The 72,089-nt window shown below is 37.7% G+C and overlaps 1 protein-coding gene and 1 non-coding gene across 2 annotated transcripts; one reads left to right on the top strand and one right to left on the bottom strand.

The window, feature by feature from the left end:
- Positions 1 to 34,011: 34,011 nt before the first annotated feature.
- On the bottom strand, positions 34,012 to 61,722 carry LOC149182927 (alcohol dehydrogenase 3-like). Its single transcript, XM_089414727.1, has 7 exons — positions 61,626 to 61,722; positions 35,973 to 36,055; positions 35,785 to 35,860; positions 35,613 to 35,674; positions 35,338 to 35,433; positions 35,074 to 35,235; positions 34,012 to 34,919 (listed from the first exon to the last, which is right to left on the bottom strand). The coding sequence occupies exons 1-7, from the start codon at positions 61,720 to 61,722 to the stop codon at positions 34,800 to 34,802; spliced, it is 696 nt and encodes a 231-aa protein (XP_089270853.1). The 3' UTR covers positions 34,012 to 34,799.
- Positions 37,574 to 37,644, top strand: TRNAG-GCC (transfer RNA glycine (anticodon GCC)). The gene has a single exon. It is a non-coding gene; the product is annotated as a tRNA-Gly (tRNA).
- Positions 61,723 to 72,089: the final 10,367 nt, after the last annotated feature.

Here is a 72,089-nt window from a genome sequence, read left to right as displayed (position 1 = left end):
CATAGGGTTAGAGTCTCATTTCCATCATCAAATAAAGCTCAACAACCTTGTTTTACACTTTATGGATCTCATATTATGTTGAAAGTCATGTGTTTAGCCATTTTGGAAAATTTTTGAAACTTGCTACGAATCCACGTTTTCGTAGCGCAGACAGTGTAAAAAACCAGTTTTGCGCTACGAAATCACTGAACTAGGAGTTTTTGTAGCGTGCCACGAAACCCATGAAGTAGCCTATTTCAGCAAAAAAATTGTTTCTACTAGTCAACTTCCAGAAGGTTTCCTGAGCAGCTGAAAACTCAATTTTGAAAATTGAAAGAGGCTTTTCTTCCTAACATGCTGAAATACAAAAACCTCTTTCATTTTCTTCAAATTCGTTCTGAGGTGGGAGGAATTTATGGTTAAACTTGCACTACGAAACTGCTGAAAGTCAAAACAATGTAAACTTTGAAACGGGAACTGATACTGTTACCCGTTTCGTAGAGATAGCAAAAAATGACCCGATTTTCAAAAGTGGTGATGCAGAATACACATGTTTTTTTTAGAACATGGTTTTTGGAACTTTAATTTTTTTCATGTGCATTAAGTTTTAGAATGGTAATGATTTTCATGCTGATTTTAAAAAGTGAGTATTCTGCATCACACCCTTTTTTTAAAAGACCTATTTTTTGACTTTAAATTTTCTAGTGTGTGAAATGTAAATAATTATTTCGTAACCCTTTTTTTAAAAGACCTATTTTTTGACTTTAAATTTTCTAATGTATGAAATGTAAATAATTATTTCGTAAATTTAATAATTTTGGAAGTGATCTTCTTCTTCATATTTTCTAGTTTTTATTTTTTTTATTTTTATTTTTGTAGTGGGGCTTTTATTGATTTGCATATTTAAAGAAGAAGGTCAATATTTTACATTTTCGATATTCTACATATTTATACATCATTAATTAAATTTTCAATCCACATGAAATAATTGTCTCTAAAAAACAAATATAAAAATATATATATAAAAGACAAAAACAAAAAATAAAAAATGTTAAAAAAAAATTATATCATAAACCATAAAAGAATTTGGAAAAAAAAAACAATTATAAAAAAAAAATATATATATATATATATATATAAAATTAAGTAAGTAAATATTGAGAAATAAAAAATATATATATATTAACAAAAACTAGGAAAAAAAAATAGAAACAAACTAGTTTAAAGAAAAAAATAGAAAAATAACAAAAAAAAATTAAAAAACTAGTGAAATTAATATTTAAAAAAAAAAACAAAAAATGTAAAAAAAATAAAATCTCACAAACCATAAAGAATTTGGAAAAAAGAAACAAAATTAATATATATATATATATATATATATATATATATATATATATATATATATATATATAAGTAGAAATAGAGAAATTAAAAAAAAACATTAGAAAAAACTAGGAAAAAAAATAAAAATAAAAATAAAAACAAACTAGTTTTAAAAAAAATAGAAAATTAACGAAAAAAATAAAAAAACTAATAAAATTAATATTAAAAAAACAAAAATTAAATTAAATTATAAAAAAAAAAAAAAACCAAAAAAATGGTTATTTTTTATCAAAAAAAACAAAAATACAATTATCTTTTATTAAATATACCTATTTTATTTAAAACTAAATAAATAATTTTTTTTTTTTTAAACAATCTTGTCTTTTATTAAAAAAAAAAATTAAACAATTTTTATTATTACTATTTTTTAATTTAAAAATTCAAATTATTAAAACTACATTTTATATTTTCAAAAAAAATAAAAAAAATTAAACCTACATTTTATATTTAAAAAAAAAAAATTAAATTTACATTTTTTTAAAACCATCTTTTTTTAATTAAAAAAAAAATTATAATGTTTTTTTAAACAATATGTTATTTATGTCAAAATATAAATCATATAAAAAATAAAAAAAAAAAAATTAAAACCAATTTTTAATTTTTAATTTAAAATTTAAAAAATTAATAAATTTTTTTTTAAATTAATATATTAAAAAAATTAATTATAATTATGTGTTATATAAAAAAATTAAAAAATATTATTAAAGTTTTTTTATTTTTTATTTATTAAAACAAAATTTTTAAAACATATTAAAATTTTTTAATTATTATTAACATTTTATTTAAAAAATAATTAGAAAAATTTAATTTTTTTAAAACAAATTTTAATTTTTTTAATTTAAAATTTAAAAAATTTATAATTTTTTTTTAAATTCATATATTAAAAACATATTAAAATTTTTAAAACCCACCCCCGCACCCCCCAGGCCCCCTCCCCCCGGCCCACCCCGCCCTCCCCTCCCTCCCCCCGCTTCCCCGGCCTCCTCCACCCGCACAGGGCCACCCCCGGGCCGCCCGACGGGCGACGGGTCGATTCCCGGAATCGACCCGTCGCCCGTCGGGCGGCCCGGGGGTGGCCCTGCGCGGGTGGAGGAGGCCGGGGAGGGGGCGGGGGGAGGGAGGGGAGGGGGGAGGGGACGGGGTGGGCGGGGGGCCGGAGGGGGGCAGAGGGGGCGGGGTGGGCGGGGGGGGAGCGGAGGGGGCGGGGGTGGATTTTAAAAATTTTAATATGTTTTTAATTGGGGGCGGGGGTGGGTTTTAAAAATTTTAATATGTTTTTAATATAGTAATTTAAAAAAAAAAAATATTAATTTTTTAAATTTTAAATTAAAAAATTTAAAATTTGTTTTATAAAAATTAAATTTTTTTTTTATGATTTATATTTTGAAATAAATAAAATATTGTTTTGAAACAAAGTTATAAAAAAAACTAAAATTTAATTTTGATTAAAATATTTTAATAAAAAAAATTTATTAATTTTGTTTTTATTAATTTTTTTTAATAAATTAAAATTTAATAATTTTTATTGATGATGATGATGATGATGATGGTTAACGTCTGCTGAGACCAAATAATGATCTATCGGACCTAAAAAGACAAATTATTTATTTTGATTTAAGATTTTATTCCTATGCTCAAAAAGCTTGGAGAGAAGCCTCCCGAGTTCACTATAATTTTGGCATTGTAAAAGGCTAGGAAGGTCAGTATTGTAACAAAGGTTGTGAAATTGAGATCTAATGTGGTTGTATGTAGGGCACTCTAAGAGGAAGTGGTTTTCATCCTCGATGCTCCTATTCTCACAAATATGGCAGATCCTTTCCATCCATGGCGTTTTAGGAACTGCCCAACAGCCTATTTCACTATGGAACTCATGAGAATTCGTTCTAATCTTTGCTATATTAATTTTCTTCTTTGAGCTAGTTAAAATAGAGAGATACTTTTGATCTTCAAGGGTGGGGTTGATGACCTTCTTATAATAACTTAATTTTCTTTTAGACGCTAAATCTTTCTCACACCACAATTTTTCTTTGAACTTAGAAGTAACAATATCTTTAATGTTATTTATGTTTTGCAAAGCATCATTCTCATTGATCTCCCAATAGTTTAACCAGGCCCTTGTGTCTTTATGCCATCCTCGGTTAAGCCTTAGGTGGTTTTGGCTAGAATTTAAAGCTAGCTTAGGAAGTCTATGATTGTCTATGTTATTGAGCTTGTGCTTGTACAACAGAAACCTGAGCATAGCTAGGCTCTCAATATGAGAAAGACCTGCTTCTATAAGGAGAATAGGATAGGGTGTATTACTTTTAATTTTCAGGTTATAAGTTATAAAACGCTTCTGGATTTGCTCAATCTTTCTCCATGATTCTTTGGAGATGCTGCAGCCCCAAACTTCACAGTCATATAAGATAACAGGAGTGACTAAAGTTTCAAAGAGGAACTTCTTTTTATCCCACATTACGAGGTTTGTTGTTTTACAATTATTTTCAAGACCAAAATAAGCTTTCCATCCCCCATTGATCCTTTTCTCAATGCTATGGTTCCAGTTGAGCTTGTGATGGATATCAATTCCTAGGTACTTGTAAGAATACACTTCCTCCAAGTTATTATTGTCATACATAAAATTAGCGCAAGTGTCCTTCTTGGATTTGATAATCATAACTTTTGTTTTGTCAGTGTTAACAGTCATACCCATGGTAGAGCAGAAATCCTTAAGAAGCTTGAGTTGCTTATCAAGATCAGAAGGGCACCTTGCCAAAAGAACAATATCGTCAGCATAGAGAAGAAGGATAACGACTATCTCAGCTAAGATTGTGCCACCACATCCTGCTTCTTCTAAATAACCTTCGAGCTTATCGATGTAAATGCCAAATAGGGTAGGGGAGAGGGGGCAACCTTGTTTAACTCCGATGTTACACTTAATATCTTTTGACCACCCCTCATTGTTCTTTAGCTTGGCAATTACATTCTCGTATAGCCTTATAGCAGCAGCTCTCAACTCAAGAGGAACCTTTAGCTCTTCTAACCTATTCCAAAGGTTGTATCTAGGAACCGTGTCGAAAGCCTTTCTAAAGTCTACAAAGCAGCAAAATAAATTGGATTTATCATTACGACATTCCTCCGCAATGATCCTAAGCGTAACAAGGTGGTCTGTTGTTGAGTGATGCCTTCTGAAACCTGCTTGGCCTTTAGCCCGCTTACCTTCACTTTCAAGCCATATGCTTAACTTTTTTTCCAGAATACTACCATACAACTTGGCTAAGAGAGGGCTAATCATAATTGTCCGATAATTAGAGGGGTTATTTGTATCTCCACTTTTAAAAATAGGGATAATGAGGCTCTCAGTCCAAGGTTTAGGGAACCCTTGCTTAACAGCTTGATTGAAAAGCTTGTGGATGTGGGGGATGAGGACAGGGCCTCCAATTTTTAAGATTTCTGCCTGGTAACCTTCAATGCCCTTAGCTTTCCCATTCGCAAGGCGATTAACCCCAAACTTAATGTCTTCTAAAGAGAAGACTTCTTTCGTTGTGAGCAGGGTTTCCAAATTATCCATGACATTAGGAGATTCATAAAGCTTTTTAAGATAAGAATTCCAATCGTGAAGAGCAATTATATTATTATCCTTAGTCTTCCTAGTCAGAATCTGCCTCCAAAATTTCTTAGGAGCTACCTTAGAGAGGTGTAACGTCCGCTGCGGTTTAATGAATTTTTTCTTTCAAATTAAAAAAAAAAAAAAAAAAAATAAATAAAAAAAAAAATTACATTTAAAAAAAAAAAATTATCTTTAATTTTTTTTGTTTGTTTTTAAATAAATAATGAAAATTTAATAAAAAAAATTATTTATTTATTTATTCTTAAATCAAAAAGACTTTTTTTTGTAAGTTGAAAATGTTCTTTTATTTTTTTTTATTTTTTTTATTGAAAAATACCTATATTTTTAAAATTTGGATATTTTTTTAGTTTTTTTTTTTAATAATTTGAGCTTATTTTTGTCTTTTTATTTTTTTTTACAAGTTTTTAATATTAATTTTACTAGTTTTTAATTTTATTTCTTTGTTAATTTTCTATTTTTGTTTAATCTAGTTTGTTTTTTTTTTTTGGGCTAGTTTTTATCAATGATTTTTTTAATCTTTATATTTTTACTTACTTAAATTTATATATATAAATTTTTATTTTTTTTTCCAAATTCTTTTATGATTAAACATTTTTTTTTTTTAATATTTTTTATTTATATTTTGTCTCATATATATGTATTTTTACATTTATTTTTTAAGTAATCATCATTTTAATCTTAATTTCACTAATTTTTATTTTTTATTTTTGGTTAATTTTCCTTCTTTTTTTTTAAATCTAGTTTGTTTTTAATTTGAATTTTTTTTAGTTTTTTGTTAATGTTTTTTTTTTTATTTTTCTATTGTTACCTATTTAATTTTATAGTTTTTTAAATGTGTTTTTTCTTTTTTTCCCAAATTTTTTTATGGTTTACATATTTGTTTTTTCCCCAATTTTTTTTAGATATGTTTTTTTTACTATTTATTTGTTTATAATTTGTAATTTTTTTCTAGTTTTTTAATTCTTATTTTTTATAGGTTAATTTTGTTTTGTTGTTTTTTTTTACATTTTATATTTTTATGATTGATTTTATTTTTTATGTTTGATTTTTTTTGTTTTGTGTTTTTTATTTTATGTTTTGTTTTTAGTATATATTTTTATTTATGTTTTGTTATTTTTATTTTTTATTTTTTGTTTTGTGTTTTTTCATTGTTTTAATTTTAATTTTAATTTTTATTTTTATTTTTATTTTTATTTTTTGAAATTTTAATGTTTTTAGGGGTCATGATAAAATATTTTATGCTATTATTTTGAAATGTTGAAATTTCACCCTTGAAAAAAAATTGTTATCCCAGCATCAACACTTTTCGTTTTGAGGGTGTTTTTTGCACAAAATTTATCATTGAGAAAAAAAAAAATGTTATTCGATCATCAACACTTCGTTTTGAGGGCCTTTTTTGGACAATTTTTGCACCAAAAATTGGTTTTCACCGTCATTTTTAAAACATGTTGAAAATTTAGCTTGGAAGAAAAAAGGTGTTATTCCAGCATCAACACTTTTCGTTTTTAGCATTGTTTTTGATGTTTTTTCGGGGTTTTTTGGCCAGAGTTCCCGTTTTGAGTTTATAGTTCCCGTTTCAAAGTTTACATTGTTTCAAGCTTTGTCTTCTGGTTTTAGCAGTCTTTTTCAATATCAGTTTTTGGTTACAGAAAAACATATTTTGGAATTCTGAGGGAGGTTTCTCTTCATCAACTCTCCATCTACAATAAACTATCTCACTTTCTTCATAATTGTTTTCAGTTGGGAGATAATAAGCTTTCTTTGAGACCCTAATTTCAGATAACGGATTTTTCCTGTTTGACATGTGTTTTTCAAGGACAGATTCTGGACAGCTGGGGAAGTTTTTTAAAAAACCAAGAGAGGCTTTTGTTCTAGATGGCATGGAATACAAAAACCTCCTTAAGTTTCATAAAATATGTTATGAGTGAGAAGATAAGGGCTCTATACCACGTGCCATTTTCAAGGATCCTAAGCCTAAAAACAGGGAAACATGTTCCCTAATTTCTAGGGTTTGTCATCAGCAGTCAGGTGACAAAGTGGGAGGCTTCATCAAATTAGACTTCATGAGGTTGTAGCTGTCAAAGAATGCATTTAAATGTTTAGATAAGGTTGTTGTAATCATAATAATGAGTTACACTCCTAGTTGTATTAGGTCTCTAGGACTGCTAGTTAGCTGTCAAATGCATTTAAAGGTTTGTTTTATGGTTAGAATAGGTGTCACTGATGGCAAATTCGAATTCTCTTGACGAGGGATGATAGAATACATGTTGTAAATTCTATATATAAAGCAAGAGGTCAAACTAGCAAAAGGGAGGGAGACTTTTTGGCTCAGCTGCTGCTCTATGTGCAAACTGTGTATATTTTTAACCTAATGCAGATTTCTACTTAGACAACTCAAGATTCATGAAGAGTTATTGTATGTTATTGTTTTGATGGAATCCTCCAATACTTACATTGCAGTGGTGTTTACTTATGATACTCAGAACTCATCAATGATTCTCTGACTTCCTTCATAGATAAACTAACTATGTTTCACTGTTTTATATTTTCATTTCTGCACTTGAACTCTATAATGCCTCGACTTCCATGCTAGGTAGAATGTTTTGGCTTCACTACTCAGGATTCAAAGAGAGTTTTTAATGTCATATTGTCTCATGGCTTTTCTCTTTCACTTACTTGCAGTGGTATGAATACATGTTACTTAGAACTCATCAATCATGCTCTAACTTCCTTCATGTATTTATAAACTGTGTTTCCTTGCATTGTATCTTTGTTTTGTTGATGCATAAAAACTCTCTATGCCCTGACTTAATGTTAAGTTGATCTTGCTGTGGTACTAAAACATACTTTGACTCCATAGCCCAATGGTAGCCAGCCTTCATCTTTCAACCTATAAACATATACAATCACAAACCATAGATTTAGCCATCTATTCATATCTTTAATCCAAATCATTAACCCTTTAAGAGAGCCCTCTCAGGCTGAGGAAGCTAAGCCTTAGCTAAAAGATTGGTTTGAAATAGTTACACCAAGATAGTCTGATCAGCAGCCTATCAGGGTCCTATTTTGGTGATAACAAGTACTAAAGGAGTATGATGGAAAGGAGGTGAGGTTTCCTTTGGGCTTAAAGCAAAAGGAGAACTTGAAAAATAAGGAGCTTTATAAACCTTTGAGATTTTTTCTTCACTACTAGCATTAGATGATATACTCTCAACATGTAGTTTTTCTATTACAAGCCTTTCTTATAGAGATATAGGAGATTGTTTAGGTTTACCTGAATCTGATGCTCCTTTCTGCAATACATTTCTCTCTTTGATGATTTTCTCAGGGTCAGGTACTGGGTCAGCTTGTAACTTTTGAGGATTTCTCCGAGTATGCCCCAAAAACTGAGCCAGAACTATGAAGTGGAGTCGCCAAGAGGTTCGGCCTCCAGTAGAGTCGCCAAATAGATGATTACAACCAAAAAAGTGCCCAGAATTGTCTATCATCAAATCTGGATCTATGTCATTTCCCAGGGAAGTTGAGCTTTAGTTTCCTCTCCTCGGCAACGGCGCCAATTATGTTATCACTCCAAGAAACTCTCCTAGGTTGTAGCTTGGAGATGCCTGGTAACATATAACCTTCAATATTGTACTCTGAACTATTGGAATAAATGATGGTTTGGATCAAGTTAGATAAACATTTCAGCTATTTTTTCACTCAAGGCATGCATGAATTCTCTCACCAATACAAGGCTTTAGACCACTAATGCTCAATAATTTATAAATTCAATGGATAGATGGAGAATGCTAACTATACCAGTAGATTTCTTACATAAACATAAATGAATGGCTAGCTACAGGCAGCAAAAGAGAATATTGACTGTACTGGAAGATGCATATATGACCACATATGTAGGGCTAGCTACAGGCAACAAAGAAGTATGCAAATCTAATTTATCAAAGCAGAGATAAGATGATAATTATCTGGCCTTAGACACAAAGAAAACATGAACAAAATGTTCAAGTGCAAGGATAGAATAGCAAAGAGAATGGACATTGAGCATATAATGGCAAAAGAAGCTTATATTGCTAGAATGAAGATGAGAAGCTTGAAGGAACAGAGGAGGAATAATCTCCAGAAGTTGAACGTCTATTACATCTTACTTTTAGCTATTTATAGCCTGTTTATAATGCTCCTGAGCTCTAAGAGGCTCAGAGTCTTAATCTACCTGATATGCATTGTTAATTGATTTTATGCCCTCTAAGCAAGCATGGGATCGGATTTTTCTGCTTTTGATAGTAGAGTAACCACTTTCAGATATTTTTGGTGGCTTGTTGTGCTGTCTAGGAGTACTCCTATGCCAAAGATGCTCCATAACGTTTGTTGGTGTGGTTGTTGCACTGTCTGAGCTCCCTGATCTTTCTGTTTCGGGCTGCAGCGTGTTGTGGCCCTTCCAATGTTTTAACAATGCATGCTTCTGTTATAGCAGAACAACACTTCCCTATGGTGGACCTCTATTGGGTAATGGAAAGGGTCTGCGTGCCTTTGTTTTCCCTTTATACTGCAAATAGTGATTTTTTCTGTTATAAACAGAAAATACAGCAAATATTGAGAAATATCGCCCTTCTTTGTCCTTTTCGAACTTCAAAGGTCTTCAAAAAATGGTTTATTCTTCTCTCGGGTCTACCCCTCTCGCCATCACAATTCGAAAAATCCTACTTCTGTGTGTTTTCCTTGTATTTGGAAATCTATGAAAAGCATTGAAAAACATGTGAAATCGGCTTTGGCAGACTTGAAACAGTGTATATTTTAACTCTGAAACCCATCGGGTCTGGCCTTGTCACTATCACAAGTCACATTTGGCTCGTTCCATTTGCATTTCGTTGAAATAATGAAAATACATAAAAACATTAAAATATGGATTTCCTCGAGTTCCCCTTTGTATTTCGTTATACAATGAAATATATTGAAAATGTATTGAAAATGGCCAACCTGCGGACCTGAAGTTTTATCAAATCTTATCTATATAACCGTCGAGTCCGGTTATCGGGTTGCACCCGTATATATGTAAATGCCCCGCCCCATGGTTAGCGCCAATGCGATATCAACGATCCGATAAATTGCAATCGCTAATCGCTCAATGCTCGGGTCCTTTATATAATATAAACTATACCCCCTGCCGATGCGACCCACCGATCCGATCATCGGCGATTGCTGATCGACGATGTCATACACCCGCCTTTAGACTGTCCCCTCTGCTCAGTCGATTGCGATTAGTTGCCTAGATCTGGGCCGTTTATCGGCCAGATCTAACAGCGGCTATTCATTCCTCCGTTTAAGCCTGCGTTTGTTTGTTTTTCATGGTTTTTTAAGCATTTTAGCCTCCCGATAGTGCATTTCTACCCTTCCAAGGGCTTTCCTCTTGCGCTAATTTTGATCATTAGATGATCTTTGAGCAAAAATTGAAGATTTCAAGGGCATTAATGGATCCATTGGCATGTTTCTAAGCGAATTTGGAGACTTCAAGAGCCTATATGGATCCATTTGTGGGTGTTTTTCCAGCAATGCTAACAGACCCTTTAATTTTAAATAGTATTGAAGCATAATTACATGAAGTTTTCTGAAATCTTACTTCCTTCAATTCCAGATTAGATGTCATTTTATATTTATTGATAATTTTTTCAAATGATACTTCAACCAAGGGATTTATAGTTTTCTTATGAGAAATCAACTTTTGCCAAATATAGTAAGTCCCTTTTAAATCTTAACACCTTTAGTCACTTCTTTTTATCTATTAAAAACTTCAAAGTTTCCATTTTTTTTTAATAAAGTATACCTCCTCTCTATTATTACCAAGAGGATTATCTAATTGAATTCACTTAGCTCCACTTTTAAAAAACTTCACCTTATATGTAATATTATTTTCTTTTATCTTGGCCCTTTACTTTAAATAAAACCTTTGAATAAATTCCCTTTTTAATAACTCACCTCTTATTTTCATGAACTTAAAATAGATTCTTATATTCTTTAAAAACCTTGATTTGTTACCAAGGGCTGTGATCCTCCTCCTGATGATGTTCCGTAGGAATCTGTGTAAATTATTATAGTGGCTAGACTATACCCTCATGACCATATCAGAGTCCATGGGCTACTCTAAACGTCGGTGAATTTGACCAATGGAAATGGAAAAGAAACGGTGGAACGACAGAATGGAACTTATGTAGTGCTAGAGAAGTAGTTAAGGATTATAGCGGCAACAAAATTGTATCAACCCTACATTTACTCCTCGATTGATATTGATGGCAACCTAGATGCTACAACGGAGATGATGGAGTGGCGGTATATGATGCAGAATGACGCGACGGTTATGTAGGATGGACGAACGAGTATGACAAGAGGCAGGGATCCGGTTGTTGGACATTTGGACTGGAGCGGATCGTGGATGAAAGATGGCTTGCAGTAGTGGGTGTTGTTGTTCGATCGGGGCAGTTGTCAGATAGTTGTAGGTGTTTCATTTATATATATATATATATATATATATATATATATATATATATACTTTTTATTTCTTTCCAATATATATTGACTTTTTAATTTTTTATTATTTTTTTAATGTATAACATTTTTTTATATATAACTCTTTTTTTTAATATATTTTCTTTATTTTAAATTATTTTTTTAATTTTTGTAAGTGGCCAAAGGCCTAAATGGTGATATGGATAAACTCCAAATTCTGGTAGTGAAACGTTTTAACAATAATGATGTTGACAAATTTGATGGTCAAAGACCTTGATTGGAGAAGGTGGCTATATGCAGCAGTTAAGTAGCCTAAAGGACCAAATTTCTCTCATACCAGATGGAACAAACAAAGTTTGTTCTTCAGGTTAAATAATCCAAAAGACTTGGAATATCTAGATCTCCATTGAAGATACAAGAATAGATATTAAAATGTATGAACAAGAATGATGATACAATTGAGAGTTAGGGTCTTGTAGATATAGCCAAGTAAGTACCCTTTCACGAATGGTCATCTTCATATAGACATGCCTCTTCCTACTAATTATTAGTTAATTAATCATTGTTTATGTCTTATTCTTATTTATATTACTTTTACTATTTTTATATATATTTTATTCATAAAACATTACTATCAAAGAAGCCTCACGATTGATGGTAGAAGGCATTGGAACAATGCCATGTATAAAAAATTTGAATCATTGTTTAGAAAATCAAGTCTGGAGATTTGTAGAATTGATTCTCAAAATAAAACAATTGAATGAAAGTGGCTTTTCAAGATAAACTATAAGTAAGATGGTTCAATTATTTTTTATAAAGCACACTTTGTGGAAAATAGTATGCTCAGGCTAAAGGAGTCAACTACCAAAAAAAAATCACTCGTGGTGCAAATGTCATCAATTAAGGTGTGCTCATACTTGCTAAATTACATGGTATAAATGTGTATCAACTTTATGTAAATGCAAATTTCCCCAATGGAGAGTTAGAGAAGATATACATGTTGTAGCCTAAAGCATATGTGAAATCCACAAGACAACGTTTGGTTTGCAGGTTGTAGGAGGCTTCGTGTGGTTTAAAGCAATCTTCCAAAGTGTGTTGCCAAAGGATTGATGGGTACCTAAAGGGACAAGTATTTGAGAGAATTCACCTATTGATTCAAATACTTACTTCAAGTATATGTGTTAGATCTTCTAAATTCCAACAATGATGCAACTTTTTTTTTGCAAACATTTGTCAATATTAAAAGTTGAAATCCAACATCACAACTAAATTTTATATGGTCAATTATCTAAATACTTGAGTCCAAAGATGTAGGTTGAGTTGCAAGCAATGAAAAAGTGTTATTTGTAAATGAAAATTCCATCATGATGTATATTATGGTATGTACAAGACTAGACATCATTTTTGTTTAATTTGATTGAGCCAATTTTCTTTAGGTCGGGCCTAACACCATTATTAATCTTTTTTTGCTAAAGCAATAGTTGTACCTTCGTTATCATTAAATCAAAAAATATTTTACATATAGTACAACCATCCACGTGGATCCATGGACCAACTAAAAACCAAGGGCATCGAGTTAAGGGTAAAAACCTCAATCCCTACCACCAAAACAGAAAAAACCCTCAAATGCTAGACAGTACCAAGGCCAAACATTCAACCCACCAAAATCTGATTGGGTGGATTAACCCTTGTACTAATGAAATACCTAACAACCTAGAAATGAAAATCATCCTTGAAGCCTTTGATCTCCACCTTTAAAACTCCCTGCCTGAGCCCATCGCTAAGGAAGACTTCGCAATGCCAAGAAGCCCGCCAATTAACTGTGTGGACCCACTGACATACGTGATGGTTCCTAATCGTAGATCCTCCAAGCTAGATCCGACGGCTAAGGAAGATATCACAATGCCTAAAATCCCGCCGCTTAACTGCATGGACCCACTGACATGCTCATTGATTCTTAACCGTAGATCCTTCGTGCTTGATCCAATGGCCGAGGATCATATTGCACTGGTCTATCACACTGATAGTTAGCATGCAATGAGGGCGGTATTCGTACCCACCCCTTGGCCAAGTGTAGCTTATTGAGTGGAGTCGTTCCCCCTGGCTCTTGATAAACAGAAAACCACTCTACGAACGGTATTGTATCCCTGTGAAGAGAATCAAGGGTTTTCCAGCCGCCATGAAAGCTCGGATTCTGGCTTTTCACTCCATCCCCTCTGCACCAGTTTATGAACCCATGTAAAGTAAAGCCCCATCCCTCCGGCCAACTACCCGGGCAGCAGAATCTGCCGAGCAACCCATGAAGGAACAAAAAGAGGAAAAAATAGCAACTCATAACGATACCAAATTATCTGGACACAACCTCCATGGCTTTATTACGATACACCATCATATCTTCATCCGCTTGGCAGCAACACTGTTCCTTAAGTCTGTTCTGAGGCAACCCTTGCCAACCCATCGCGACCCTGCTAATGGTACAATTCACTCCTTGATTAGCCAGAAAATCTGCCAGTTTGTTGGCCTTCCTTCGCACATGGTTAAAACTTACCGTGCGTAGGCCCAGGAGGTGGAGCTGGATCCTTTGAAAGACCTGGATCAACCTCCAATGTTTTGAAACCTTCTCCGGCCCCGTGCCACAACTAATTCTTTTGACCGAGTTAATGATTAACTCAGAGTCAGCTTCGATAATCACATTTTGCCGATTATCCTGCACCAGGAGTTCTAAGCACTGCTCCATAGCCATTAATTCTGCCATGTTGTTAGTGGCTCTGCCTAAATGGCAATGGAAGATGGAAAGGATATTTCCATTTTCATCCCTTAACACCCCTCCAAAGCCAGCAGTGCCCGGGTTTCCTTTTGAGGCCCCATCAATGTTATATTTCAGAAAACCCTGAGGGGGAGGATACCAGTAGTCCTGCTCAGTGTCCATTATCCTAACCTTTCTGTCCAGGCCCTGAGGAATAAGCCCCTGCATGCCCAACTGTCGGAGAGTCCTCATTTTAGCATCTGAAGGTGGATTCTTAGGGGGATTTCGCACAGTAGTACTAACCGTCTCCTTAAGTTGTGTCAAGATCTGCTCAAAAAGACATTGGAAGGGTTTCTTTTCATTTTTGAAGATTTTGTTATTCCTTTCTTTCCAGACATTCCAAATAATAAACCTAGGTGTAAGAGCCCACGTTGAGCCAAGAATTTCATAATCAGAAAAATTTCACCTCCAGTTGTTTAGGGTATTGATAATACTCCCTCTATCCCTGTCGGTCTTTTGGAAGATGGTGGCAAAAGAATCCCACAACCTAGAGGTGAAGATGCAATTGTTGAGGAGGTGTTCCATAGTTTCCTCTTGGGCCTCACAGAGCTAACATCTGGAAGGCCCCAGAACACCCCTTTTCTGAATGTTATCCCAAGTCAGAATTTTCTTATGATAAACCAGCCACATGAAGAGTTTAATCTTCATCTAGCCTTGATGCCTCCATAGATTCTACCAAATTCTATTCGGAGCAAGAGAATCCAGCTCAAGGAGTATACTCTTTGCCTCCTTAAGATTAAAGGTACCCTCATTGTTTTTGCCCCATATTAACTGTTCATACCCCCCTATTACTATAATCTTCCTTTGTTCCAACATTTTCATAAGAGCCTCTGCTTTAGCTTTCAAGGGGTTGTCTTCCCTGTTAACAATGTTCCTCCAGTTTCTCCATTTCCTTGCATTATTGGTTTCTTCCCAAAATCTTTGACCTTAGATAACCCTATGATGTTTGTCTCTATCTTGAGGTCCACAAAATCCTCTTTTAATAGTATCGGTTCTTGTTGCCATTTATCTTCCCAAAATAGTGCTAGATCTCCCTCTCTGATTTCCCAGAAGATGTTCTTTTGTACTAAGCCTCTATTCTCCTAGGCCTTATTCCAGATGTATGAGCCCTTTATACTTCCAGACATCCTTATATGATCGTTAATTTTTCAAGGTTTGGCATATTTCTCTTTCCAGTTACTAGCCCACTAAGCCTTTGGTTCTTTTACCCAGCGCCACCATAATTTAGCCCCTAGAGCTCTGCTTAGAACCTTCGGATCATCCAAACCAAGACCCCCATGATTTTTAGGTTTGCAAATCTTTTCCCAAGCTACCAAGGCCCATTTCTTACTTTTCTCCCCCTTACCCTAGAGGAAGTCTCTTTGAATGGTTCTGAATTGTTGTAAGACTCCTTTTGGTGCTGGGAGTGCTGATAGCATGAAGACTGGGATAGATTGAAGAACAACCTTTGTGAGCACCAATCTACCAGCCAAGTTTAACGATTTGATTGTCCAATTCCTTATTTTATCTTGCATCTTAGTGATCACCGGCTCCCAAATGCTCTTATGCATAGGTTTAGCAGTTAGAGGAACTCCAAAATATTTTGAAGGTAGGAAATCCCTTTGAAAGCCTAGAATTCTGGAGATATTCCTTTGAATAGCAATATTGGTGTTAAAGAAAAAAATCTTAGATTTGGAAAGATTAACCTCCATACATGTGGCCATGGCAAAGTCACTTAGAAGTTGTTTGTATGCAAGAGCTTCTTTTACTGTAGGGATTCCCTGCAGCATGGTATCATCAACAAATTATTGATGAGTCAAGGACTTTCCATTCTCAGAAAGTTGGAGACCTTTGATTTTGCCATCTTCTTTTGCCTCTTTGATAGACGGACCAAGTCCTTCCATCATGAGTATGAAGAAAAAGAGAAAGAGTGGATCACCCTGCTTGAGGCCTCTTGAAGGACTAAAAGTCTCAGAGGGAGAACCATTTACCAAAATTGAAAAGCTAGAAGAAGTTACCAGGGCCATAACCCACCTAACCCAATTATGATCAAACCCAAAAGCAATAAGAACCCTCCTAATATAGGTCCAGTTCAACTTATCATAAGCTTTAGCTAGGTCCAGTTGCATGATTATTCCAGCCTTCCTATTGCTAGTCAGTGAGTGCACCACCTCCTGTGCTTGAATGGTATTATTGAGAATTTGCCTGCTTTCCACATAATCAGATTGTTCCCCAGACACAAGAGTGGGAAGAAGAGGTTTGAGTCTATTGGCTACAACCTTGGATATTATCTTGTAAACCACATAGCATAATGCTATGGGTCTAAACTTATTTGGAGTTAGGGTGTAGTCTTGTTTGGTGATCAAAGAGATGAAAAAGGTGTTGAGTGCCTTCAGAATGGTTCTATTCCTCCTAGAATCTTCTACTACATTCTGAATGTCCTGTTTAACAATATTCCAACAAGCTTTAAAGAAATCAACATTGAAACCATCAGGTCCTAGCGCTTTACCATTCTGAATTTCCTTGAGGATCTCACTGATCTCCTCTTCAGTCACTTGTTGAAAAGTGTGCAACAAGAAATGCTTGTTGAGATTGCAACAAGATGATGGAGCTTAGTGAAAAGAGTCGCCTTCACTAAGTGGGCCCGCAAGCTATTTTTGGCGCAAATCTATTTTTAGACTATGTCTATTTTTAGACATATGGATCATGTCTATGTTTATGGATGATTGATCAAGTTGGGAAAAATAGATGGACTTCTATTTTTGATGAAAGTGTGAGTGATCACAGTGTGAGTGATCAAAGTCTATTTTTAGACTGGCTGTCAAAAATAGAAAAGTCAAATATTATTATCTCACAATAATATTTGGACTATAAACTTAATCTTATTCTCTTGGAGCACTTCAGTTTGAGCTACAGAAGTGGCACATGCAGCTGTCAGAAGGAAATATGCTTTTCTTATGAGTCAGTTGAGTTGTTGCATGCATGACTTCAGTTAGAACTCAAGTGAGTTGAGTTTAGTGGACTGGAGGTACAGTTGATGGAGTTGTGTTCAGTTTGACTTAGTTAAACTAGTTGTAGTTAGTCTAACTGCAGATAGACTAATGATGAGTTGTTAAACTAATTATTAACTCATAATACAACTATAGAATACGTCAGTTAACTCAGTTGCATGTCAGTGCATGTTCAGTTCAACAGGGACAGGTGGTAGAGAATCAGATTGCTATCAGTTGTGACTATAGTTGTGCACCAGATCTTGCACAATCAAGGGATTGAGTATGCCAATGAGTTTGCTCACGTATTTGCCTAGTATTGTAGCCTTTGCTCACGTCCAACAAAGTGTGAGTGATTATTTTGAGGTGAAATACGAGTTTGGGAAGCTATTCTCATCAGTTCTTGAGCAGGTATTGAGCAGTGGAGGCAGGCAAGCAGTGGAAGAGATTTGAAGATCAGATCTAAGCTGTATTGTGTGTAACAGGTGGAGCTGGTACTGGATTTCTTGTGATAAGCATTGTACTTTTTAATGTTACATGATTCAATCAATATAATATACAGATAGTGTGGGGTTTTTAGCGAGATGCTTTCCCCGGGATACATACTGTGTTAATGAGTTTGATTGATGCTTCTATGTGTGCCTGTGAATGTTTCTGCTTCTGTAAATTGATGATCAACGTAGAGGAGATTATGTATTATACATGTTCCGCTTATAATTGTATGATCAGGATAATCTCTGTGAATATGTGTTAAATTATTCAAAATTTCTACATGGTATCTAGAAAAAGTTTCTACATGGTATCGGAGCTGCTTGATTTGTAGAAGAGATTTTTACAAGATATCAAGCGAGGATTGATCATCAGATCTACTATTCAGGAAGTGTTTACATTCTATTTCTCTAGGCAGAGCCTGTAATCGGGCCAGGTAGCCTCTGGATTCATCCTTCCTTTGGAAGGTGAAATATCCGGTGAAAGCCCATAAAGTCAATCTCTGTACGAGAAATATTGTGTTCTCACGAATTCTAGATCGGAAGCAGTTGAGTTGGTTGCTGGTGGAATTCGAATTTTGCAGCAGTGTTTTCTTGGTGACAACGCAGCAATGTCTTTCAACGGATTGCGATTGGAGTATGCTCTTGAGGGCAGCTCAAACTATATTGCATGGAAGCACAGGATGGAGGCAGTATTGGATGATAACGGGCTGAAGGAGTTCATAGATACGGATATCCCAAAGCCTACTGATGCTACTCAAGCTGATGCTTGGCAAAAGAAGATCGCAAAATGTTGAAGAATTCTGTTAGAGGGCGTGAAGGATCACATTGTGTCCAGCCTCCATGGAAAGGCTACTCCATATTTGATGTGGAAATCATTAACAGAATTATTCCAAAGCAAGAGCGATCAGAGGAAGCTGGCGCTCAAAGATAAACTCAGAAACATCAAATGCGAGAAGGGTGACAGTATTCCCAAGTATCTCACGAAGTTCACTCAGTGTTGAGATGAGCTGGGAAGTGTGGGGGTTACTGTCGATGATGAGGACTTGGTGAGCTTGGCTCTCCTTGGTCTTCCGAAGAGTTGGCATTCCTATCAGGACTCTGTCAATGGTCGGGAGAAATTGCCAGGATGGGAGAGACTTTGGTCGGATCTTGTGCAGGAGGAGATCAGGCGGAGCACCAGAGATGGTTCTTCATCCATGCAGGATGAGGAGAACTGTGCCTTAGCGAGTAAGGCAAAGAAGGGGAAGGGGAAGGTTTCTCTTTCCGAATCCAGTTCTTCCAATGATGGGAAGAAGGTTGACAAGGCGAAGGTGAGATGCTTTCGTTGTCATGAGTTGGGTCATTATGCTACTAATTGCCCAAAGAAGAAGTCCAAGAAGGGATCCGGGGAAGGATCTGAAGGTGAGGCAGCCTCACTTGCTTCACAGTTTGAGTTGGACTTCACACTCTTCACATGCATGGTTTCATCCATGATGGGAAGTGGTTGGTTTCTTGACAGTGGAGCTTCTTTCCACATGACCGGTGACAAAAGTTTGTTCAGTACCTTGGAGGAGAAAGATCTCCAGATACTCATAGGGATGGGTAATGATGAGAAGTATAGTGTCTCAGGTGTAGGCACGGTTATTTTTCAGAGGGAGCATGGAGCTCGCCTTACCTTGACCGATGTCAAGTATGTACCAGGACTGAAGAGAAACTTGGTGTCGATCGCGATGCTGGAAGACAGAGGCTATGATGTAGTCTTCAGTAAGGGAAAGGTTTTCCTTAGACACATCATCACCAGACAGGTGAAGAAGATTGGTTCACGGGTCAAGAACCTGTATGCTCTTGAGGTTCAAGATGCATGCAAAGCCTTGAGCAGCAAGGCAACTGATGGAGACTTGGTGGTTGAGAGGGAGCGTATATTACCTCTCAACATGCAGAGCCAGAAGAAGTCTCAGACGATTGTGGAGGAGCCACGATTGGTGCAGCAGCTTCAGGAGGTTGTGGAGGAGCCACAACAGGGGAAGCTGAAAGGAGATCGAGTAGAGACATCTACTCATCCAGAGACCTCCAGTAGGGGGAAACTTCAAGCCAGGTGGGCTGAGGGATCGCATGCAGCCATACCTCCAGGTAGGAGGTGGGGTGATGTGGATTGATTGTCCCAAGGAGGAGGGGCAAGATCCTTGAGGTACCCAACCTCTTGGATGAGACCTTGCTACAGGAGCCCCGATGTGTAGTAGCAGGAACTGACTGATTGGGTAGAGACAGATGCGGATGGAGCGGCAGAGAGAGCGACAGTGCAGGGAATCCCAGGACAGCACATAGCTAGCAGGCTGTAGCAATGCGAGAGGCACAAGTGTTTTGCATAGTGCTAGGTGGCACAGAGATGTGTGCAATGGTGCGAGATGCATGGAGATGTTGCAGTAGCGCAGATGTCAGAGAGGGAGCACTTGTCAGCAGCAGGTAGAGCTTCAGCATCAGAGGGTGTTTCTATCCCAACAGGGAGGTCAGTTGGGAGGTGCAGTGCGGATGCAATGCTGGGAGATAGAACCAGCAGCAGCATGGATGCAGTCAGAGATCAAAGTGACAGAGGCTAGAGTAGTCAGATACTGAAGAGCATAGAGATGCAGAGTTTCAGTCGACAGAGGCAATAGCAGTCAGAGACTTTGATGACAGAGCAAGTGGACCAGCCAGATGTGTTGCATGGAGAACATTCCAGAGTTACAGGATCGGGTTTGAGAGGAAGCCTTTCTTGTTGAGAGGGAGTGTTGAAAAGTGTGCAACAAGAAATGCTTGTTGAGATTGCAACAAGATGATGGAGCTTAGTGAAAAGAGTCGCCTTCACTAAGTGGGCCCGCAGGCTATTTTTGGCACAAGTCTATTTTTAGACTATGTCTATTTTTAGACATATGGATCATGTCTATGTTTATGGATGATTGATCAAGTTGGGAAAAATAGATGGACTTCTATTTTTGATGAAAGTGTGAGTGATCACAGTGTGAGTGATCAAAGTCTATTTTTAGACTGGCTGTCAAAAATAGAAAAGTCAAATATTATTATCTCACAATAATATTTGGACTATAAACTTAATCTTATTCTCTTGGAGCACTTCAGTTTGAGCTACAGAAGTGGCACATGCAGCTGTCAGAAGGAAATACGCTTTTCTTATGAGTCAGTTGAGTTGTTGCATGCATGACTTCAGTTAGAACTCAAGTGAGTTGAGTTTAGTGGACTGGAGGTACAGTTGATGGAGTTGTGTTCAGTTTGACTTAGTTAAACTAGTTGTAGTTAGTCTAACTGCAGATAGACTAATGATGAGTTGTTAAACTAATTATTAACTCATAATACAACTATAGAATACATCAGTTAACTCAGTTGCATGTCAGTGCATGTTCAGTTCAACAGGGACAGGTGGTAGAGAATCAGATTGCTATCAGTTGTGACTATAGTTGTGCACCAGATCTTGCACAATCAAGGGATTGAGTATGCCAATGAGTTTGCTCACGTATTTGCCTAGTATTGTAGCCTTTGCTCACGTCCAAAAAAGTGTGAGTGATTATTTTGAGGTGAAATACAAGTTTGGGAAGCTATTCTCATCAGTTCTTGAGCATGTATTGAGCAGTGGAGGCAGGCAAGCAGTGGAAGAGATTTGAAGATCAAATCTGAGCTGTATTGTGTGTAACAGGTGGAGCTGGTACTGGATTGCTTGTGATAAGCATTGTACTTTTTAATGTTACATGATTCAATCAATATAATATACAGATAGTGTGGGGTTTTTAGCGAGATGCTTTCCCCGGGATACATACTGTGTTAATGAGTTTGATTGATGCTTCTATGTGTGCCTGTGAATGTTTCTTCTTCTGTAAATTGATGATCAACGTAGAGGAGATTATGTATTATACATGTTCCGCTTATAATTGTATGATCAGGATAATCTCTGTGAATATGTGTTAAATTATTCAAAATTTCTACATCACTGGCCTATTGAGATTGAAATTATCCTCTCTCGACACTAGTCTCGGTATATGTCTTGTTAAGTCCTTGATGAATTGCTCTCTGTCTGAAATGGTTTCCTTTGCTACCCCACTAAAGTGTTGAACTAACACAACTTCTATTTCTTCATGGGAAACAAGAATTTTCCCTCCTCCATCCTTGATCGAAGAGATTCTATTATGGGCTCTGTTTGCCAAGGTGGATCTGTGGAAAAATCTGGTGTTTCACTCTCCTTCTTTTAGCCATTGCACTCTAGATTTTTGTCTCCAAAATATTTCTTCTTGTTTACATAAGTTCTCCCAATCTTGCTGGAATTTGGTGGCTTTATCATTTCTGACTTTATCAAAGCCATCCTTGGTAAGGGTTTGGTTGAGCTCCTGCAATTTTTTTCTACAGCTTTTTTACCTTCAAAAATATTTCCAAATTCATTCTTGTTCCAATCTTTTAGCCTGAGCTTGATTTGTTTCAGTCTCTTGTGAAGAAGAAACATATTTGTACCCTGAATATGCAGATCTTCAACCCACCAGCTTGAAATGTTATTGATGAAATCTGGATGGGTAAGCCAGATATTCTCAAATTTAAAAGGTCTATTCCTGGGGGTACCAATGCCCTTGACCTCCAATTGAATCGACCAATGATCTGATCCTCCAAAGGGGAGAATTCTTGCTACCATTTCCTTCTCATTAAGCATAAGGCCCTTTGAGATGATGAATCTGTCTAACTTTGAGGCTACTTGAGACTCTCCTCCTCTATTATTGTTCCAAGTAAAGAGACCATTACTCGAAACAATGCCAACTAGCTTCATAGTATCCATAAGAGATTGAAAAGCTAGGGAGTCTTTATTCAGAGTTCTAGTTCCCCATTTTTTCTTCGATAGTGATTTGATCATATTGAAGTCCCCACCCAAAATCCATGGTATCTCTACATATCTCTCTCTGAGATCCACAAGAGAATCTAGAAACCTAAGTTTGTCATCCATTCTCTGAGGGCCATAAACATTCGTGACCAGATAGGTCTCCCTATCCCCCACAGGCTGAATAACCACTGATAAATAATTTCTAGAAGCCTCAGCATCTATTATACCAATCTTTTGGGGGTTCCAAAGAGTAAGAATGCCTCCTGCTGTATTCTCTGCCTTGACTTCTAGAAACTCAAATCAATTGAGCCATTTGCTATATATTTCTCTAATTTTCTGAATGGAACATTTAGTTTCCTGGATAAAAATCATATCTGGATCTTCTTGTTTCATTTTATTACTAAGTAATCTTTGTTTCCTTTTACTACCTAGACCCCTAATATACCAAGAAGTGAACTTCATCATTAAAGATTTGTGAAGGAGTAACTGGTTAGGTCTTTCATCTTACCTGAATCTATCATTAGCTTTCCACATTCCATCAACAACTCATGCTGCTTTTTTCTGCCTCTTTTCTTTCTTGGGCATCTAGGTGCTAAGCCTGGTGTGCTTTTCATAGTTTTCACACCTTCGTTACCCTATCTTGTAGTGTTGCTTTGCCTGTCCTTCCCTTTAGCCTAGGTTTTCCATAAGTATAGCTATTGTACTCTATTGAACTCTTCTTGAGGTAATGAGTTTACCCCTCCCATGGTTCCCTGTTTCAAGAACCCTTCCAAATCTAGGTTTTCTCTATTAAGAATCTCCTGTAGTTCATGGTCCTCCATTTCCATCTCGCTCTGGGTCATTTCCTGGTCCATATCTAGTTCTACATTGCTCATCATAGCCTCTTTCTGTTTATTATTATCCTTTGTTTGATCTTTGTCTTCCTCTTTCTCCTTCTCCTCTGGACTTCCCTCCATTCCCTGATCTACTTTTGTTATCTCTTCTTCTTCCTCGAGTACTTGGTACCTGTTTCGACTGGCCTGAGGCCCTTCTGCTTGATGTTGCTTAAGTCCCCTTTTCCCCCTTTTCCTCTATGGCTCACTTTGTGAAAGCTTTCAGTATCTTTCATTGTGGTAGCTTTGCTCTTGTTCTCTATTTTACTGAGAGGGCAATCCTTGAAAAGGTGTCCATGCTCATGGCATCTGTGACATCTAAATGGAATATGTTCATAATCTACTATTTGTACCCATTCTTCATCAAAAACTTCCAAGATAACCTCATCCGGTAGAGCTCCGGAGAGATCCATCTCCACACAAATTCGTGCAAAGGAAGTGTATTTTCCCCTTCTGGTGGCTTCAGAAGCTTTGACAAAACGTCCTAATTTATTTCCTATGGCTGTTAACGATTCTGTTTGCCAGTAATCGATAGGAAGGGAGTAAAGTCTTACCCAAACTGGAACAGAAGTGAAAGTCTCCCACTCAGGGACAAAGTTCATCATCCATGGCCTCATATAGAGGCCTGCAGTTGTGTAGAAGTAGGGCCCTCCTTCAAACACTCTGTCTTTATCCTCAATATTTGTGAAGACCACAGTGAAGAATCCCTTTGACCCAAGATGTAGGTCAATGCTTCCTTTTGGTTTCCAATGGTATTTAATCCATGTCTGTAATGCCTTTTCAGTGGGCCATACTCCCATGAATTTACAAATGATAGCATATGTCCGCATGTGGTCCCTGTGTGCCTGCAGAGCAGGATCATTCAGAACTACTCTGGGTGTGACTTCAATTTTGGGTTTACATGGTCCCTTCTGTGCCTTGGTTTTTTCTCCCTGTTCCTTGTCGTCTTCCTCCTTTTCTTTTGTGCTATTATTCTCCCTTGATTTGATTCCCTCTTGCTCTTCTTCCATGCTTTCTTTCCCTTCCTCAGCAAGACCTCTGACCTCTTCTATTGGCTTCTTACCTCGGCTGGCTACAGCCTGCTTGTAGGAGGGAGTGGAGCTCCCTCCTTTGCGCCCTTCCATGGAGTTCAACACCTACTAAAGACTGTAAACCCTAGCTGATCGTCGACTACTTCCTCCACTTCCCAGGATTTTTTTTAACACCATTATTAATCAACAAAGAGAGTTTTAAGATATTTTTGGGGTACATAAAATAAATCTCCTACCAAGTTTCTAGGGTACGGAAATGCAGAACACAAAAATGCATCCAAGGGATATGCTAAGACATCCCTTACATTTTAAGATTTTAGGTTGAGTGTCCCCAATGGGAAAGTTTTCGCACCATAAGTTTTCTTTTAGGGAGACAATGTGAAACCTTCGACATGGATTTTTTCCATCTTGAAATGGTGAGGAACACAACCCCATGTAGCACTTCTTAAAACATGGACATTACATTTGATGGAAATTGATACATTAAAGTTAGTAGAATTTTGTGATGGAGATTTGAGCAATGGATGTGGATGATCAAAGATTTAGGTCCAACTAATGTTTCAAATTAATTAGTGGAATAATACCATGAGCAACTAAGTAGCCAAACATCTAATTATTGAACTAGAGTGTCTCAAATTGATTTACGAGATTAACAAATTAATTTTATAAATTGACCGGAGGAATAATATCATGAACAACCAAGAAGCCAAGCATCTAAGTAGAGTATCTCATCTGCAATGCAACCAAGGAATTAATTTGGTTTAAGAGATTTAATAGACAACATTGCAACACATCAAGGGTTATTCTCTAGTAACAAAATAAATAAAGTTTCTTTTGAGAATGAATGGCATATAATTACACTGAGAGGTGCTCTATAGCCCAATATGAGGGAGATGTTGTAAAGTCATGTAACATCATGTAATGTTATGTCGGCTCAAAATTTATAATTAAAATAATAATTAATTAAGAAAAGTGAAATTATCAAATTAAGAATTATAATAATTAAAAATTAAAATTTGAAATGTTAAATGTCAACTCACACCTCTTTGAAGAATCACAACTACAATGAAAATCAACTTCTCACTTCTCAAAATGCAACGATAGTAATAACAAAGTCAACTTTTCTCTTCAGGTACAATCTAGAAGGGCTTCCAAACATCCAATGATATTAGGAAAATTATCAACCACAAGGAATTTGTGTTAAGGTTTGTCCTTTGTCATTGTGTTAAGGTATTTCCTGTATGTTTTGTGTTTCTTTAAATCTACACATGTGAATGCCAAAAGTACCATAAGCATGTACATGTAATTTATCAATGTAATGTAGAGAAAATTTTAGAGTTGAAACTCTCGAGGTTTCACCTACATAGGGTGTGATTGCTTTTTCCTGCTCCACAACCAACCTGAAACTATTATTATTAGCAAATGAAAATTAAAAATTTCTTATAGTTAAAACATTTTATTAATGTGTTATTCCTCTCTGAACTTGGTAGTAGATCGAAAATTAAATTGAATCTATACTAATTTTAATATCATTGAACCAACATAAAAAGGACTTGTTTTCCCAGATAATAGATGAGAGATACATCCAAAAATAATTTATTTTAAATTTTATAAAAAAAAATAATAGTTTCTTTACATAACAATCAACTACTCTACTTTGATTTCAAGAAGCATCACAAATTTGATCCCTCAAATTTACCAAATCACAGATAAATTTAGTGATTTTTATTCTATGCTTACCCAATATCTTCTACTCATACAATCAGGGTTCATAGCTTTCAATACTAAAGTCTGTGATCCAGGTGGATATTGGTGGCCACCTGCCAAGTCCACCTGGACCCCCACCATTGTCTTTCTCAGCATTTTCAGTTTCCTTAATTGTAGCACAACTTACTATTTTTAGCAGTTTTTTGGGTCCTGAACTTCCGGAGCCGTTTTGAGGCCCTAAACGACGTTTTTTGGGGAATCCGGGGGCAACATGGGTCCATGGAATGGACCGATGTTGCCCGTTCCAACAATGATAGTGCTCGGATAGATCTTTCTAATGAGCTATTGTACGCGTCAAACGGAGATCATATGCCAAAGTTACGACCCCGGGAAGTTGATGTACCAATTTACCCCCAAACGGGGCCCACAGTTTGGCGTTTCATCTCCTAGGGTTAGGTTTTGGAATGTTAAGGGTTTTCCATTGTTTCTCAACAATAAATAGGCCTTCGAGCCTCATTGTAACACAGTTCAGAGGCATGTAGCCATCACATCTCTTCTGAGAGATAAGCTACCATCGCCCTAACTGGTTTATTTCCATTTCAGGTTGTAAGCATATTTCAGTATTTTCCATTAATGAAATGAAGTATTATTTCCGCTGCATCTTTGTGTATATGGTTATCTCTGTAATTTGTTGCGTACAATAGCTCATTAGAAAGATCTATCCGAGCACTATCATTGTTGGAACGGACAACATCAGTCCATTCCATGGACCCATGTTGCCCCCGGATTCCCCAAAAAACGTCGTTTAGGGCCTCAAAACGGCTCCGGAAGTTCAGGGCCCGAAAAACTGCTAAAAATAGTAAGTTGTGCTACAATTAAGGAAACTGAAAATGCTGAGAAAGACAATGGTGGGGGTCCAGGTGGACTTGGCAGGTGGCCACCAATATCCACCTGGATCAGTCTGTAATACCTAAAAGAGTGTGGATAACCACTTCGGTTCCAACGTCCACTAAAACGTGTATATGGCAACAAAATGTTACTGTAATTTTTTTTAAATCCATACAACTTTGGTATGCAATTTACAGTGACCTCTGGTTTTTAATATATATTTTTTTCGAATAAGTTTCTAAACTGAACTCAACTTCAAAGACCAAGAAAGCCTAGCCCATCAAAACATTTGGGAAGAGATTTTTTTACTTAAGGCAGCAAATTTGAATAGTCCAAGGAGTACACATCAACATTAAAATTGAACCCAGAGAATGTTGTTGAATTTAAACCTAGAGTGAAATGTGAAACGCAATAAAAAAGAGTGCAAAAACCAGACTGTTGAAATATTGCAATCCTAACATATTCAAAAGAATAGAAAGCACACTGGGGAAAGACAATGAACTAAATTTCTTTGTAAATGAGTTTTTGATGTTATATGTGGAATTGATAGACATGAGAAAAGATTATTACAAAGATTTTGACTTTGATTTTCTACATAAAAAAAAAACACTTTCGATTTCTAATTTCACATCCATTCAAACTTTCACTGTAATTTCTTTATAACAATCTTCAAAATTTGCATCGATTAATTTGTTATAACCATGTTAATTATTCAAGATCAGACAATTTCAACATAGATTCTTCGTAACAATAATGCTTGTTCAAAGTTCAAAACTTTTAAAATTCAAAATTGTAACAATTTTTACAATACTTGTTAGTTCTGAGAACGGAGCTGATTTAAACTTCTATGGCAGCAGAAAAACATCACAGACAAATCATAGACAATGGAGCAACAACAGAAGAGAATTGACAGCAGAAGAGAAAACATAACTTCATATTACACACAGATATTACACGAAGAGAGGCATGGGCCTTAGCTTGCAATCACTAGCCAGAGAAATTACAAATTTATAGAGGCTGAAGGAGGATCTAGAATCCTGCATGTGATTTGGATGGAGATCTAGAAGATAATGGCGATGTGGTAGGTTTGGTGCAGGTGTGGCGGTGACGGCTGGGACGGCGGACTGTTGGAGAGTTGGTGTCGTCATTCGCACAGTGTTGAGTTTGGCTTCACATGTAACATTCTCCCACTTGAAGCCAAATAATAGTCATGAATCAAGTCACACCGATTCCTACCATGCCTCTACATAACTCATGTTTATTTCGTGGTAGAATCTTAGTGAGCATATCAGCAGGGTTCCTATCTGTATAAATCTTTTCCAAGGATAACTGTTCTTCCTCCAACACATGCCGGATCCAATGGTACCTTAAGTCAATGTGCTTGGTTTTTGAATGAAATGCTAGGTTTTTTGCCAAGTGAATGGCACTTTGACTATCACAATACAACACATACTTGTCCTGTTATATTCCTATCTCTCCTAGGAATCGCTACATCCATAACATCTCTTTACAAGCTTCTGTTGCAGCTATGTTCTCTGCTTCTGTTGTAGAAAGGGCTACTATTATTTGTAGTCTTGACACCCAAGATACTGCTGCACCTGCAAATGTATACAAATAACCTGTAGTGGACTTCCTGGTGTCCATATCTCCAGCCATATCTGCATCTGTAAATGCTTCAAGCACAGTCTCATCATGACCAAAACATAAACAATAATGACTAGTACCCTTGAGATACCTCAAAACCCATTTCACTGCTTGCCAATGTTGTTTGCTTGGATTGGCAAGGAACCTACTCACTACTCCCACTGTGATCCGAATCTTGAGGGAAGGCCCCCAAGATCTAAAAGATTTAAGCAGGAACGCAATAGATTATAGAGATAACCATAAATACAGAGATGCGATAACCATAAAAACAGAGATGCAGCGGAAATAATACTTCATTTCATTAATGGAGAATACTGAAATATGCTTACAAATAGAAATAACCAAGCTAGGGCGATGGTAGCTTATCTCTGAGAAGAGATGTGTCGGCTACATGCCTCTGAACTGTTTCGAACTGTGTTACAATGAGGCTCGAGGGCCTATTTATTGTTGAAAAACAATGGAAAACCCTTCACATTCCAAAACCTAACCCTAGAAGATGAAACGCCAAATTGTGGGCCCTGCTTTTGGGTAAGTTGGTACATCAACTTCCCGGGGTCGCGAATTGGTCGTACTATCTCCGTTTGACGTGCATGATAGCCCGTTGGAAAGATCTCTTCGAGGACTACGATGAAAAAGACGATTTTTAGACAGAAAAATCACTGGCGGTGGATTTCCAAAAAAACGTCGTTTAGGGCCTCAAAACGGCTCCGGAAGTTTAGAACCCAAAAAACTGCTAAAAATAGTAAATTGTGCTATAATTAAGGAAACATAAAAGCTGAAAGAGACAGTTGTGTGGGTCCAAATGGGATAGGTGGGTGGCCACCAACATCCACCTGGATCACACTGAATATGCAATGTCTGGTCGTGTGCATACCATGGCATACATCAAGCTACCAACCGCTTAAGCATAAGGAATCCTGCTCATCTCTTCCTTCTCCTTTTCATCACTAGGACATAATTCAGTACTCATCTTGAAGTGGGCTGCAAGTGGTGTACCAACTAGCTTGGTATCCTTCATATTAAACCTGTTAAGCACTTTCTTGATATATTTTTCTTGTGATAGCCACAACCTTTTGTTTTTCCTGTCACGCATAATTTGGATGCCCAATATCAGTTGTGTTGATCCCAAATCCTTCATTGCAAATTTATTACCCAAATCTTTCTTCAACCTATTGATCTTATTATTATCATGCCCAACAATCAACATGTCATCCACATATAACAATAATATGATATACTTTCCTTGATCATACCTCTTGATATAGACACAATGGTCAGCTTCCAACCTCTGAAAACCATGTTCCAACATGAATGAATCAAATTTCTTGTACCATTGTCGAGGTGCCTGTTTCAACCCATAGAGACTCTTCTTCAACCTACAAACAAGGTCTTCTTTTCCTTTTTCTATGAAGCCTTCTGGCTGCTCCATATAAATTTCTTCCTCCAATTCACCATGAAGGAAAGCAGTTTTTACATCTAATTGTTCACATTCTAAGTCTAAAGTAGCAACTAAACCAAGAATGACTCTAATGGATGACATTTTAACAATAGGTGAGAAAATTTCAGTGAAGTCAATACCTTTTTTTTGGGCAAATCCTTTCACCACCAGCCTTGCTTTATACCTCTCCTTCTTTTCATCACCTTCATGCTTAATCCTGTACACCCATTTGTTTTGTAGAGCCTTTCTTCCTTTTGGGAGGTTTACTAACTCCCAAGTTCTATTTTCCTGCAAAGAGTTCATTTCTTCTTCCATTGCTTTCTTCCATTCTTTATTGTGCTCAACTTTACAAGCTTCTTGAAAACAATTAGGCTCACCTTCATCGGTCAACAAAATATAGTTTGAAAGAGGATACCTTTGTGAAGGCTTATGAGGCCTAGAAGATTTGTGAACCAACTATGGTGGTGCATTATTAGGTTGAATCTCCTGTAAAGGTTCCTGCAAAATTCCTTCTTCTTGTTGTTCATCATTTTCCTCTTGTTGTTCGTCATGCTCCTGAATTTTCTGTTCATTTTCTTGCATTGGTGGGATGTTTTCCTGCTACTCTTCAAACCTGTCAATAACTTTCTTGACCTCCAACTCACCTACAGTCCTCTTGAACATTTCTGACTCATTAAATATAACATCCCTGCTTCTAATAATTTTATTTTTGACTGGATCCCATAGACGATAACCAAAATCTTCATCCGCACATCCCAAAAAAATGCATTTTATTGATTTACCTTCTAGCTTAGTTCTATTTTCTTTGGGAATATGTACAAATGCTTCACATCCAAATATTTTCAAGTGAGAATAATTGAGCTTCTTACCAGTCCAAACTTCTTCAGGGATACCGCCATCCAAGGTTGTAGTTGGAGATCTATTTATGAGGTAGCAAGCGGTCCTGACTGCTTCAGCCCAAAAAAATTTCTCCAAACCAGAATTGGACAACATACTTCACACATTTTCCATAATGGTGTGTGATTCATCCTTTCTACAACACCATTTTGTTGAGGAGTACCAGGCACAGTCTTCTCATGCTTTATGCCAAACCTGTTACAATATTCTTTAAATGCATTTGAGCAATATTCCCCACCATTATCTATTCTTAAACACTTCAACAATTTGTTAGTCTCTCTTTCAACAGCAACATGGAATTTTTGAAATATTCCAAACACTTCACTTTTATTTTTCATATGATATGCCCAAACCTTCCTTGATGCATCATCTATAAATGTTACAAAATATGATGCTCCTCCTAATGATTTGATGTTAACAGGCCCAAACACATCTGAGTGTACTAATTCTAACACATTTTTCTTTTTGTCATGACCACCTCTAAGGAATGAAACCCTTCTTTGTCTACCATATATACAATGCTTACAAAGATCAAGATTGTAGGATTTCAAACCTAGTAATAAATTTTTACCAACAAGGATTTTTAATCCCTTCTCGCTCATGTGACCCAAGCGCTTATGCCATAGATCTGTTGAATTTCCTTCTTTTGTGATAGCAGCTAAATCTGATTTTCATATCAATGCCTTCAATGTGTATAATGTTCCCGTCTTGGGTTCTTTGGCCACGACCAATGCTCCTTTGCTAATTTTCTAGCCTCATTTTCCAAAGCTTGTGGAATAGCCTTCATCATTCAATCGTCCCATAGAGATTAAACTCGTGCGCATTTCTGGTACATGCCTGACCTGTTTCTACAATATATCTTGTCCATCTTTCATCTTGATCTGGGCATCTCCCACTCCAACAATACTGCAAAAATGATTATTCCCCAAATGCACTCTACCATAATCACTAGGATTATATAAAACAAAACTATCTTTGCATGGGGTTACATGGTGAGATGCCCCAAAGTCAAGGATCCAATCAAAACTACTGCTAGATGTATATACACATGCATCCTCTACTGAAACAGTAAACAAGACATCACCATCTGTGGCTATAGAAGTAGTCTCACCTTCATTTGTGTTGTATGACTTGTGATTTGTACTGGACGGTCTCTAATCCTTTTGTCCTTTCTTCCAAAATCGACATTCTTTCTTCATGTGACCGGGTTTGCCACAATGAAAGCAGATGATCCTGCATTTCCTTGATTTTGATCGACCTCTCGATCTTGATCGCCCTTGCCAACCTCAATCCATTCTCCTACCATGATCAGCTAGAGCTAGAGCTTCTCCTCCCTGGTTTTTTTGCAATTGACTTGCGTCGCAACTCCTCATTCATTAAACTGCTGCTGACATCATCAAACTTCAAAGTCCCTGCAGTTGCTGAAGTGCTCATAGCTACAATTAAATTTTCTCAGCCATAGAATACATTAGCAAAATGGCTCTAATTTCATCATCTAAAATGATTTTAACAGAGGCAAGCTGATTAGTAATAATATTAAATGCATTCAAGTGCTCAGCAATTGAAGCACCCTCTTTCATCTTGAGATTATAAAGCTTTTTCATCAAGAACACTTTGATTGATGCCGTGTTCTTCTCATATAGATCATGGAGCTTCTTCCATAATCATTCTGCCGTCTTTTCTCCAGACACATTGAAATACACATTCTTTGCTAGATATTGGTGGATTGTTGCAATCACCTTTCCATCTAGCTTATTCCACTCTTCATCTATCATCGATGAGGGTTTCTTTGTTGTGTCCTCAATCGGCAAATATTGATCCTTCAAAATCAGTATATCCTTCATCTTTGATTTCCATAGGGCAAAATTAGCTGTCTCCATTTTCAATCAAAATCATGCCCCAAAACACAAAAAACTCCACTTAAAAATAAAACTTTAATTATTATAACTTTTACCAAAATCAATCTCTTTTTTTTTTTTTCCATTTAAAAAATTGTTTACTCCTTTAATAAGCCTCCTTCTTTTAATAAACTATACTTTTTATGTTTTAAATAAAACATAAAATCACAGTAATAAGTTAAAAAAAAACTTCCAGCTCAAGTTCACTCACGTGCTCTTTTGAAAAATTAAGACAACACATAAAAAACACAAAGCCTTCACACTTCAATAATAAGTGGCTCGCATATTTATTTGAAAACCTTACAGCATGGCATCGAACACCACATTTGGCACTCCAACGTCAACAGTTGTCCTCTTTTCCTGCAATCTCAGTTTTTCTTCAACAACTGTCCACTTTCTTTCGATTTCGGTTTTCCTTCAACAGCGGTCCTCCCTCCTGTTCTCGTCCAATTTTTTTATGGTCCTTTCAAACCAGGACTCCAATCCAGCGTATTTTTCTTGCAGAGAACAAGGAACTTGCTGCTCCGTAACGACTGTTTGCAGAGAACAATTGCAGAGGCGACTTGCTGCTGCTCACGAGGAACAAACTTCCACTTGGATTTGGCAAGCGTGTTCAGGTTGACAACAACAACAATGTGGCAATTTAGCAAAAATTTATGACACATCCGTGGCACTGAATATCACTGGCTCTGATACCAGTTGTTAGTTCAAGGAACAGAGCTGATTTATACTTCTATGGCAGTGAACAAACATCACAGACAAATCATAGACAATGGAGCAACAGCAGAAGAGAATTGACAGCAGAATTATATTACACACAGATATTACACAAAGAAAGGCATGGCCTTAGCTTGCAATCAAAAAGAGCATGGGCCTTAGCGGAAAAGAAAACATAACTTTATATTACACACAGATGTTATACACAAAGAGAGGCATGGGCCTTAGCTTGCAATCACTGGCCAGAGAAATTACAAATTACAAATTTATAATTTTATATTACACACAGATCTTACACAAAGAGAGGATTACAAATTTATAACTTTATATTACACACAGATGTTACACAAAGAGAGGCATGGGCCTTAGCTTGCAATCACTGGCCACAGAAATTACAAATTACAAATTTATAGAGGCCGAAAGAAGATCTAGAATCCTCCCTGTGATTCAAATGATCTAGAAGATAATGGCGGTGTGGTAGGTTTGGTACAGGTGTAGAAGATAATGGTGGTGTGGTAGGTTTGGTACAGGTGTGGCGGTGATGGCTGGAACGGCGGACTGTTGGAGGCCTTAGCTTGCAATCACTGGCCAGAGAAATTACAAATTACAAATTTATAGAGGCTGAAAGAGGATTTAGGATCCTCCATGTGATTCAAATGGAGATCTAGAAAATAATGTGATTCAAATGGAGATCTAGAAGATAATGGCAGTGTGGTAGGTTTGGCACAAGTGTGGCTAATGTGATTCAAATGAAGATCTAGAAGATAAAGTGTGGATAATGTGATTCAAATGAAGATCTAGAAAATAATAGCAGTGTGGTAGGTTTGATTTAGAAGATAATGGCAGTGTGGTAGATTTGATACAAGTGTGGCGGTGATAGCTGGGACGGCTGGGACGGCGGACTGTTGGACGGCTGGGACGGCGGACTGTTGGAGAGTTGGTGCCGTCATTCGCACAGTGTTGAGTTTGGCTTCACACGTAACAATACTAAAATTCTAACATATTTCTCCAAACCCTTTCATGTATTGAATTCAGGGAACCTCTATATGTCAAGGAATTTAACTTCAAAGATGCCATCCACCACAAAATCTGTAAGAAACTTAGGAAAACTTAAGATATTACTGTTGACTTCCTCTCGAACGTTTAATTGCCAATCACGTTTATCACACATCTCAGACTCTCGCCTTTAATCATGTAATCAAATGCCTTGTTGATATCGGCAAATGAAACCTCATGTGTGATAAATTTCTCCAATTCAAGCTTCTGCAAAATAATAAAGAAGTTAGCTTGAAAGACTAATTACATGGAGATCAAAGAGTAGTGATTTTTGCCAGGAAAGGAAAGCAGCAGGCATGGCCTGAGAGAGCCATTTCTATCCTAAAATCTTCATAGAATAACAAATGAAAGAAAGTCTTACCTTATCCAAATACAATTCTACAAGGCCTGGCAAATCGGAACGGGGCTTATAGTTTCCAAAGAAAGTTCCTTTCAATGTCCTTTCGTTCAGAAAATTCACAGGGCTGGTTGCAAAGACTGCGTCTGAATGAGGGACACCCACTAAAACGGCTACACCCCAACCCTGAACAAACACATACCCATTTGATCAGCATATGCATAGTAGCTAAAACTGAGCGTATATTTACAATTTCAGAAGAAAGGGAAGGGGAGGCAGAGTAAATACGTCATGGCAGGATTCGAAGGCTTGAATCATGGCCTTGACATTCCCTGTGCACTCGATGCTGTAGTCCACCCCTCCATCAGTTTTCTCGGCAATAACCTGATAAACTCCCAGAATTTAGTTTTAATTTAAAACATTTCTCCGAATACAACACAAAACTGAATTGAGCTTTAACATAAATTCTTTTACACATCTATTAAGCACCAACAAAGAGCAATAAATTTGAAAGAGACAAAGGAAAAAGAGAAGTTGAAATCATTGTAGGCAGCTCAACCAACCTCTTGAATAGGCTTCTTGTAGTCCAGTGGGTTTATAAATTCCGTTACACCAAAGAGCTTTGCTGAAAGAGGACAGATTACAAAAACGATTCAAACAACGAAATAGAAAGGAAATTCTTGAGTCAACATACATACAGTGATTAACAAAAGATGGAAATGGGCATTTTACAACCTTTTTCAAATCTGTCACTGTTTAAATCGATTCCAATTATTCGAGAAGCTCCTGCAATTCTTGCCCCTTCAGCAGCCTGCGTGCGTAGTTAAGCCCAGGTCAGATGTCTAACAGAAAATTAAACAGTAAACTCATCATATTGATCCCATAAAAAGAAAAATTCAGAAATGAAGCTGAATTTTACTTACGGCAAGCCCAACACCCCCAAGGCCAAATATTGCTACTGACGAACCCTTCTTGGGTTTGGCTACATTCAAAGTCGCCCCCATCCCTGAATCCACAATAAAATGAATTTTGAATAGGAATTCCAATCAAGGAAACGATCATGGGTGATTTTATTCACAGTCCAGCAAGCCGAACTTTGAGAATTCAATCACCCACTTTATAAATCAATATACAATGTAAACTAATTCAATTATATCATTGTGATCTTTCACAATCATCAGCAAATTAAGGTTCGAAAACCCCAGAAAAAAGTCAAAACAATAATGGAAAAAAGCTGTGAAAACTAAGGCCAATTCCCAGCGATTTGTTAGTGGCTTCGTGCTGTGCAGGTTGAGTAAATCCTGATGATGCAGGGCAAGCAACTAAGTTTGGAAAATGGCAAGAATTCAAACAGCAGGAGGTCGAGCCCTTTCGCTGCACCCTCCAGGCATCACCGTAGCAATTGAAGTATGGCGTATATTCCGATCACACATTGGTTAACGGTAATCGCTTATAGAAATGTAAATTTCATTTGGGCGGGTTTTCAAATTCACACCCAAAATTCAAATTCAAACGAGTGACCCATTAGATGAGTATGTTATGTATCTTGTATCGTATACCGTAGTGTTCCGACCGTCTAACGGTGGTAGAGGCAGAAGAGATAGGAAATTCATTGTCTCCACTGTGATGCCTTTCCATGCCGCACGGTACTGTAACGGCTCGGCATTAAATTTTCTATAGAGGTGGAAATAAAGCTCTCCAAGGCACACAGACTACCTTGATTCGCTGGCCACAGTGTCTTCACCTTTGATTTCAATTCAACATGTACTTTTACGGACCAATAAAAAAGCCTTGCCTTTACAGAGACCCGCTAATGAAGAAGACCAGAGTCCACTGTGGTATCCCATAGTCTTCACCTTTGATTTCAATTCAACATGTACTTTTACGGACCAATAAAAAAGCCTTGCCTTTACAGAGACCCGCTAATGAAGAAGACCAGAGTCCACTGTGGTATCCCATATATAATAGGCATGACTTGAGATGCCGGCATAGAAGCCCACCCCATACCTCTCGCACTTGGCAAAGTTTATATATAAACCGAGTCGTTTTAAGTGTTAGTTTTTAAAAAGTATTCAGCTCGGTGAATTCTGCATCATTGTAGTGGTTAACAAATTTGGTCAACAAATATTTTTGCAAAATACTAAATTTATACATGCAATCTAAAAATTAATTTAAAAATTGTTCAGCTTTGTCTAAATTTTAGTGGGGAATTCTAGTGGAGAGAAACAAGTTTGATGAATGAATTCTATACAATTGTAGCAACCAAAAAGTTTTTCAAAGTATTAAGTCTATATATACCATTCAAAAACCAATTTCGAATAAAAATTTCACCACAATTTTTTTCTGCTGAACTCCAGGCAGGAATCTACTAAAAATCTTTAAAAAAATCGCTCTTAAAAATGACTCTCATATAAACTGCCCACATCAGATTCATGGTTTTCGAACGGATCGTTAAAAAGCTGAAAGGATTCTTTTATTAGCACCTTTTGATAAAGTAGAAGAAGAGACAAATATGCATATATTAGCACCAGTGGTCTAGTGGTAGAATAGTACCCTGCCACGGTACAGACCCGGGTTCGATTCCCGGCTGGTGCAATGTAAAATTCGTTACTCTTTTCTGTTTCAATTTCAGGTTTTGGGGTTTGTTTGTCCAAGCTTCACGTATATTGCTTTTGAAAATACCCACTTCTCTTTTCTGTTTCTGTTTCAATTTCAGGTTTTGGGGTTTGTTGATCGAAGGTTCATGTATATTGCTTTTGAAAATACCCACTGCTCTTTTCTGTTTCAATTTTAGGTTTGTTGGTCGAAGGTTCATGTATATTGCTTTTGAAAATACCCACTGCTCTTTTCTGTTTCAATTTTAGGTTTGTTGGTTGAAGTTTCATACTCTTTTCTGTTTCAATTTCAGGATTTGGGGTTTGTTGGTCGAAGTTTCATACTCTTTTCTGTTTCAATTTCAGGATTTGGGGTTTGTTGGTCGAAGGTTCATGTATATTGCTTTTGAAAATACCCACTGGTCAGGTTTTGGGTTTCTGTTTCAATTTCAGGTTTTGGGGTTTGTTGGTCGCAGGTTCATGTATATTGCTTTTGAAAATACCCACTGCTCTTTTCTGTTTCAATTTTAGGTTTTTGGGTTTGTTGGTCGAAGTTTCACACTCTCTTCTGTTTCAATTTGAGGATTTGGGGTTTGTTGGTCGAAGGTTCATGTATATTGCTTTTGAAAATACCCACCGGTCTTTTCTGTTTCAATTTTAGGTTTTTGTGTTTGTTGGTCGAAGTTTCATGTATAATGCTTTTCAAAATACCCACTGTTCTTTTCTGTTTCAATTTTAGGTTATTGGGTTTGTTGGTCGAAGGTTCATTATGTATATTGCTTTCGAAAATACCCACTCGTCACACAGTTTTATGTACATTTTATTTGAAAGATATACTGCATTTGAAAATACCCACTTGTCACACAGTTTTATGTACATTTTATCTGAAAGACAAACAAACACTACTGATAGATCACAAGTAATTGCAGTCAGCTTTTCCTTTATTTTAGCTTAACTTCCTCATTTTGCAGAGTTAATTTATTGTTCGGTGTCGCCGTAGTATGGTGGCATGTATTCCCGCCGGTGACCCGGGTTCGATCCTCGGGAACGGCGTTCGAGCGTTTTGCGCAGTCCTGCTGAGGAACGAGTTCGATCCCCGGCAACGGCGTCCTGCTCAGGAACCAGCCACAAACAAGATCACAGAGGAAGAAGCCTAGCAGCAAGTTAGCTTATCATTGTTTTGGTATGATACAGATTTTGTTGCTCGGAAGCCTAGCAGCAAGTTAGCTTATGATTGTTTTGTTAGGATACAGATTTTGTTGCTCAGAGTATATTTAAGAAAAATATTATTTTTTAGTTTTGGTATTCAAAGTGTTTAAAAGTATGTTTGTTTGAGGTAATTTAATTGGCAATGGTTGTCGAAATAGAGAGTCTTACTAAAATAATAGTCTTAGCTTTAAATATTGTGTTATCGGAATTCTATGAAAAATTAAACATGATTGATATAAATAAACTTGCAAAAAAAAATTGTTTAAAATCTTACATTTGAAAAAAATATAAAATGAAAAGTTAAACATGATAAGATATAATCTTACCAAACTTGCAAAAAAAATTGTTTAAAATTTAAATTACATTTGAAAGAAACATATATAAATGAAATTGTACAAACTTTTTAATATTGATAATCAAAAATTTAGTTAAGAATTTAAAAAAAAATTTAATCAAATTTTCAAAATGTATGTTCATGGCTGGAGCATGATCTTGAGGTTATAGTTGGGTACAAAGTTTAAGAAAAAGAAAATAAGTTTTTTTTTTTTTATAAAATTGGTAAATTTACAAATTATTTGTAAATTTTATATTCATTAACTCAATCAATTCTGGTAAGGGAAAGTTACAAATTATTTATAAATTTTATATCCATGAACTCAATCAATTATGGTAAGAGAGAGTTACAAATTATTTATAAATTTTATATTCATTACTCAATCAATTCTGGTAAGGGAAAGAGTTAAAGATATCACTCAATCAATTTTGGCAAGGGAAAGAGTTAAAAATATCACTTTTAAAATATCACAGAAGAAATATATATATATATATATATATATATATATATATATATATAAAATTAATGGAGTCTGGTCGGAATATATAAAGATTGATAGCATCTTGTAAGTAGGCAAGTTCAAGAGGATCACTATGTAGATATGTTTACAATACCTTTTTCTTTTATGTAACTAGTCACAAAGAATGAGAAACTATTTAACTGAAAATGTCACAACATGGCTTATTTTCATCTGGAAAACAATAAAAAATTTAGTAAGATTTTGAGAAAATTGTCTAAACATGATACAATTTTGTCTGGAAAATAATAAAATTTCTTGTAAGATTTTGAGAAAATCTAAAAGAAATTTTTGAAAATCTAGGTTATAATTATCGAGCCTCAGGATTTTGGGTTCTCTACCATTTTTGATGGCGTTGAATCTATTTCTATCATCAAAATAGTGATTTGAACACTAGAACAATCAGATTTCTTAAAAAAAAATTAACAAATTTTAATTAAAAATTTATCATCAAAATAAAATTATAAGCTTCAATAATAAAACACCGAAAATCACATGTTTAATGGAAAATTCCACTGTCTCTACATGTTCCCAGTCCATCAGCGTAAAAATACCACATATATTTACTTGTAAATGTACCTGAGGCAATAGTTGACCTTTCCTAAGGAAAGCATGTATATGTAATTGTTTCATGAGCACAACTTATTAGTATCAGACTTAGACTTCCCTGCCACCCGAAGCAACTGCGATCACTTTTGAAGTCTACCTTACCCTTTGTTATTGATAGATATTAATTTGCACACATCAATGAGCATGGCATACCCATAGTATTAAAATCATTTTTATTCAATGCAGACGGATTCTCGTCATCGTTTTGATCTAGATTAATTGCTCATCCTAAACAAATATTCTGTTATTGTTTTTTGTTATTTGTTATTGATAGATATTAATTTGCACACATCACATTTCGTGGTTTTGAATTTTGCTATTTTTCTTGAAATAATGGTATTTTTCTAGTCTTTAATATTACCACCATCATGGCCATCTTGTTGAAAATGTAACGAGCAAGGTCTTCTCGCTTATGTCTTAGCCAGTGAAGACCTTAATCTTCCCTTCTCTCAGTTTGAGTGCGAGCTCATAGGATAGACTTCAATTGTGGTGAGTTAATTTCCAGTTTATGGGAATAATTATCATGAGTTCATGTGTAGTGTTGGAGCTTTAGTTAAGGGGAAGCCTTCATCAGTTTGATTAAAGGGTTGGTTAGCAGATCAAGTTTAATTAGAACGGGTTGGGTCTTCAATCTTGATTGAAGGAAGGACGAGTTATAACTCCAGTGATGATTGGAGAGAGAACCAATTTGACTCAGTTAACTTGTTAATCACAACTCAAGTTCTAAATTTGTACTTGCCTAATTTAGCATGGATTGAATCTATAAAGGAAAGGTGAAGGCACATGTAAATCAACAATTATTTTGTGCATGAAGAACTGTGACAAGATAGAGCTCACGAGTTAGTGTGAGAGAGCCTTGATTGTGGAGTGCAAGAATTGTGTCCTAAAGAATAGGCGCACAAGTGTGCTAGGATTTCAGAGTTAATTGGTTGTGCATAGAAAGGAATCGGTCCTAAAAAATAGGAGCTCAAGTGCATTAAGAGATGCAAGAGCTTTAGCTCAACAATATCATTGTATTTTAGTAGACATAAGGGGTCTTGTATTTTAAGGCATTTGGTTTCCTAAGTGTTGAATTAATGTAATTACTTAGGTTTTGAGTGATTTTAATGAAAATAGGAATTAACTAAGTATTGTGAAGCATAAAATGTTCTTGAATGTAGGAGAACATGAGAGAATTAGGATAGTTGACGGATTGAGAGATTTGAAAATTAATTGCAAATCTTAGATTAGGAGTTAGTTCATGATTTTGTGGATTAGAGAGAATCCTTAGAGATAAGGAAGAGATTTTAGGGTTTTGTTGAGAAGTTTATGGATCTAAACCAAAAATTGGTTGTAGAATCCTTTTGTATAAATGTAAGCCTAAAAGGCATAGTTAGGGGTTAGCTAGTTAGTTAGGAATTAGAGTATGAAGAGTTTGATTGTAAGCCTACGGATAGATTGTGAAATAGAGGCCACTGATATTTGAAATCAGGTTGCAGAGAAGGAATTGTGTAAATACATGTTTACTAATACAAACAACTCAATTCTGAGTTTGTGTGTGTGTGTGTGGAGTAATTTAGATATAATCTGTGTGTGAACTAGAGTAAGTTCTATGTAACAGAAGTTGCATGTGCAGAATCAGAGGCGAAATACATAGAAGAGTGACAGAGAGGTGTTACGACTTTGTACACATCAACAATACAGGAGGAAGCCTTTAATGTTATAGTGGAGGTGAAGGAAGCATAAAGGCGCGAGCAGAGTTAATGACGAAGTTTTGATGCAGAACAACTGAAAACCAGAACCCTAGAAGAAACCTGAAACCACAAAAACACTGAGAACGGCCTAAATGTGGAGTAGGCAGAAAGGAATGAGAACCGTCAGATCTTCTAGATTAACGGATATGAATGGCAGAAGAAGAATGGTGGAGGACTAGACCATGAGGTTAGGAGAGCGCAGAAATTCTTGATCACGGTTGAAGGCCCGCAATCGACCTTAACTGTCGATCGCAAATTCAAACACTTATGTGAAGTCAACTAGGGGGGTTGAGTGTTTGGAAATCCGTGTGTTAGTTGAAGGGCCATAGACCGTTGGATCACCGCTGATGCTGACCGTTGGATGCATATCGCATTGCATCATTCAAGAGTGAATGAACCTTGGCCGGAAGAAATTGCAATATGTGATGTGCAATGATCGGGCGAACCATCAACCGTCAGATTAATGAGGAGATCAACGGTGGAGGATGTCGATTGGATTTATTGATCGGGTGGATCAACGACCGTCAGATTGAATGGTAAAATCAACGGCGTAGAGTGAAGCATCTGTGAAAAAAGGGAAAGTCAACATGAAAGTCAACGTCGGACTGGTTTTTGTTTGAATACCAATTCCTGTTCAGTTGTTGTTCAATTTTTGTTCAGTTGTTGTTCAGTTGTTGTTCAATTGTTGTTCAATTGATGTTCAATTGTTGTTCAATTGTTGTTCAATTACTATTTAGTTGTTGTTCAATTGTTGTTCAGTTGTTGTTCAATTGTTGTTCAATTGCAGAGCGGACCCGAGAAGTTTCAAGATGCGAGTTAAAGTTATTTGAGTTCTAGAGGACGAGTGGAGATCACACGACAACCATTGATCTAATGGAATGAAATCAATGGTGGAGATTGAACGATAAAGGCGGGCCTTGGAAAATGTGTCAAGGTTGTGGAAAAAGTGGAAAGGTAAGATTAATGCGGTTTATGTATATTTCTATTATATGAGGTTATTATAGAAAAAAAAGGTTAAGGGAAATTAACCATGGTATGATTAGTGTTGAGTAAATCCGAGACCAAAGTAAGAGGGTATGGTTAATGTGCACGGGTTTAAGAATTAACGAAAGTTTATGAGGGTTGAACAAGATTCCGCTGGAGAGGTTAATTAAGGATTAGACTGTTGAATAGTCTTCGAAACATTTCCGCATGAGACATTATTAAGGGGCATTAAACCATAATTGATGAAGGGTTGACTAGATAGGGAGATTTAAATTCCTGGGTGAAATGAGATTATGCATTTTAAATGCATAATGTGGGTATTGGTGGCTTAGCCCGACATCACTAAGAAATATGGCCCAGAAGTGCACTAGGAAATAGGAAGAGAGGTGCAAGAGATAAGGAGGCCAAGGAGGAACATAATTGAGGCAAGACAATAGGGTTTGCTGAGCAAGTCAAGGAGGCAACAAAAGGATCAATTGTGTGCAGGAACCAAGATCAAGTTGTGATCAAGGGCAAGATCAATTGTACTAGCTGAGATTTGTGTGAGAAGCATAACGCTTCCTCAAGAGAGACAAAGTGCTTTGTAATAGATTCAATTTCTCCAAGGAGAATCAATAAAATAGCCACATCAAGCAAGTAGGTTTTCCCTATTGGGTTCTTGAGAAAAGTGTGTCAATTTGTGCATGTGCCTTTATCTCTGTGTTTTTATTCTACTCCATATGAATTGTTAAGAAACTTTGTATCTTGGTGAAGGTAAACTGGTTTCAATTTTCAGCTATTCATCTAAGTAGTTGCAAAGTTTCGTGGAAATTTAACACATGTCCCATCTAGTATGTTCTATTTGCAGGCTCTGTCTTATTTATACTCGCACTGCCCCTACTTACAATGTAATTTCTATCCCATATTGTTTACCTTTATTCCATCTATTCTTCTATATACATGGACAGGCCTTAGGTTCTCCCCTGAAATTGTACATTATTAAATATGTGACAAGTAGATTGACTGCTTTTTGATCATCTATAGATATTATTAGGTTTTCCTTTCAGATACTTCACATTATGGATTTGATAGTCTTGTAGTCTTTCCCTTCAATACTTCATATTATGGATGTAATAGTCTTATTGTCTTTTGGTCTTTTAATGGTACATTAAAATTTATTTTTTATTCTATCCCATCATTGTTCGACTCTTTATTTTCTATATGCAACATGCATGTAGTTTCTCTCAAATTTTGAATGCTTTGTTGGCCTACTTCTGCTATTTGCATTTGGTGTCTAGTTAATATGCGTATCCTTCTAGATACAAATCCATTGTATGCTCATCTACCTTTGGTTCCATTTATTTATTTAGCTAGCGAACTATCTGTAACACCTCCTCCTACATTTACCTAGGTTACCGGCCTCGGGGGGTAAACATGTGATGAAGAGTTACTATTATATTATTCAATCTCCTAGATCACCTTAAAGAAGTGGAATTGACAAACCAATACTTTAAAGAGCTCCCTCGGGAGCTATAGAACCTTCAAGAGCCAACCAACCCCTCCAGGTGTCCAATCCCTGAGAGAACTTGCTTCTTGATTGAACTAGACCCCGAGTCGCTCCCACAATAAGGGATCTATGTGACTGTGGCCTTTTCTAGGCAGTTTTGTGCCAACAACCCCAAATTATGAACCACTTTTTTCAGTGCTAGAACTCAGGTCTTTGCCCAGAACTTCATGAAACTTCCAGAAATGATAAATAACATCAAGACAAGGTTATTAATACAAAAAATTGAACAAGGACTTGACCTGACCCCTAACAGCCATGACATGCATTCCGTCAAACACATCATGAACATGTAATCTACAGGTCATAACAACAGATATGGAAATAGGGACCTCATATTTATTTGAGATTCATCAAGAAGGTATGATTCCCTCTCACAATAGTTGCATTATCATTTATTAGGTCATACATTCATTAAAATTTCATTTACTACTCAAAAGATGATGAGATCCATAACCAAAGTCTATCATAAACCATGTTTATATAACATATAACCAATAGAATAACAATGATATAACATCCATTAAAACCATGTATTAACAAGTATATTTACACAGGGAACACAAGAGGAAAAGAGCTCTTATTAACATATGTAAAGGCCAACTAAGTCAGGGACTTCCACATACTACCTGACCATGGATTGGGTTGAATCAAATCTTTCTTTCATCCAATCACCCCCGTGCCATATTCCAAGCATGGTGGGACTCACAACAAAACCAACTAGGGTTTCCTCAGGCTTTACCATATATCCCGCCATTACCAGTCAAGGATTCCTAGGCCTGAAACTCTCATCTATACAACCAGGCTTTACCGTGTATCCTGTCATTACTGGTCAAGGGATTCCTATACCCAAAAAATAAACATACACTATAGGATTTACTGAAATCCTGCCATATACCGTTTAAGGGATCACTAGGCCTATACAAGCATGGATGCCTCTAGATCTCTCCAATTAAACCATGAGGAATTTATCTTCTCCACCCTCTAGGATTTAATGTGTATCCCGTCGTTATTGGTCAATGGATTCCTAAGCCCAACGAGGGTATTCACAACTATGATTTACCGTGTATCCCACCATTACCAATCAAAGTATTCCTAGGCCTTGTGATTTTTTTTCTTGAGGCCACCTCACTTAGTTTCGAAACCATCCGACAATCCAGCTCAACCAAGTAAAAGAACCCCATCATACCATGGTTATCTAGAAATGGAAAGGAAAGGTTGAAAACCACTGTCACACATGGAAAAGCCCATGCCAATGATAGTGAGAGAACCAAATACACACATGCATATACCATGCATGCTAAATCTAGCAAGAAAATCATGCATGCAACTCAATACCTGCAAGTAATCCCGATGTAGATGCTTAATCCCGCTCTATCTTGCTTGATCTTTACTTACCCTTTGCTTTCTTATCCTTCCTTTTCCTTCCTTCCTCGAATGCTAGAGTGCTCCAAGAATACTCTAAGTGTGTGAGAGTATGAGAGAGTAGAGAGAGCTCCAAAACTGAACTAACAAAAGGTTGTGATCTGATCCTCAAAAGCCTTTTTATTAATGAGGTCTCTATTTTCTTCAATTTCCATTATTTTTCCTTCTTTTTTCCTCCTCACATGTAACCTATGACCTTTTGTCTTCCTTTTCTCCTATTTTCCATTATTTTCATAAACAAAATATCAATTAATGCCACTTTTCTTTTGCCACTTAGACCTAAGTTGTGGTTTAAAATATAAAAGGAAATTAATATTTCCTAAGGTCTAAGTGGACAAAACCCCTAAGATCTAGAGGGTTCCTAAGAGGCCTAAGGAAGGAATATTTAAGAGGCCTAGGGGAAGGTTAGTGGCATCAAGTGAAAAGGAACTCATTTGATCATGGAGATTGGTCATTATGTATCCCTAGAAGGAGGTCTGAGCATCTCAAACTGCAACACTCTTAGGGGGGACGAAAGGAGGAGTAAAAGGTTTCATTATAGGCCAAGTTTTTCTCCAAGATGAAGACAGTTTCCTCATGAAGTTCAACCTCAAGTAATGGAGGATTTTCACAAGAAGAGGAGACCTAGAAGGGTTGCACAATAGGCCAAATTCATCCATCCAAGTGCAACATAACTAGTAGGGAGTCAATCTAAAGAAGGCCATAACCCTAAGGAACCAAAGAAAAGGGTGGAAATGGATGGTTTCTCCCTAGATCTATTTGGTCATGTAGTAGTTATTGGCTGAATTGGGAAGTGATATTGTGGGCATGCATAGAAGTTTCTTTTGTGGTTTGATTGCTGGAAATATCTGATCCCAAGATGAGGACTAAGACCTTTGCTAGAAACATGTTGGAGGGATGCATGCCTTGGATGCTATAATAAGGAGGGGATGCACAATTTTTGGATCAACACAATCAAAAGGAAGACCTAATGGAGGGTTTGAAGGGTTAGTAACAAGCCGAGTTAGGAATTCTATAGCAAAGAAAAATCCCTAAAAAGGAAGGTCGTAACCTCAAGAAGACTTGTCCAAATTAGAGTTGCAAGGAGGTAGATGGGTTTGTTCTAAAGTATTTAGGACAACAAAAGTAAAGTGCCCTTCCTTAGGGAAACATCGAGGCATGATCATTCTAAAGAAGTGTAACCTAATGTATATAGTTTATATTGCTCAAGATCTTGAAGGATAAGGTAAGGCCGAGACCTTAGATTGGAAAGTTATCTCTACAAATAAGGTTGCAAACCTGAGATGGGGTGTGTGAGTATTTATGGGATAATAGATCCAAAAGGAGGCATCATCCTAAGTGAAAATATGAAGCAGAAGTAGGGTGCTACTAAGGGCTGGAATTATCATGAAGAGGAGAGAAATATTGAAACGTTTTGTGGACTGTTCATAGGCTTGAATAACATATCTTACAAGCCCCCGACCTATGCAATTTGAGGATTCAAATTGTAGAACATAGGAAAGAATATTTACATCCCTAGATCATTTAAGATTCTGACTATAGTTGGGCATATCTGCAAGCCCTGAGGACAATGACAGCAGTAGCTATGTGTCACAGAAGTAAGGAAGATGAAGCAGACCCTAGGTATTTTCATTCTTGGAGCAGCCAATAGACGATAAGTGGGAAGATGATGATGAGAGAAATATTCACAAATGGAATTGTGAACAATGGTTTTTCAAGTGAAGGATGCAATGGGAGAAGACCTCAAGTATATGATCATGAAAGGAGCTATGCACTGTGTTGTAGCAACTACAAAACCCTCCAAAATTTTGGCCTACACTCGAATTTTGGAGTCTACTGTGGATCTTGTGATTGATCGTTACTTAGTCACTTATTGGTCAGTTGATGACTTCAAGTCCCCTTCTCGAATATCCAATGTTGTTCAACTTTTATCTTTATGTAGCAAGTTTTGCCTTCGGGCATGGGAATTATCGCTTGTCATGCAAAGGGGAGTTTTGGTTTGCATCAAGGGTGTTGGTCCCTACTTGTGTACCTATTTTTCATCCACCATTTTACTGTTACTATCAAAATTTACTCCCACTTTACCCTTTGGTACCATGCTATCATTGCCAAACTCTACGATTTTGCACATGGAGGTAGAATATTTACTTAGTATTGTTTTCATGTGCTTCTGATTAGTTTAAATCATTATTAATGAAATTATTTTGACTAATCTTCATATGGACTCGTAGACCTTGACATCATATGGATAGGTAGCAGAGGTTCTGGCATACTAGTGGACAACGCATCAAGTAACCTTTTTGAAGACTTGCCATTCTGTATTCAATTTTGTATCTCGATTCTATACTCTGTTGGCAGCAATTGTTCAGTCAAACATTGTCAGTATTCTAGAATGGGTTCCTTTATACTAAAAAAGGAATTGGTTTCAACAATCACGCCATGATCAGGACATGCTCAACCAAGATCCATCTAAAGATTATTCCAAGAGAATTTGTGCAACTTAATTTTAGCTGTGATGTCTTTATTTACCATTTTCTAGTTAATTTGTTATGCATCGTTTTCATTGGCTAGACTTTATCAAGCCCAATGATCTCTCTGTATAAGCTAGCCAGAGAAACAATTATTATGTAAATTTGTTGTAAGACATTCATGCTCAGGAGACATTGAAGACTTCAATGTGTTTTTTGTAATTACTCCTGTTTTGCTGACTTTAATACTTAATTCTGATTCAATACTTAAATCTTTGTAAGTGTCACAGGTTTTGATTTTTAAAGGGATTGAGTTAACTTAAACTTGCTCTGGGAGTGGCAAGGGCCCACCACCACCTAAAAACAAGTTCTGCAATTGAGGTAGACTGTAGGAGTGTGTTTGATTTCAATTTTGAAGTGTGGATCATTGGTTATATTTTAGAGTTACCATTCTATACTTAAACTTTTACTCAAATTTTCTTGAATTTGAATACAGATCTTGCATTTGAATCTTTGTAAACCAAGAACGAATGTGTCAATTAACAATTCTGATGACTCAATGAATTTTTCATGGTTGAATATATCTACAGAGTGCTTTATAATATGAATGAATGCAGAAAATGGTAATTGTGTTGTGAGCTTGAAATAGTATTAGTTTTCTCATCTTCCATCTTGTATATTTCTCGTTTGATATAGGGTCCTATATAATCATGTTTTAATCGCTGAATGTCGAATTGAAATTCGATGAGATGTTGGTTATGAAGTGAGATTGTAATTTGATTTTGAAACTCAGCATAATCGTAGTAGAGATTAGACTAGAACTGTAGGTTCATGCTTCTGTGTTGAATGATTTCTTGAGTTCGGTTTGAGTGATTTTAAAAGTTAGAACAAACTTCAATTTGTGGCATCTCTTAGATCTGAGGTGTGTCTAGTGAAGAACATTAATTTAGAGTTGTGCTACTTAGTTTCTTTTGAGTATTTGTAGAGTTGAATGCACAAGATTAGCTTGAGTGCTTTCATGTATCCTGGGAGATAGACTTAATGAGTAGGTTCAGTCTTGCTCAGATTGTCCATTCTTTCCTTAGCATAAATAGTTTAGATTAAAGTTAATTTTTGTTTGGATTGCAATTAGTATAAGATTGATACTATTTTGAGTGACAATTAGTCTTGGTTTATCTGAGGTCTTTGTTACTTAGATTAATAGATTCTATCACTGAGTCATGATTTCCATAATTTGAAAAGAGAGTTTACAACACTTGAAATGTAGATTGTTTTTATTCATTTCTGATAGGATTGTTTGAATGGTAATTAAGTATAGGTCTTTCTTGGGTCACAATTAGAAATAGTCTTGTTTGAATAATAGTTAATAATGCTTGCATAATGATTGGTAGTGTGAAGTAGTGATTGATATTAGGACTCATCTGATATACACAGTAATTTGAATCACTTATGCAATAACTCATATCTCTTACGAACAAGTCATTTAAATTGTCTGTGCTATAGTTTTCAAATAGCCTGCAAATTTAGTTCATTCATTTGCTTTACTTTTGAGTGAATTTTGAGTTAATCAGGTTATTGTTAAAATAGAATAATAATAGAAGTTTCAATTCGATAAGCTTATTCATTTCAGTTTGTTGTGACTAGAAAATACAGAGATTGACCATTTTATACTTAACCTTGCACTGAACTGTTGGAACCTGAATTAGAACGCAGTGTAACTCAGAGATTACGAACCTTGGTCGATAATTTAAGTTAGGGGAATTAAAATGACAAATAAAATTCCTAAAAATGTGGAAATATTTGTGAAAATGAGTTGTTCTAATCATATAGACATGTTTTTCACTCATTTCCAAGGTTTCATACACCATTATACAAGTGTTTTCATTATCCTCACAAAGTCCATTGACAAGGCCGCACTTATCGTAAGTTGCCACAAAGGTTGTTGCATTAAGCAAAGTATGTTTTCATATGTTCTGGATGATATATGTTGTATCACTAAGTATCCAAGTGTGTGGTCATAGTCAAGTTATTTCACTGTTCACATTAATTCCATTGATCCCGCACTTAATCGAATTCCAAAGGATTCCTAGCAACCTAGACTCATCCAACCTTCCTAAAATACACACTTCGCATCTACAACCCTTAATATTTTTCCTATTGGAACTACAAAATGCACAGAAATCCTAGCCTCCCTTGGCCCCCAAAACTGTGCATATGCTTCCTCCAATATCCTTCCCTCAGTCAGAGCTCACTTCTTTCAGAAACTACGCAGTTCTATCTCTCAAGCCTCTCAGATTCCCAGTCCCCCTTGCCTCTTGAAGATGTGTAGTTTTTCCTCCTAGGGCCCCATCCTAAAACAACCATTACTTGCTTGAACTACACAATTATATCCCTTATTGGGCACTGCACAAATTTTTCCCTTAGTGGGAACTGTGAAATATTATCCCTTAGCCCATCCCAGTAACTGAACCTTTCCCCTTGATCTAATACCAATTTCGACTCAGTCAATGGATTATCATGTGACGTCTTAGACTAGGAGTTTATAAAATTAATGTCATCTTGTCATGAGTGGATTTTCGATACAGGAATTATACCATGCTATGGAAATATTATGAAGAAGGAGGACATGCTAGATGACACTTAAGGGGCTAAGGAGAAAACATAATCATTAGATAAGAAGACCAAGGAACGCTGGGGTATGATAGAGGATGAGAGATCAGGACCACATGAAGACTCCATCTGATTCACAACCCTTTGGAGGGAAGGTACAAAAAGCACAACACATCTTTCATGAAATTGAAATGCACCTCTTAGTGTAGTATGAAGGACATCTTATCATTGTCATATCATCATGTTTCCAATGAAATGTATGGTCGCAAACACTGAAAGTCATTCCATGTGTTTTCGCTAAGTGTTTCACACTTTATGCATAAGCTCATTCTGGTGGTTCCAAGGGCTCATCTTTTTGTTTATGAGTTTTCCTAACCATGTAAACACATTTCGCACTCATTCACAAAGTTTTGAGAATTGTCGCACAAGTGTCGTCACGGTCGTCATAAAGTCCATCTTAGGTGTCACACTTACCATAGTTGGTCATGACGTGGTCACACACAAGCGAAAGTGTTGTTCATGTGTCATGTTTTATCAATGTTGTTGAGTCGTCAAGTATTCTAAGTGTTAGGACACAATCTAAACTCCATCACTTCACTTGTCAATTTCACTGGTCAACACTTAGCCTTTTCTGAAGAAGCTCCCCTACCCTTCAACTTGGCTTCACCCAGACTGCCTGGACTATGCATTGTGCAGTTTCAATCAACAAGTTGTGACCCCGACCCTTGGATCTATGCAATGCATAGTTCCTGCCCCCCAGGACTGCTGCATTGCGCAATTCCTAAGCCCAAGACCCAACCTTCCCTTCCAGAATTACACAATATTTTCAGTCAGCCTTCCCTTCCACAGCTACACAAAGTTTGCCTTTAGTGGTCCTCCCCTCATCCTGACCCATAGTCTCCCAGAGCTATACAAAATTAAGGCAGCCTTCCTCTCCAAAACTACACAAAAATCTTCCACAGTGGTCCCTCCTTCAGCCGAACTCATTGTCTCTCAAAATTGCATAGAGACTATCCCTCAGCCGAGCCTGAATTACGCCTGTGTAATACACAATCATTGAGCCTTCCTTCCCAACTTGTAACTTAGTTCTGACTTAGTCCCTGGAACATAATGCATCATCTTAGGCTAGGAGGTTTTTGAGTTGATGTCATCTTGTCATGAGTGAGTTACATATAGAGGAACCTAGCGGGATGATGAAGAAGGAGATGCAAGGAGGAAGACATGCAAAGGGTATTGTTGTAACTGAGCATACAAGTTGATCCATCAAGGAAAAAGGACACCAAATCATGACCGCAACCCAAGACTTGAGATCACTGAAGACTCATGTCACCAAGCCATGAGGAGGTGGAAGACAAGAGTATTCTCAAGAAGACATCACTCACAGTAGAAGCAGTGACCTGACACTGCCACAACATCCAAGCAATTTACATCAACAGTGCCATGTCATGTCTTGTAATGAATTGTCATATGCCACATCATCATTGTGGACCATGTATATTATATTCAAATGTATTGTAAAGTGGAAGTCTAAAGGACACACATGAATATGGATAGTCATGTAAGTTGAAAATTCATAGGAAGTTGAACAATCATGACGGTATTCAAAGAGTCACAAAGGGGAAGCATCACCCCTTGGTTATATATACTCCTATTGTAGCAGCTACAACCACCCTCCAAAATTTTGCCTTAGCTTCATTTTGGAGCCTCCCTTCCAAACTTCACAATAGCTTACCTTGCTTCGTCAAGTTCACCAGCTTCAATGTTTTTCTTGCACAAATGCAGCCTGTCGATCACAGCTTGATGCATTCCTCTCACAGGTTGTTAAACTGGACTTGGTCCAGCTGCAGGCTGAGCAGCTTCCCCTATAAAATTACACATTTCTAGAGGGAAACTAGCCTTCCCTCCAAAAATTGTGCAATCTTGTTTGGCAGCCTACTGGGCTCCAGGATTGCGCAATCATACCCATCAACACTCCTAGCAGGAATTTCACAATTTTCCCCAGCAAGGCTGCTCAGCCCAAACTTTGCGCAAAACTGGGAAGCAGTCAGCTGCTCTGCCCAGAAATTCCACAAATCTCTTGGGAAGTTAGCCTAGCTCCCAACTAGAAATGTGCATTTCCTTCAAGCAGTTGAGCAGTCTCTTGCATTTTCCGTTGAGTTTACTAGTTCCCTCCAAGACCGAGAAAAACCGACTTGCGTGCATATGTTTCTTGTCCCAAGGCATCATGCAAAGGCATCCCTTGTTTTAGGGATCTATTTTTAGCAGTCATAGGTTACATGCAAGGATCATTCCAAAACCTCTTAGCAATCATAGGTTACATGCAAGGATCATTCCAAAAACCTCCCACCAAGTGTCACTTTACCTAGATTTGTGGCATGCATGTCACAACCTCGATGTTATCAAAACTCATCAACTAGACACCGCAAAGCTCATTTCTCACATTAACCTTGCAACTATACATCCCACATGACATCTAGGAGCAGTCGACACATTCAGCTCAACTGTTTTGGTGTAAGCCCGCTTCCCATGCCTTGTGTTGAATTTCTGTCACGTTTTGTGTTTCGCTTGTATGAGTACTATTTTCTTGATTTCTTTGAACATATGCTATCATTTACATGTATATTAGCTTGTCCTAGCACCATTTCACTTTTCATTAACATCTCACTGTTGTCACATGCATGAAACTATTTTTCGTGAATTGTCGTTGATTCGACAACTCGCCTCACCCACATGCATGTTGATCCACTTTCTGAATCTGTCATTCACCATTTGCATGCATGATCATTCAATTATGTTTGCACTCAGTATCAGCATGCATTCACACTCACATTCACTTTCAGTTGCCCGTCGGCGAGTCTGCCCAACCTCGACCTAAACTCTGGCTCACCAAGATAGCATTGCATAATCCTGAGAGGGAAGGCTCTGCCTTTCACCCCAAAAATGTGCATTTCTGCCTAGCAGCTATTCCCCAGGCCTGCTTTGCACAATCCTTAGGGACAGTGATTGATGGTCGGGAAAATTTCATAATGCAGTGACTAAGACTGCAACCACTGCTAGCAGCAGTAAGCAGCTAGACTGGACTGTGCATTGCATAGTTCTAGTAGTTAGTCAGTCTCTTAGCAAACCAGACTGTGCCTTGTGAAGTCTTGGAAGTTAGTCTCCCGACCTCCCGGTCAAAATTGTGCAACCTTCATGATCAGTCGCACAGGTATGTTGCAAATCAGTTCTAAAGTTTATTTTGGTTTTCAACTGACTGAATTCTTGCCATGAGTGTTTCCATGTCTATAGGTATTGCAGGTGTTCATCTACCTCTTAGCAGTGTAGGTACAATGGTTTCGAGGAGGGAAGAGTCAAACACAACATTTATAGCACACCTGGAGATGCAGTCGATCAAATGTATATGAGCTTGCCTACTCACGAAGATATCAAGTTGTTCGTAGACAAGGACATCAAGATATCACAGTGAGAAGCATCATGAACGACAACATACTGAACGCAACGAATGCAATAAATACAACAAAGAGGAAGGTCGTTGAAAACATAGAGGTGGAACAAAGTTGCAAGCTCAAGTAGAATCACTGATAATGAAAGCAACTTTGGAGACTTAGGCTATGAGGTGATGATGCAACATGAAGGTCGCGCGAAGACAGAGAATGGAACGAAGAAGGAGTTGCATGTGTTGAAGCAGCAACTCAAGGAAGAACATGAAGCTACACAGACATATGAATGAGTTGGAGTAGGATCAAGAACAACAGTGGGCGCAACGTGCACTCACGGATGAAACTGCACCCGTACAAGTTAAAGATCCATCCCAATAGCTAACACAGAGCAAACATGGTGAGTAGTGTTGTTGATCACATGCAAGGGATTCATCATCATGCATGTCATTGTGCACATGCATGCAACCCAACCCATTCAATGTTGAAAATGCAACAAGATGATGGAGCTTAGTGAAAAGAAGTTGCCTTCACTAAGTGGGCCCGCAGGCTATTCTTGGCGCAAAGTCTATTTTTAGACATATGGATCATGGTCTATGAGTTGCAGGATGCTATTTATGGATGATTGGTCATGTTGGTAAAAATAGATGGACCTCTATTTTTAGACATATGGGCGGAGTCTATTTTTAGACTGCCAGTAAAAAAATAGAACAGTCGAATATTATTAGCTCTTAATAATATTTGGACTATAAACATTATCTTATCCTCTTGTAGCACTTGAGTTCGAGCTACGGATGTGGCACATGCAACTGCCAGAAGGAAATACGCTTTTCCTATGGGTTAGTTGAGCTATTGCATGATGGAATTCAGTTAGAACTCAAGTGATTGAGTTTGGTGGAGTTGATTGAGGAGTTGATGGAGTTGTGTTCGGTTTGACTTAGTTGAACTAGTTGTATTTAGTCTAACTGCCAAATACACTAGTGATGAGTGATGTGAATTAATTATTAATTAATTCACTAATTATTAACTCATAAATCAACTAAAGAATACATCAGTTAACTTAGGGCATGGACAATTCAGTGGAGACAACTGTTAGAGGTGGGTGAAAGGGTGAGACTACTATCAGTTGTGACTATAGCTGTGCATGAGATTTGCACAATCATTGATTGAGATTGCCAATGAGGATTGCATAGTAAAAGCCAAAGGGAATTCGAACTTGGATTTGATCCATTCTCAACTAGTACTGAGTACTTGTGAGGAGTATTGTACTATGTATTGTTACATGTTCTCTATCATTATAATATACAGATAGTTGGGGGTTTTCAGCTATATGCTTTCCCCATTACATACCGTGTTGATATGTGTGATTGATGTTTCAATGTGCGCATGTGATTGTTTTTTTTTAATTCCGCAAATTGATTATCAATGGTAGAGGAGGTTATGTATTATGCATGCATTCCGAAAATAGTGTATAATCAGGATAATCTCTGTGAATAAGTGTTATTTATTCAAATTTATACATGGTATCAGAGTGAAGTTGATCATCCGATCTATTATTCAGAAAGTGATTACATTTTATTTCTTCAGGCAAAGTTTGTAACCGGGCCAGGTAGCCTCTAGATTCATCCTTCTTTTGGAAGGTGATATATCCGGTAAATGCCCATACAGTCAATCTCTATATGAGAAATCTTTGTTCTCACGAATTTTAGATCAGAAGTGATTGAGTTTTGAGTTGGTGGAATTCGACTTTGCAGCAGTGTTTTCTTGGTGTTGAAGTTGAAATGTCTTTCAACGGATTGCAATTGGAGTATGCCCTTGAAGGCAGCTCGAATAATATTGCATGGAAAGACAGGATGGAGGCGTTGTCAGATGACAATGGGTTGAAGGAGTTCATAGATGCTGAGGTCCCAAAGCCTACTGATGCTGCTCAAGTTAAGGCTTGGCAAAAAAAGACAGCAAAGTGTCGAAGGATTCTGTTGGAGGGCGTGAAGGATCACATTGTATCCAGCCTGCATGGAAAGGCTTCTCCATACTTGATGTGGAAAGCGTTGATAGATTTATTCCAAAGCAAGAGTGACCAGAGGAAGTTGGTGATCAAGGATAAACTCAGAAACATTAAGTGTGAGAAAGGAGACAGTATGCCCAAGTATCTCACGAAGTTCACCCAATGTCGGGATGAGCTGGGAAGTGTGCGGGTGACTATCAATGATGAGGACTTGGTGAGCTTGGCTCTCCTTGGTCTTACGAAGAGTTGGAATTCCTATCAGGACTCTGTCAATGGTCGGGAGAAATTGCCAAGATGGGAGAGACTTTGGTCTGATCTTGTGCAAGAGGAGATTAGGCGGAATACCAGGGACAGATCTTCATCAAAGGCATCTGATGAAGAAAATTGTGCTTTGGCTGCCAAAGCAAAGAAGGGGAAGAACAAGAAAGCTTCTCATTCTGGTGCGAAAGGCAAGAAGCAGGACATGTCCAAGGTGAAGTTCTTTCACTGTCACCAGCACGGACATTATGCCACAAATTTTCCGCAGAAGAAGAAAAATAAGCAAGTTGTTGGATCTGCAGCGGGAGAGGCCTTAGCCTCGCAGTTTGAGCTGGATTTTTCGTTGATCGCATGCTTGGTATCAAGTGTGATGGGATCGGTATGGTTCTTGGACAGTGGTGCGTCTTTTCACATGATAGGAGATCGAGATTTGTTTTCTGATTTGGATGAGAAAGATCTTGGAGTGCACATCGAGATGGGCGATGATGGTAGATAAAGTGCGACCGGTATCGATACCATTTCCTTTGAGAGAGAGTCTGGCAAACCCTTCGTATTGAAGGAAGTGATGCATGTTCCAGGATTGAAGAAGAATATTATCTCTGTGGCGATGTTAGAAGACAAGGGATATGATGTTGTCTTCAGCGAGGGAAAGGCTTTCCTGTGCAGTAAGACAAATGGAGAAACCTGGAAGATAGGGGTTCGAGTCAAGAACCTTTATCAATTGCATGTAGATGGCTGCGCAATAATGGCATGCAAGGTAGAAGGATTGGTGAGCTGGGATGATGGCGAGCTGTGGCACCGGAGATTGGGCCACCTTCACCATGGAGCCTTGAAGATATTGCAAAAAAATTCTACTAGGCTTCCTAAAGTCACTCTTGCGCAGTTAGATCAGTGCAAGGGGTGTACTTTGGGAAAATTTGTGAAAGCCACCTTTCACGAGAAGGATAGTCGTGCCACGATGATCCTTGAGAGAATTCACACAAACGTGTGTGGACCTTTCTCAGTAGCTTCGACAGCAAAGCACAAGTACTATGTGATCTTTGTTGATGATTTCTCTTGAAAGTGTTGGATCCTCTTCATGCAGAAGAAGAGCGAGACATACTCAAAGTTCTGTGAGTTCAAAGCACTGGTCGAGAAGGAATCGGGGAAGAAGGTGAAGGCTCTTAGGAGTGACAATGGTGGTAAATTCATCTCTGGCGAGTTCAAGGACTTCTGCAGCGCAGAAGGGATTCGAAGAGAGCTCATAGCTCCCCATAACCCACAATAGAACGGGGTTGCTAAGCAGAAGAATAGAATGATCGTGGGTGCTACACGGGCGATGTTGCATGATTAGGGCCTACCCCTTCACTTGTGGGCGGAGGCATGCAATACTGCAGTATATGTGCAGAACCGTTGTCCTCGCAAGATACTTGGCATGAGTACACCAGAGGAGGCTTATTCTGGTAAGAGGCCTGATATTTCCCATTTGAGAATTTTTGGTTCTCCTGTTTACATGCATGTGACGAAGGATGCCAAGAAGAAGTTGGAGCCGACCGTAGAGGTTGGGATATTTGTGGGGTACACTGATATGCCCCACAACTATCGTGTGTATTTTCCAGAAAGTCGCAAGACTGTTGTGCGACGGGATATCAAATTTCAGGAGGAGAAAGCCATGAAGTGTTCGCTTGAGAGGGAGCCACACTTGCATGCAGATGAGGAGCTATTAGTTCCTAAGGATGAGCTTCAGAATGTGGATCAGCCACAAGATGAAGTTCATGGAGTGGAAGAGACCACTCATGCGGCGCCAACCATCAGAGGGTGAAAGCGCACTACAGAAGCTGAGCGACTGACTCAAGATGCAGAGAGGTTGTAGGACCACCTACAACACAGCGCAAACAGAGACAGTCACATGATCAGTACATTGGATACATGGCTCTTGTGAGAAAATGTGTCGTGACTGAGCCATCCTATTTCGATGAAGCTGTGGAGGATCCCGCATGGGTAGATGCCATGGTGGAAGAGTATGATTCGATTGTCAGAAACAGTACATGGGAGATTGTCCCAAGACTAGAGGGAAATCAGTGGTGGGTTCGAGATGGATCTACAAAGTGAAGTAGGCAGCTGATGGGAGTGTGGAGAAGTACAAGGCAAGATTTGTTGCCCGAGGCTTCTCACAGATAGAGGGGATCGATTATGAGGAGACCTTTGCACCTGTCGCAAGGTATTCTTCCATACGGGCGATTCTTGCTCTCTCAGCGCAGATGGGGTGTCACATCCATCAGATGGATGTGAAGACTACGTTCCTCAATGGAGTCATTGAGGAGGAGGTGTACATAGAGTAGCCCGAAGGTTTCGATATCTTCAGCAGCGAGTCGCATGTGTGCAGGCTCAAGAGAGTGCTGTATGGGTTGAAACAAGCACCTCGTGCTTGGTACACACGGATAGACAGTTATTTCACTGGACTTGGATTCTCCAAGAGTGAGGCGGATCCTAACCTATACCAGATTGTGGTGGAGGGTAAGTTGCTGATCATTGTACTTTATGTAGATGATTTGATTTTGACGGGAGATGAGCTGTTGATACTTTCATGCAAGGAGGATCTTGCTAGAGAGTTTGAGATGAAGGACTTGGGCTTCCTTCATTATTTCCTGGGATTGGAAATTTGGCAACACAGTGATGGACTATTTGTTTCTCAGGGTAAGTATGCCCGGGAGATACTAGAGAAGTTCAACATGCATGGCTGCAAGCCTGTTGATACTCCTCTTCCTAGAGGTTGGAGGAAGGAGGATGCTACTTCAACGGAGGTAGTGGATTCCACTGTTTATCGACAGTTGGTGGGGTCGCTTATGTATCTGGTCAATACACGACCCGATATATGCTATGCTGTTAACCAGCTTTCACAAGCTATGGTTAAGCCAACCAAGCTCTTCTGGAAGGCAGGCAAGCATGTATTGCGTTATCTCAGAGGCACATTGGGATATGGATTGTGGTACAAACAGGAGGATGAGGTGAAGCTATGTGGCTTCACGGATGCAGATTGGGCAGGGAACCCAATGGACAGAAAGAGCACATCTGGAGGGATCTTCAGTATTGGGTCGACAACAATTTCTTGGTATAGCAGGAAGCAGAGATCCGTGGCACTCAGTTCAGCAGAGGCCGAGTATATGGCAGCAAGTTTGGCTGCATGCGAGGCTATATGGATGAGGAAGATCCTGGTCGGGTTGTTTGGGTCGCACTTGGAGCCTACTGTGATTTATTGTGATAACCAGAGTTGTATTAAACTCTCGGCTAATCCAGTATTTCATGATAGATCCAAGCACATCAACATCAGGTACCATCATATCAGAGATCGTGTGTAGCGGAGAATCATGTTACTTTCATACATTCCCACGGAGGATCAGGATGCTGATATCTTGACGAAGGCGCTCACCAGGAGCAAATTCGAATACCACATAGGTAGGATAGGGGTTCCAGATAATCCATATCTTGTTGAGAGGGAGTGTTGAAAATGCAACAAGATGATGGAGCGTAGTGAAAAGAAGTCGCCTTCACTAAGTGGGCCCGCAGGATATTTTTGGTGCAAAGTCTATTTTTAGACATATGGATCATGGTCTATGAGTTGCAGGATGCTATTTATGGATGATTGGTCATGTTGGTAAAAATAGATGGACCTCTATTTTTAGACATATGGGCGGAGTCTATTTTTAGACTGCCAGTAAAAAAATAGAACAGTCGAATATTATTAGCTCTTAATAATATTTGGACTATAAACATTATCTTATCCTCTTGCAGCACTTTAGTTCGAGATATGGATGTGGCACATGCAACTGCGAGAAGGAACCTATGGGTTAGTTGAGCTATTGCATGATGGACTTCAGTTAGAACTCAAGTGATTGAGTTTGGTGGAGTTGATTGAGGAGTTGATGGAGTTGTGTTCAATTTGACTTAGTTGAACTAGTTGTATTTAGTCTAACTGCCAAATACACTAGTGATGAGTGATGTGAATTAATTATTAATTAATTAACTAATTATTAACTCATAAATCAACTAAAGAATATGTTATCACTGAAAATGCTATTGTCAAAATTTTTTAGTCTAGCTTAAAGACCGGGTGTTTTCGCAGCGCCTGGATTCTGTTTAGCAGTTTCGTAGCGCTACCTGTTTGCGTGGTTTCGTAGCGTGCTACGAAATTGGGAATTGGTTCAAGTTTTCAGCGAAGGTCTAAATCCTAGCATGCCTATTGTATAGAGTTTTGCTTCCCTCCAGGGATGTTGATGAGGGCAGTGACAGTGTGTCCAAGGAGGCACCCTATGATGATGCAGCTATTGTGGGTTTGGCATCAAGTACATTAAGGGAGTTATCTTTGAAGTCTGGTTCATGGGTGATTGTGAAAGATGTACATACTAATGTGGGAGACTTGCAGGAGATTTTGTGTTGAATCCTCCAGACAAAGAATCTATTAAATTCCATAAAACATAGAGTGTTTGATATTTGGGATTGTCTTTTCACAATCTGTAACTTCTTTCACAAAACAGGGCGCCACAATGGATTGAAAGATTTGAGAAATATTTATGATAAAGTTCATATTCACACCTTGTTCAAGGATAAAGATAAGGATACTTCGGCTTTTCAATCTGAGGATGATTGATTTTTCGGTCATAAGTGACCTCTAAGGAAGATTGTCTAAAACAGAGGTTTGACCGTTTTGTCGTTGCATTGGAAGATGTTTCCAAAGATGCGCTACTTTTCTTAAAAGACAAAGCCTTGAAACTCTTGAATTCCTTGTTTCTGTTTCACTGCAAAATATGGTACCCAAGGTTAAATGTTTTTCCTATATATTGTGCTCGGTCTTTTTCCAATGGATACCTTACACTTTGTAAAGTCACTGTTACACAGAAAAAGATATATGGGAACTGAAAGATCTAGGACATCAAACAGCTCAGAGGATGGTTCTGGTTTCTGGTCCATTGCATTCTGTGCGAGAAATAAACCAAAATCTTCCAAATTTGGTTTCGTTTTGTCTCGAATGAAGCTTAATCAGTTAATCAAAGTTGAAATTATTACTAGTTAGCGCATGGTGCCTTCAGGAAAATCCCTGATAGAAATAAATGGAGATTTAGCAAACGTCGAAAGCATTGATCTTTTCTCGTTGAGAGGATTGGTTCGTGGTGAATTGTCATTGGCAGACCAAGTAGCAAGGTTGAAAGTTCTGCGAAAGGTAATGAAGATATTTCTATATACATCTGCGCCATCCGAACAGGGTTCTTTCGTTCAAGACTTTCGTTCTATCCTCGTAAACTATCTGAGCAATCTTAGGATAAAAGTTAAATGTAATTTAATGTGGACATCATGCACTTTTAAACAAGAACGAAATTTTAGGTCATCGGTTTGGCACCGACGTGAATCATCATACAGATGGCGCTGAAGGAGTTAGGTTTAGCCTTTTGGCTGATCTATATACGTCCACGTCCTCGGTATCATGCTAAATCGAATCCTCATGACCGTGAATGATGTTAAGGGGCGCATAAGAAAGGGCCTACAATTTATTTCTCCGGAGCCTACAGAATCGAGACAATTGGATGGCGGAGAATTCAAGTAGCAGACAACAAAACCAGTAAATCTCCATCTGGCGGTTCGTTTGCAACTCGTGCCTAACCTCATGATATCTTCCAAGCAGTAAATACTTTATCTGATGTGTTTTCTCAGAAAGGGAGTTCATTTGTTCATAATATATTACAGAGAAGATCTAGGTTGCTTCCAGAAGAAACAGATGGATCCTCGGCTTTACTTAATTCACCGGTTCATATCACAGCTCTGAAATTTGAGAATTAAATTAACCAAATTCTTCATGGCCTTAAAAAAACAGAGTCTCAAGAAGCAGAATATAAGTTTGCCCATGAAGAACTATATTTCCTCTGTTACTTACAATACCTTGTTGCTGGGAGAATTCATACATCCAGCAGTTGAATGCCATGGTGCTGCACGAATAGTCAGAGGCTGTGCAATTTATATCAGAGAAACTGGAGCACTTTGCCAAATAGTGGTGACCGGAATATACTCTTTAAATGTTTTCCTTTCTGCGCCAGTTATGATTCTTTTTATTTAAATTCATATTACAGTTTCAGGTGAAGATGATTTTTAGAGTTGGAAAGGGATATTTTGTATACAATAAGTCGAAGGCCTTAGCTGCGCTAAATGGTATGAGGATGGAAAACTCAAACAAACTGGAAACGATCTATGGGCACTGAGTTGCACTTTGTATCAGATGCTGTCTGACATATCACCTTTTAAAGATGGCAGTGAGTGGCTCACATTCCAAAGGATCATGGATAAAGGTTTCAAATTTCCTGAATATTTTTCTTATGAAGCACGGCACCTTATTGATTGTTTGCTGGATATGGACCCATCTAAAAGATTGGCTTCTGGCCCTGAAGGGTATGCTTCTCTCAAGAGTCATCCTTTCTTCAAGAGAGTTGACTGGGATAATGTTAGGGGTATGCTGGCTCCAAAGTTAGCCCCACCATTAACTGTTGACAAGGAAGATGAAGCTGAAGATGCTGGGTGGTTTCTTTCACATGCTGGATATGGTTCTACTAATGATGAAGCACCTCCCAAAGAGAAAGAGTTGGCCTAATCATTAGTGGCAGTAGAGAATAAGGAGCACAAGGCTAAATTTTATACTATCGATGCTTTTGACTCTAAATGGGAGAAATTTCTAGTTCCAGGGGAGTTCATTGTGATGGTTTCATTGGTTAAGAAAATTCGGAAACTTTACAACAAAAAGATGCAGCTGATTCTGACAGACAAGCCGAAGTTGATATATGTAGACCCAGTCAAATTGCAAAGGGTGAGATAGTTTGGTTTGATAATCCTAAGGAGCTTAATGTCCAAGTGTTGAATTCTTCTAACTTTAAGATCTGTACTTCGAAAAAGACCACCTCATTTGGAGATTTGAAGACAGCAAGGAATACTCCAGTGACTTTATGTTCCAGTTGGGATTTATGAAGCTTTTTATTGGTTTGATGCTAATCAAGTTGGCTGTGATATGTAATGATAGAAGCAAGCTTCATCTTCTTAAAACTATTTAGGTTCCTAATAGCTGTACAAATGTCTGAAGAGATCATGAATTTAAGCAGAAAACGCTTCAAAGATATATAGGTTCTGTTTTGACATCTACAGCAGTTTCGTAGCGCGCTACGAAACTGCTGTAGAATGCTGTTTTGTGGAAAAACAATGAATTTTGATGATGAGGTCAGTTAATGGTAAAAGAAGGTCTCAAACTCAGGCAGGGAGATCATACATGGGTTTCATAACAACTCAAACAGTGACAGGTGTAGGTCTTGAAGGGAAAATAAAATATTTTGTTTATTTTCATAAAGTTTTCTCAAAGGCAATTTATGACCGAGCTACTAGGGTATTGGTGGAGTTACCAGAATGTTCGGTTGATACACCTGTTGGTCCTTAAAGTATCCAGATCATATAGCATATGGTGGTTATGCGTTGTTAATTGAAGGTTCAAAGAACTCGGAGTGTGGTCTTTAAATGATAAAGAGGAGTGGAAGACAGGGGACCGTGGATATAGGGTGATTAATTTCATCAATTAATAAGTTGTCTTACAGCTAGCATCCGAGACCAGCTTGCTCGGTGAATGCTCCCTTAACATATCTTAGCCATAATGAAAATCATACAGCTGTCCAGCATCCAAGAAAGCATCAAGTCTGCGAGGAGAATGAAATTAGTATTTTAGTTGGATTAGGATTGTGTGTAATTTTAGTTCAGCATGTTTGTAATTAATGCAGTAGTTAAAAGCATGTAGGAGTAGTTAATAGCCACCTTCGAGGCTCCCCTCATGCTGGAGGAGGAAGCTCGAGGTGTTTTAGTTTGCTTGCCTATATAGGGATCAGATTAGAATGTAAAAAGGGTTGGACTGTATATACAAAAACAGAGTTTTTTAGAGCTTATGAAAAGACTGTTACAGTAATGGCAAACAGGGTTTTTTCTTCCCAAGATTCTCAATGCATCTTTTTGTTCAAATGTGATGGTGGTTTAGTTTCTTAATGTTCTTTTTACAGCCTTGTTATGGCACAATCCCTCAGAATTCATATTATATGCTCTGACTTCCTGTGTGCTTGACAGGCTGTGGGTTTTGGTGAAGCATGTTTGAACATCACTCAGAATTCATTTTTTAATGCTCTGACTTCCTGTATGTTCAGCAGGCTTTGATTTAGGTAAATTATGTTTGAACCTTTGATGATGCAAAGAGCCTTGGCTTCTATGAGATGACTGTGATTTGGTTTATTAACTGTGAGAGACGCCATAGCCCAATGAAGACTAATTTGATGTATGTCCAACCAGCTATATTTTTATAAATGTGTGAAGAGTTAGCCCTCTAGTGTTTGAAGGATTTTGTCAAGAGTCGTGAGAGAGCCCTCTCTGATTAGGAAGGCTAATTCCTAATCTAAAGTATGGTCTGAAACAGTTACATGAGGCCTTGCTTGGTTGCAGTCCCTAGTACTGGTTTTGTGATAACATTTTGGGTTAGTCCATACTTTAAAAAACACAGTCTTCTTCAATGGTTTCTGCTAACACTGTGCTTATGGCTGTATTGGTTTCCAACAGTGGCATCCAATGAAACTTGTAACACATCAAGAGGTCACTCCATCCCTTTTACTTTATCAACAACTTGAATTACATGCTGAACTTGTGAAATAGAAGTGGTATTGCCAAGCCTGTGAAATAGGCCGTTGCCCCTGGAATGAATCTTATAAACAAGTCCATAACCTCTTTCACTTAAACACTTAGCAAAAATGAGCACAATTACTGAGAACCTGCCCTTGATATGTCTTATACTCTGAGGGAGTTACTTATTTAAAAGCAATCAGCTAAGCCAGTTATGGTATGATTGTGAAAACCACCTTGAAGACCAAGGAACACAACTGTGCTAATCCTTTCCTCATAGTCATACTTAACCTCTTGCCCCTGCTCTCGAATTTTCTAGACAACGAGGTGCATAGATTTTATAATGTCAATCTGTAGAAAAGGGAACAGAAGCATAAAGATCTTTAGATCCTTCTGGCAATGCAACCTTCACAATAAATTTATCAGTGACCACGACACTGAATGGAGATGCAAAAGCAATATTAAGATAACCCCTGCCATCAGCTGCTTGACAACTGCAAATGATTTGTTATCAAATGATTTTAGCACATTAGCATCATAAACTAAGAATTTTAGCATCGGTACCACGGTAGAAGGCATCACCCAAGCTCTGAAAACCTTCCTGGCCAGCGTTATCCCATATTTGCAACGTGAACAATCCATCCTCATACTGAAAATCTTATTTATATATTAATTCATCATCAAGTTTTTACCCACTGCACTATTGCCAAGGATGACAGCCTTTAACAGAGTTCTTCTATGAGCTGACATGATGAGCTCGAGCTTATGTTAAATGAAGAAGGAATCGAAAAGATCTAAACTGATTCATCTATTGATCACCCCTTGCAAATCTCGATCAACGAGCATCCTTTTCTGCTCTAATACATGCTCATGCTTGAAAAATCCTCTGCGCCTTTGGAACTGTCTTGTTAGGTGATTCATTTGCAGCTTGTATTCAACCTTGTGATCTCTTCCAAGCAGCAAATACTCTACCTAAAGTGACTTCAAACACTTGCGCCCATACATCAAGCTATTACTTCATTATTTTGTTCATGGTTTGGGTCGAGAGAAGCGGCTTCGAAACAGGAAAACAATTACCAAATGCAGAATATAAATTGCCAACCAGATCGATTGCAATCATAACACCAGTGGAACACGGCTCTTCCAAAATAAAAAACTCTTCATCTTCTTTGCAATGGAAGGCACCGACTTTAGAACCTGCTTTCATTTATTTTATTAGATGCAAACTTATCTTTAATGACATCTGTCAATATAATTCCAGCCTTTATGCCACATCATCAATGAATGTAACTGCGACCATAATACCTTTCTGTTTCATAGCTTCCCTAAAGACAATCTTGAACATAAACAATGTTATCTCGATACCGAAAGGGACAAAAAGAGTCTATTTGCGCACTGAACTACTAACAAATTCTGTGCTAATTCCTTTCCCATGCAATGATCAATCTGACAAACCTGCTCTTCACTGAAACGCTACCCAATCTACTTACTCAAATTCTCTGCTAATGTTAAATCCATCAGCATGATTACTTAACAGGATTTGATTTTAAAAAATGACAGCAAAATATTTTGCCCGCAATCCAACATGGGGACGAAACATAAAAACAACAACTTCATCAACCACGCCATGCCTTCATATTTGAGTGAGCAATTATTAGACATGACAGGGGATACCCAGCGTTTGAGGTCACTTTCCTTTCTGGATCACCAAGCTCGTTTACAAGTGTCGACAAGAGCTTGCGTTATTGTTCAGATTTTATCCATAAGAAGATCAAACATTGTCTTCAAGGCTTTATCTTTTAAGAAAGGTAGCGCATCTTTGGAAACATCTTCCAATGCAACGACAGAGCGCTCAAACCTCTGCTTTAGACAATCTTCCCAATACCAAAATAGAAAAAGTGAATTTGCATCCTTTGATTTTAATAAGTCATGGAGTGATTGCTGGCCAAAATACATCAGTTTCCTATCTGGCAGCAAACTAATTAAAAATAATTCCTTCAATGCATCAATACCACTCTTCTTGAAAACACGTCATAAGACAAAAGCATACTTTAAGTAACTCAGCCGGAGCCTTGAATGCCCACTTAATGATTTGTTTCTTGGCATCCTTTCACTGTTTTTGATATAGCAGTTACGTCCTCCAATCTGGCCTCATATTTAACCAAAACTTGATCAGCTTCTTTTAAGTGCTCTTATATATCCTTTTCTGTGCAGCAGTGATAATTTTTTGACAAGATTTTCCTTCGGCGTTGGGGCACAGCTGACTAGCCAGAGAGGCCAGCACGTGCTTCTATTCCTTTCCTCTCAACACCTTTTACCTTTATCTAGATTCCAAAGTATGCAATCATTCTACCTGTATTTTAAATCATAATAAACAATAATGGGGGTAACATAATCTAGGACATTGTCAGGCTGTCTTTAGGCTTTTTGGCTGTTCTTTTTACCTAGCTTTTCTATTACTTTACTCACTCGAGTCTCCTTCCTGCCTTTTTTTTTAACCCTTTATTAATCACAAACACCTGCATGGCTTCAAAGACTTAAGGTGTTCTTGTTATATAGGAGTAAAGTGGGGGATATGAGAATTTTTGTGCGCAGAGGAATAGACACGAAGTGCAAGAAAAAGCAATAAGGGCTATCAGATCCTTCGCATGAATTGCCCAAGCAACTGCATTGAATTGGTTGTAGACTTGTAGGTCTCTCCACATCATTATCTTCATCTTTCACGATCACCCATGAGCCAGAATTCAGAGATAACTCCCTTAATGTATTTGATGGCAATCCCACAATAGCTGCATCATCATAAGGTGTCTCCTTGAACATACTGCCACTATTCTCATCAACATTCCTGGAGGGAAGTAGAACTCTGTACAATAAGCATGCTAGGATTTAGACCTTCACTGAAAACTCAAACAAATCCCCAGTTTCGTAGCACGCTACGAAACCACGCAAACAGGTAGCGCTGCGAAACTGCTAAAAATAATTCAGGCGCTGCGAAAACACCCACTCTTTAAGCCAGGCTAAAAAAATTTTTACTACAGCATTTTCGGTGATAACAGTGGCTCCACTTGGGATAGTGTGCCCTTGTGGTGCGCTAAGAACATGCAGCTCCAGTGCCTCGTCCATTTGTAACAAACAGAAATTTGCTTGACCAACATGACTGTAGGAGAAAGAAACTAATGCTACTGAAAAATAAATGCTCAGCCAACCTTGAGCTTATTTGCAATCTACCTACCTACCTACCCTAACAATTCAAACTCTTCAGCTCAATCAATATGAAACTTCCAATGCAGCCAATTATTTGCTTTATCTGACATTTGACTTCTTTGCCTGTCCCGGAGTTCAGCACCAATGTGATAGTGAGATGACAGCTGCCACTGAAACTGTCTCTGATCTTCATAGGTAAGCTGAAACACTGGAGAATAAAACTCTTCCATGTAATCAGCTATAGGATCCCAAAACACATGATCAGCTTGTCTTTTCTCGAAACTTTCCAGCTGTACAAACTGATCTTCAACCACCGTGTTCAGTTCCTCAATCGTGAAAGAGAAAGGAACCACCGTAGTCTCCTTGTGTTCTGTCATAGAAAACTGCTGAAAATAATGATCATGATAACACTCTTCATTTTCAGGCCCCTGATTCTCAACCACACAAGACTCCTCTGATGTACTATCCACTTTTCTATTTGACAAGCTATCCAGTTGCTTTTCTGAATCATTCCAACAAACAATGGAATTTTCCTCACTATTATGATTATTATTTGGGGTAAGCTGCTGCAAGGAATTACAAAATTGAGCAAGCTTTTCCTCTGCTTGAGGGTCATAGAAAATTTCCTCCAATATTTCTTCTTGCTGAGTGCAATTAATTCCGTCTTCATTATGATCTGAAGCCTGACAAATTTGCTGCATCTCTACATCAATATCAAAGGATAAAACATGGTTTTCACAGGTAAACTCTTGTTGCTCTTCATGCGGCGCTTCATGGAGTGTCATACCTTCTTCTTGGTGCTGAAAAACATTGTCATGAAGAGCCTCTAAAATTTCTTCATCTGTAAATTCATCATCACCATAATAATCCTCCAAGCACTGAATAAGATTCAAAGAATGCCTACAGCAATCTTTGAGCAGCAACAAAGAAGGATAACATTCTTTAAACATTTCACAGAACGCATCATGGAAATCAGCAAGAGAAGATAATGAATCATTTTCCAAACCTTTATACCAAGACCATGCCTCTCCTTCTAAAGTAGCCATAAACATCCTCATGAGACAATCTTCAGGGAAATGAACCTTAAGACTGCGTACATGTAAGTGAAACTTAACCAAATGGAGAGCAGCATCATCCTTCTTTTCATCTTTGAATATTGGAAGATCATCCACCCAATCAACCTTTGGCATAGGATTTGGAAAACCAGGGATGTGAGACCGATTCATAGGAGCATACCTGGCATTCTTTCTTGCAGTGGAATCCATCTTGAAACTTCATCAAGCTACTGATCTTCTAGCAGTGGAGTCACCTTCTAATTTGTTCTTTGCTGTGTGGAGTCGCCAAGGTAGTTTTGCAGCCTTGAAAATCATTTGAACTCCTGCTACCTTCAGAAATCCAATCTTAAGCTCCCGGCAGACGCACCAAAATGTTATCACAAAATCAAGCACTGAAGGGCTGCTGATCAGGTAGACTCTGTGTAACTATTTCAGACCAAGCTTTTGACTAAGGATTAGCCTCCCTAGCCTGAGAGGGCTCTCTCAAGAAAAGGTTATTGATTTTGAATGTTGATAAGAGGGCTAACTCTTGTACAATAGATTTAATGAAAGCATAACTGGTTGGAAACACACCAAAAGATATCTCATTGGGCTATGGAGTCTATAATATCAAGTAGACAAGAAAAACACAGTGAACTCATAGAAATCAAGGCTCTTAGCATTACAAGTCAAACATATTCCACCACACATAGCTTGCTGTATACACAGGAAGTCAGAGCATATAAGTATGAATTCTGAGTGATTGCATACAACAAAACCATAAAATAACATAAGGTATAACACATCATCACTTCATTTGACCATGACAATCCTTCGAGAATCTTGAGAAGAGAATAACTCTGTTTAACTATTACTGTCAAAAAAGATCTTACAGTGGCCCAAAACAACACACTTTTTCTATTAAGTATCCAACCCTTTCTACATCTAACCTTGGCCCATATATAGGCAAGCAAACTAAAACACCTCGAGCTTCCTCCTCCAGCATGAGGGGAGCCTCGAAGGTGGCTATTAACTATTCCTATATGCTACTAACTAATGCATTAATTACAAACATGCTGAACTATAATTACACACAATCCTAATCAAACTAAAATACTAATTTCATTCTCCTCGCAGGCTTGATGCTTTCTTGGATGCTGGACAGCTGTATGATTTCCATTATGGTTAAGATATGTTAAAGGAGCATTCACCGAGCAAGCTGGTCTCGGATGCTAGCTGTAAGACAGCCTATTAATTGATAAAACTAATCATCCTATATCCACGGTCCCCTGTCTTCCATTCCTCTTCATCATTTAAAAACAAGTCTGCTGTTCTTTAATTCTTCCCAAACACCGCATATCACCACACCTTTCAAATGAGCTGGCAACTTTATGAGCTGAAAAGGTGTCTGCAGTTGTTTGTTGGCCCTTAACATAATATGTTTTCCATCGCCCTGAAATATAGGGAGCTGTTCCTGTTTGTCGGCCTTTTGTCTCCCAACATTCTCCTAAAATATAGCAGCCTGCTCCCAAATCCTTTAATGACCCCAAGTATGGAGTGATGCCAGGTTTCTGATGTGCTGTAGGTGGTCTTTGATAGACATCTGTTCCTTTTCCTCAAACCCCCGCTCACCGTGTCACACTAGCTGCTCTGCGCTTTTAAAATCATCACCTACAGCAGTTTCGTAGCGCGCTACGAAACTGCTGTGTGGTTTAGAAAACACAGTCTTCTTCAATGGTTTCTGCTAACACTGTGCTTATGGCTGTATTGGTTTCCAACAGTGGCATCCAATGAAACTTGTAACACATCAAGAGGTCACTCCATCCCTTTTACTTTATCAACAACTTGAATTACATGCTGAACTTGTGAAATAGAAGTGGTATTGCCAAGCCTGTGAAATAGGCCGTTGCCCCTGGAATGAATCTTATAAACAAGTCCATAACCTCTTTCACTTAAACACTTAGCAAAAATGAGCACAATTACTGAGAACCTGCCCTTGATATGTCTTATACTCTGAGGGAGTTACTTATTTAAAAGCAATCAGCTAAGCCAGTTATGGTATGATTGTGAAAACCACCTTGAAGACCAAGGAACACAACTGTGCTAATCCTTTCCTCATAGTCATACTTAACCTCTTGCCCCTGCTCTCGAATTTTCTAGACAACGAGGTGCATAGATTTTATAATGTCAATCTGTAGAAAAGGGAACAGAAGCATAAAGATCTTTAGATCCTTCTGGCAATGCAACCTTCACAATAAATTTATCAGTGACCACGACACTGAATGGAGATGCAAAAGCAATATTAAGATAACCCCTGCCATCAGCTGCTTGACAACTGCAAATGATTTGTTATCAAATGATTTTAGCACATTAGCATCATAAACTAAGAATTTTAGCATCGGTACCACGGTAGAAGGC

Source organism: Pinus tabuliformis, chromosome 3_2 (assembly GCF_031772625.1).
Source record: "Pinus tabuliformis cultivar Carrire ecotype Pingquan chromosome 3_2, CPIR1, whole genome shotgun sequence".
Classification (NCBI taxonomy): Eukaryota; Viridiplantae; Streptophyta; class Pinopsida; order Pinales; family Pinaceae; genus Pinus; species Pinus tabuliformis.
Note: the sequence above shows the minus strand (reverse complement) of the source record. Positions and strands in the feature narration are given on the sequence as shown.

Coding starts and splice junctions, on each gene's coding strand:
- LOC149182927 (XM_089414727.1), bottom strand. CDS start 61,722: ATGGACCAGAAACCAGAACCATCCTCTGAGCTGTTTGATGTCCTAGAT. Junction 35,675..35,784: donor CAGTGACAGATTTGAAAAAG/GTTGTAAAATGC, acceptor GTCCTCTTTCAG/CAAAGCTCTTTGGTGTAACG. Junction 35,434..35,612: donor ACAAGAAGCCTATTCAAGAG/GTTGGTTGAGCT, acceptor GGAGTTTATCAG/GTTATTGCCGAGAAAACTGA.